General features: G+C 38.2%; 1 long non-coding RNA gene and 1 pseudogene across 1 annotated transcript; both read right to left on the reverse strand.

Annotated features, from left to right (window-relative positions):
- Positions 1 to 2,241: 2,241 nt before the first annotated feature.
- LOC110900678 lies at positions 2,242 to 32,368 on the reverse strand (annotated as a pseudogene).
- An 8,054-nt stretch (positions 32,369 to 40,422) lies between these two features.
- Positions 40,423 to 41,083, reverse strand: LOC110907810. Its single transcript, XR_002573990.2, has 3 exons — positions 40,866 to 41,083; positions 40,690 to 40,763; positions 40,423 to 40,622 (listed from the first exon to the last, which is right to left on the reverse strand). It is a non-coding gene; the product is annotated as an uncharacterized LOC110907810 (long non-coding RNA).
- Between the last annotated feature and the right edge of the window lie 24,638 nt (positions 41,084 to 65,721).

Raw genomic sequence — 65,721 nt, forward strand, 5'->3', positions numbered from 1 at the left:
AAGAGCTGTGTTGCCAAATGAGTAATCATCTACAAACTTCCTAGTCTCTTTTAGCTTCTTTTTCTGGTTTAACTCCCTTTCATAGGTCAGGAGTCTACCATAAAGCTGGGTCACGGTCAGATCTTTGAACTCAACTGAATTTCTGGTTACAAAAGCAATTGTGTCCCATTTTTCAGGAAGTGACCTAAGAAACCTACTATTTTGAGTTGATTTAGCAAATTCAATATTAACAAGTTTCAGTTCACTTATGAGATAGCTAAAACGTTCAAACTATTATGTTAATGATTCTCCCTTAGTGTGACAAAACGTTTCATACTGTTGATTCAAAACCTCCCTATTGTTTCCAATTACTTCTTCAGTACCAGCAAACTGTTCCTTAAGTGCATCCCATAATTCCTTGGCACTGTTACGGTGTAACAGTCCAGCATAGATTTCATTTGGGAGTGCAGATGCAACGATGCTAAATGCTTTGGCATCCAGTTCAATTTTTTGAAAATCCTGGTCATAATAGTTTTCAACTTTCTTAGGTACAAGAACTTTTAGATCCTCAGCACTCGGCACCATTGGAACATGTGGTCCAAAGACAACCGATCACCAACACCCTGTGTTTTGTTGAGCTAAGATGTGACCCATCCTACGCTGCCAGATGTTATACTCAGATCTGACCAACATAGGTGGTTTGAAGAGTGAACCAGTGTTATTACTGTTATCCTGTGAATGTGACGCCATTCTGGTTGTTCTACAGGTACTGAATAATCAACTTTTGTACGTGATTACATCTTACTCTGTTTTTCAACTAAAAACGAACAATCGAAAGTATCAACGAAATTGAGCTGAACTTTTACGTGAAAATGATTGTTAGATCAAGTTTAATTGTCCTTGCTCTGATACCAATTATTAGGATCTGAGTTTCTTAGATTTTGTTAGTTTAATTGAAATGAAAATGAAATAGAAATGAATTGCAACGGAATAAATGAAATAAACTTTTGATAACACAATCAGTGGAAGAAAAGTTTAAGCACACATGTTTGACATCGAATCGAATGATTGTATTTATTACAAAAATCAATTACAAATGCATGCATGCACAGATCTCCCCCTCGGCCTGAGCTCACTTGATTGTTCGTACAGAATTGACTTAGAAGAAAAGAGCTAACACAACACAGTACAGGATACTGTTCTATTTATAGTACAAGGCAACCACTGAGCATCTTCGGCTGACGTCACCATGAAAGTGACATCTAACTTTCTAACAAACTACAACCACTAACCTATACAAGCACTGATTACAAACTACTGATTTACATAAACAAAGTATAAACAAAACACTGATTCTTCATTCCACTGTTGTAGCTTCAGCAGTGCTTTGGTCTTTAGCAGACTTGAGACACATCAGTAGATTGAGCTTCAGCACTTTAATCTTCATCAGTCTTTAGATCAATAACAGTTGTAATGAGCAGTACTTTGAGTCTATCAGATGTTAGAGCCACTGTCAAGGGGAAAGATATGTACAAACAACTGCTTATGAAGGATCCATTGTTCTGAACCAGTTTTGGCTTTATCAACTGTTCCTTTGTAGGGTTCAATCCCAACAGAGTTGTCGGCACCCACCTATCTTCAGCATGATCTGGTCGAGGAACCACCAGTGGAACAACCGTAGGAGGTAGTGACGAATGTCCCGCCAATACCTAAACAGAACATAACAACAAATGAAATTAGTGGTTCAAATTATTTGATCTCAAGTACAAATTTCTTTTTATCATTCGACCACACCAACAAAGTGTTCGGATAAGCTTATTTTATAAATAAGCCATTGGTTTCGTTTATTATTATTACTACTAGCGGTTTATCCGCACACTTACAAAAAATGACCTAAATTTTAAGTTAAACATAGGCTCATAGTCGATCCAAACAAATATTTGTAGTATCCAGTTGGGTGAATGTAGCAGGATTTGTTCTAATAATAGCCAAGATGAACCGAAACAACCATAATTTGTATAATCCGATTGGATATTTTCCATCCAGTTAGCTCTACTAATGACTTAAAAAAACCAACACGATCAGTGACTATAGCCAGGGGCGCAACATAGTGGTGGGGGTAGCCAATCCCCCAAACTTTTCGCTTAGTAGCAGAGAGTATGTAGTTTTCTTATAAAAATCTTTGGGTATATACGTTTTCGACCCCCCGGTCGGAAATCTCAAGCTTCGCCACTGACTTTAGCATCTGGTTGGATCCCCATATCATCTTCTTTGGTTTTTGCTTAGTGTTTTTTTAAACGAGAAGTGAAAAAATGGTACCTCGGATCTTGGCCTCGAAAGTTTTGAAGTCAAGTAATGAATGATTTCAAAAAATCTAGTTTGTCCCAACTTCGAGGAATTGTGCCAATAGTAAATCGCCATATCCCACGCTTTCGCCCTCATTTCCCTTAAACTTCTTTCTATATCGGTCTTATGTCGTGCTACAAACGGTCTCAACATGGCATTATATACGTATCCTGTTCCCTAAAACACCCATAAAAATTTCCATTTTAGAAACCAAAAGCGGTAAAATTTCATAGAAATATGAAATATGGTCATAGAAACCAAAAGCGGTAAAATTTTATAGAATGAAATATGGTCATATTTTACCTTAGTTTTAGGATACCATAAGTAGATGATGAGCGAGCTTCATCTCTCCATACATCGGTAACCTAAGAAACATTTTTCAAACAAAAGACTTACGGTGAATTCTCATGTTAAAACATGCATACATACATTACGTCATCAGTAAGCGATTAGCATAGATAAACTATGATACGTACCATTGTTTTGGTCAAAAATTACCGAAGCAATTAAGTGATCAAATTACTTAAGTGAGGTAGTGTGCTAAGAGAATGTGTTCAAAAATAGGTTAATTGAGTTATTTGCAAAAACTGTTTCAGGATACGGCTCAGGATATTGAGCTGTATCTGTGATCAAACAATGAGAAAAAAAGTAAAGGTTGACACGTGATGTACGAGGAAAGCCCTTGATCAATCTAGATCGCCGGTATAAAACCTCGGGAGCTGACAATCGCAGCTTCCTTGTTCTTCTATTACTTCAAACGTCACGATACAGTGCAGGATGTAGTGCGGATCAACTAGGTGTTACAATGTAATTTGGGTACAAGTGTTTGCTAGAAGCTAGAGAGCTAAAGTGTACGAAGGAGTGCGAGTGTAAAATTGTGTGCCTTAATCTGATCCGCCCCATCTATTTATAGTAAAAGAAATTGAACAAACTATCCTATTAAACCGGGATCCGGCGGATATTCCCCACTTGAACGTTGTAGACCTGGTCTTTCGGGTCCAACGTCTCTCAAATAACTGATTTGCACGAGTCTTTAGGAGAAGAAGTCCATCTGACCATTAGTGACTTGGAGTATCCTGATCCAGTATCCTGATCACAAGCAATATCGCCCAGGGTGTTACCAATATCCCGATCCAGTATCCTGATCACAAGCAAACAGTCAAAAGCAAGATATTAGTCAGGATATATAGGCCCAGAAAATGGCCCATAACAATTGTCCCCAAATATATCTGTCGGTATACTAATCCAACGGATATATTTTAAAAATTTTATCTCATAAATCAAGGCAATTAAATCGAGACGACGGTCAAGATTACACCATAACTTCCAACGCGCTTTCTACTTGATGGAGATTCACAACGCTCCTATATCTTCTCTCTTCTTGTTTGAAAAGTAGATATCTCCAACAGAGTCTCCAGGTAATTCCCTACTTCTTATTCGTTTTCTGTCAATTTCTTTTCCTTTACTCGCAATGGCCGCCAGAACTTATTCTCAAACCGGCGAATCATCTGAAACCTTCATTCAACAGAATCTGCTTAAAAACCCCGAGAGGGAGATCTGTGCCTTCGATAACGCAGACATTGAAGCTTTGAGAGTTTCCGGTGCTTTCCCTTTGACACGGTCTTTAGACCATTTGATTGGTCAATTCGATCTGACGTTTCTTCCACTGATTGGGTTTGCTTCCAGGCATACCCTTTTTCGCTAGGTCTTCGGTACTCTTTTCCTGAATTTATGATGCAATTCTTCCGGACTACCGGTATTTCTTTTGCCCAAACATGCCTATGGTCTGGAGGGTATTAATTGTACTCAACCAAATTAAAAATCTTCACTGTCCCGACCTCTGTATTGAAGATATGCCAATCGCGTACCGCCTTCGATCCCACAGTTCTAGCCGGTTTTTGCTTTTTTCAACTTCCAACAAACCCCTTATTCTTAAAGCCACTAAGAATGAAGACGGATGGCAACGCAAGTTTTTCTTCGTCAAACAAGATTCCATTGACGAGGGTGCTAGCCTTCCGGCGGAGTGGTTAACCACCGGTAGGATCATGAATGTCCCCAGATATCTCAAGACTTTTATCTTTTACTAACATCCTTGTACTTGATCCTTTTGCAGTGAATTTCAAGGAAGTCGCTCCCCCTACTACAGAATCGGAAAAGAGAATTGAAACAGTTTATCGATTACCTGCGAGTGACAGAAGTTTTACCACACATATCCTGAGCTCCATTCAATACTCATCATCTGAAATGTCTGATAAGGATTACTTCTGAAATAATTAATTAGTGCAATATAATAAAATGAAGGGTAACAAAGATGTGAAAATTTTCCCTTTATGCAGCACCAGCCAAGATCCCTGAAGTCTTTGACCTTGACGAGTTGGACAGTTATTGTAACAACTGCCATTAAAATCCATAATTAGGATGGTAATTAGCTATTAAGGAAACCCTAATTGAGAAACCCAAGTGATTCCGCATAAACCCTAAAATTTTCATAACAATCGGAATCAGGATCAGGGCCCCTAAAACTCAAGGGGGTTAAACCCTAGTGGATGTTTATCCTCTAAATTTGCTGTAGAAACGAAATTTGTTCGTTTAACTTACTCAGCAAGGCTATCTAGGACACGAAACAACCTAGGCTAAGAAATAGACCCGTCGCGCCACGCGACGGGTACACATGTCTTCTTCGCGTGGCGCGAGGGAGCACATTTTTCAGATATAAATAGGGGGCAGTGGCACTTGAATTTTGGTGTTACTTCGACGTCCAAATTCACCTTATGCACTGAGTTATAGTCGAAACAGTTCACAACACACACGATTATCGAAACGCTGCCGCAATCAGGGTAATAACTCGATCGCTATTACGATTCAACGTCCGATCGATTATAACTATCCAACGATAGTCCAGGTGCTGCTCAATTGGGCTTGTACTTTGATTATTCGTTGTGATTTCGACTTGAATATTAGAGTGTTGTTCGAATTCGGACTATGCTCTGTTATTCGTTGTGAATCCGATTGAATTATCGAGTATTGCACTGATTAATCGTTGTGAAGGTTTAATCTCGTGAATTGACGTAATTGCTGTATTAGTTACTAACCTGCCTGTGTGTGCATTGTGTTAAATTAGGTTTAATCAAGGCTAATCAGTAGGCTTATCTATTTTGTCACACCCCCGATTTCCACGTGTCACCGGTGGGCCCGGTGTGGGGTACAGTGACGTAGTTGGCATCGTCATAGACAAACACACAATATAATAATGCACAGCGGAAGCAGAATAGATACATTTCAACTTTAAATAAAATGCAATAATAAATATCACAGTAGTTGAAACGGATCCACAGGCGGATCAAATAAATAAGAAATAAATAGTTCAACAGATATATGTCGTCCGAGCTTGCGAGACTATAATGGACGCTCTTAGGAAAACAGCCAGCCAATTTTCGTATAGTACCTGCACTTTAACCTTTTGGGAAAAATACGTCAGTTTACACTGGTAAATACAAATCAACCGACTCACTTTGAAAATGATTGAAAATTTATTTAAATGCACAAGGCATAAATATTTTTATTAACTTGGGACATTTATATAATATAAACTTGTGAACGATTTACATGCACTCGTATCTTTGGTGGCCCGGGATCTACTGTCCGGGCTAAGAATTAAATGACACACCACAGTAAAGAGTTATACACGCCGAGTGTACGCCTACACCCCGTGCTCTAGTCGTGGCCATCTCGAAAGATAATGCCAAGGATATCCGGGACACGGTCAATAACCCCCCAAAGCCTAAAGTAAGACAAGACTGTTTAAACGAGTCACACAAGCTATTCAAGACTGAACACCCATAAGGTGCAGGACTTGTGCGCCCGATCAAGCGGTATTTTAAATACCGTACCCCAAGCCCGTATAGGGAAAATAAGTCAAAATGTATTTACCTGAGTAAGTATGTAACACAAACGGATAAGTGTGGTAGCTTTTACCGGGCCTCCTAATCTGGAACAAAGGTTTATAATTAACCTATTAGATTCCTAACGGGTCTTTTATTTAAGCCTAAGCTTTGACCGGTTAGTTTTAAGAGTGATACGGTTTACGCACGATTAAGCGAAAGACCGGATAGAATGTGATTTAGACCCGACAAGTTTGAATACTTGTATAAAATGGGTATACTAAATACATTCTGGATTTTGAGATAAAAATGATAATGTTTGACCCGTTTCGGTCAATTTACGCAAACTAGTTACGTAAACCGAACCGAACGCAAAAAGGGCGTTACGGGTGGCCAAAAGAGTCAAATGCAAGTTCCCTGAGATAATATGCTTAAATTATGATATAATATCAGTAAGTTATGTTCTATATTGCCCGGAATTGTTTTAAACTCAATTTATGCCTTATAAGGGCATTTTGGTCATTTAAAAGATTATAAAAGAGTAAATTTGGAAATCTGAGTTTCGGGTCTGGTTCATACAGTAAATACACTTAATATAACATATTATATCAGTAGGGTATGACCCATATATCAAATTTACCATTTAAACCAAACTATGCACCGTAGGGGTATTTTAGTAAATTCACAAGGGCTAAAACTGCCAAAAATGGAAACCTGGGTTCAAAATATTATACTTACTGTTATTATATGAAAATATGCAATTTACATCAGTAGGTATAAGTCTTATATGTTCAAAACAAGTATAACGCTTACTATGCGCTTAAAACGCTAAAAATACGATTTAAGGGCGTTTTCGGGTTTTCAAAATAAATCTGAGATTTTTATATTTCCAGAAGACTCAAAATAATTTATTTATCATATAAAATCGGTAGAAAAAGGTTTCGGGTCAAAAGGATGTGTAAAACTCATTTTATGGCTAAAACGGTCAAAACCGACATAACCCGAAATAGCTAGGCGATCTAGGATACGATCAGCCAAAAATTAATTAAAAATCATCTAAAATCCCAAAATATTATATTACATCTGTTGGTAAAAAGTTTCGTACCAAAACGTGGCCAGAAACGGGTTCTACGCGAAAAGGACCATTTGTGTAAATTTATAATATAGTTTTACGCTAATGGCCATAACTCACAATCTGGACCACCAACTGATCCGAAATTTTCGGTGCAAGTTTATATAATAAAAATAAAGATTTCTACTCTTTTACTTTTCCAAAAATCACGTTTTATATCAAAAAGGGCAAGATAGTCAACTTTATGCATAAATCGGAAACATGTATTCGAATCGGCTAAACATAGGCTTATAACATGAAATTTCCAGAAAGTTTAACTAAAATCAAAATAGTCAAAAATGCTTTCAAATACAGATCTCGAACATGCATGTACGAATCCGAATCGATAGTCTACGAAATAATCGTTTTATAAGACTTTCGGTTCCGATTCGTGTTTTTACTATAGATTGTCGAGTTGATGATGATAAAATACATTCTTATATGTATTACAAGTTATTTATGATGATCAATCAGATTGCATGTCATCTATATCATTATTCATGTCATTTTTCACAAAAATCGCTTCTGTTGACTTTTTAGAAATAGGTTTGACTCGACATTTAGCATGCATGTAGTGGGAATCAGAGAGTACCCTTTTGAGGGTTTGTTTCCCACATAAATACCAATCTATAAAAGGTTTTAATTCGAGAAATGACTGAAAGAAAACCGTTTAATCATAAAGTCAAAGGTTATGAACACCTAGTTTGACTTTTAGCAATAATCACAACAAGAATGGATTAATTAACGAATTGGAAGCTTACAAAGGTCCTATAGGTGTTTAGTGAACACTAGAAGTCGACCTTGTTGATCAGATTGTCTCCAGAAAGCTTGCCTTGAGAGTTCTTGAGAGCTCTTGTGAGAAATATGTTCTTGATCAAGTGCAAATGTCCAAGAAAAGGGTTGTAATCTGATTTAAAGCAGAATTTTCGAGGGTACTGTTGATGTAGGCATGCAAGGCTTCTAATTGGAGCATTTGGAGGCAAGAACAACTGTAATCAACTCAAATTCGGACTCAATTTGACCCAATTTCGAATTTCTGTCGCTGGGCAACCCACGCGGCCCGCTTGGGCTTTCCCAGGCGGGTCGCCTGACCCCTGGTTCAGCCAAACAAGTTTCAAACATTGACAGCTTTGACCCCTGAACTTGTACGCGATGTTTCGGCTACTTTTCTCGACCCGTAAACCCCCAAACTTGGTTTTTAAGAACCTTAGGACTTTTACCAACATGGTAATGCCCTCGGATAACTTTGCGCTCAACCGAAAAGCCCTGAAATTCGACGTTGACGCTTTTAGTCCCTTAAGTACGGTTTTGGCCATAACTTTCTCATACGTTGACGAAACTTCATGAAATTTTAACCACATATTCTAGTGAGTATATTTTAGCTTCTCAAAGCTTCGGGTCTGCCAAAAGTTCACTCAGAGGTATAAATTAAATATGTTGACACTTTTGGCCCCTATAGTTTACAATACTTCACTTATGTGCAATTTCCGCGTCGTATGATCCATGAACCATCCGTTTAACGTTATAAACATTATGTGGGGTTATCATAGAGTCTATTTATCCATTGTTGACACTTTGGACCCTTACGTTCCATAGATTTCACTGTTTGTCACTTTTAGTCCCTCTAAAGTATGTTTTCACATAACGGAATCTTATGACACGTGTCAAGACATCATTGGACGAAATTTTCCGAGGTGTTACATATTTGCTCGTTAATCTGCAAAGTGAGTCATTCTTCTTTTTAAACTGTTTTCTCACAATTTGTGAGTAAGTATTACAATACCTCAAATTATTTTCAAGGTTATAATTACAGGGATTAAGTCTTTGTAATCACCAAATTACAGCTGGTATGTGGGGTATTGTGCACATTACTATTGTTATCACTCTATGTGAGTGAGTATCACTCTATGTGAGTGAACCGTCACTATTTGGGGCGACGGGACCCAATAGTGGTATGACCACAGTCACAGATCCGGTCGAGTGACAAATACCCATTCTTGATAATTGGTTGATAGAAACATTGTAATCGCTCTTAATACTATAAATTAATAACTAACAGGTCGTTTTAGAAAACAGAATGATTCACTCAGTATTTCCCCGCTGACAAAACCTTTTTCAAACATGTTTCAGGTGATCTGTGTGATCCAGGAAAAGTGCAGTAAAGCACTACAAGCTCAGAGAAGTGGCTCAGTGTGAATAAATAAATAAAACATGTTTGGGCAAATAATGATTTCTGTGTGAAATCAACTGATTATAAATTATGGGAATTTATCCCTAAAACTTTGTATAATATATTAAACGATCAATTTTTACGGTGAAAAGATCCTGTAATAAAAGACTTCCGCTGCCGCATAAATTAAATACCACGGGTACCACTGGGACTGCTCGCGGCTCCCGATTCCATCCAGGGTGGGTCGGGGGTCGTGACAGTTATTCTGATCAGGTCCAGATCAAGAAGGAGCCCAGTCCCAAAGCCACCGCTTCATCCAAACCCAGCAATTCCAAGGTTATCATCCTTCCCAAACCTTCGCCAGCTACCAAGCCCCGAAGCTCAAGCTCTCGTAAAAGGAAGGAGCCTGATTCCCCTATTATCTCTGATGCATTCCCCTACGAGAACCACAGGTTCATTGAAGCAAGCGGGTTTATGACCTCTTTCCTCAACCAGGTTAGTATCCTTGAGTCATATTCTACAGCTTATACCTTTTATAAATATTTATCAAAATCAATACCTGTCCTCCTATTTTTGCAGGGTCTTGAACGTCTTGTCCATCTATATCAAGAATCATGTGGGCTCAACAAGACGCTTGAATCCAAATTAAAGAAAGCTGAGGTTACCATCTCTGATCAGGGCATGATTACAGCCGCCAAGTATCGGCATTATGAGGAGAAGTTCAAGGCTATGACTCAAGAACACCAAACCGCTCTCAACAAAGCCGCTCTCCAGGCTCAAGCCGATCTTGATGCTGCCCATGCTCAACATGAATAGAATATGGTTAGCTACCGGGAAAGCCTCAAAAGTTCCGTTGTCACTTCCCTCCTCCAGGCCAGGCTAAAGATGGCCCATGAAGCTAAAGCTTTGGGCTTCGAATGCCCTTCTTGGGACGTTGATGCCTGGGAAACGAAGCTAAGGAGCCTTGGCGGTACCTCTACTAAGCCTGCAACTGAAGGATCTTCAAAAGCAGTTGAGAAACCAACTGGTGCTGAGGGGGATGCTGAGGCTGATCCCAATATAGATGCTGCTGAAAAAACCATGAACGAAGAAGGCGCCGCCTCCTAAAGTTTATTTTAAATTTAAGAGTTATGCTTATGTTTGCACAATTTTATTTCTGTATTAAGACAATTCGATAGCCGAAGGCGGATGGATCCTAGGATGAAACCTTCGGTTATCAACTGGTTTTGCTTATTTTAAATAATTTCTTCTTTCAATTGGCTAGCTATTGCCCTCATTATTCTAATCAATATATTTAGTGATATATTATGAAAACTTCAACAAATCTTAGACAAAACTTCTAAAGAATAAAGGATAGTCTATTTTCCAAAATCTGTTTTGATAACACTTGTTTGATCAGAGTACTTACCCTCCATCCAAGTATCATTTTTCAAACACGGCAATCAAATACCCCGAAATGTACCCCAAAAACACATTTTGAGAACATATCTTAAGGAAATATCCTTACCAGGATATTTGAGTCTCAATCAAAGTTACGTAAAATTCACAAAGGAAAGATGATACCAGGAATTGAGTGTAACCTTAGTATCAAACTCCAACCCCTTTTGTAACTTTTCCCACTAAGATGTCCCTAGTCCGAGACACTTAGCCCAACCTTGACCTTTCGAGCTTCACGTAATTGCTTTATAAGGAATGTCCCCTGTGCATGTAGTCTTTAAACACTTAGAAAAATTTATAACATTAGTTCCAACCGTATAGACGATTCTTGTGTTACAGGGGTAAAACCCAAATATATACTGGGGATAAATCCTTAGTATCCTGGGGAAAATCCCAAATTTTCATGCGCTACAGGCGGGAGTGTATAAACTCCAAGACTTAGAAAGGTGAAAACCTTTAAACCTTAGAGAGTATGAAAATACCCTTTCGCGAGAGAGGGTGATCAATTCTCATATACCTTAAGGACCCAGGGTATAGCCAACAGTAACGAAATTGTCAGCCACTTTTACATGAACTGGTCCCGCCACCTTGAACTATCCCTTGATAACTTGCGCTCCAGGCGGGCTGATTAAACCCAATTCATGAGAAAGGTGAATACCTTTAAACCTGTGAAGGGATCAGGATCCCTTAAACGTGAGAGGGGGGCCAATCCTCTAATCTTTCGAAGTATCCTGAGTGCGTATCCTGGAGCTATATCCCGAATCATATTCTGCAAAACAACCTTAAACTAAGGTGGGTGTTAGCTTGGCTAACACCCCTCCGATGCTTAAGTCAGTATTGGGTTCAAATAAAATAAATTATATTTGAAAGAGACAGAATTCATACCATCTTGAGTTAGAATTTAAATTCTAAACTCACTTGAAATAGGCTTTGAGATGTATAGCATTCCAGGATCTTGGTAGCATATCCCCCTCCATATTCTTAAGTCGGTATGCTCCTTTCCCTGATTCGAATTCAATCTCGTAGGGTCCTTCCCATTTTGGAGCTAATTTTCCATCGGCAGGATTGGTAGTATTCTGAAAAACTTTTCTCAACACCCAATCTCCGACTTGAAACCTCCTAGTTCTTGTATTCTTGTTGTATGCTCTGGATATCCTCTGTTGATATGTTGTCATCCTTAGCTTTGCTCCATCTCTTCTCTCATCAACAATATTCAGTTCTTGACATAAGATCTCATGATTTGATTCAGGATCCCGTAGGCTTGATCTGGCTGTCGGTACCACCATTTCTGTCGGGATCACTGCTTCTGCCCCAAATACCAAAGAGAATGGGGTTTGCCCAGTAGCATTCTTCACAGTTATTCTATCAGCCCACAAAACAAAGGGTAGTTCTTCTGCCCATCTTCCTTTTTTGGCTCCTAATCTCTTCTTCAAATTGTTGACAATTATCTTATTTGAGGATTCAGCTTGCCCATTTTCTTGAGGATGTATCGGAGTAGATGTGATCATTTTGATTCCCCAACTTTTGCAAAAGTCAGTAGTCCTCTTGCTTATAAACTAGGATCCATTATCACAAATGATTTCAGCTGGTACTCCAAACCTGGTCAGGATATTTCTCTTTATAAAGGATACTACTTCTTGGTCTCTAACTTGGATAAATGCTTCAGCTTCAACCCATTTAGAAAAATAGTCGGTCATTGCTAGCATAAAAACTTTTCCTCCCGGAGCTTTCGGCAACTTTCCTACTATGTCCATTCCCAATTTCATAAATGGCCAAGGGGAAGCTATAGGATATAATGGTTCAGCCGGTTGGTGCAATATGTTGCTATGCCTCTGACATGCATCACATCTTCGAGCATATTCTGCAGCATCTTTCTTCATTGTCGGCCAATAGTATCCTGTTCTTAACACTTTCGAGAATAAAGATCTGCCCCCAGTATGGTTACCACAATCCCCTTCGTGTATATCCTGAAGCACTTCCATGGCCTCAGGATCCTTCAAGCATCTTAGGTATGGGCCTGCAAGAGATTTCTTATACAAAATATTGTTTATAATGGTGAATCATGATACCTTCATCCTAAATGCCTTAGGATTTTCATAGTCAGGAATGTGTCCTTCTTTGAGATATCTTATGATTAGATTCATCCAGGATCCAGTATCCTCCTCAGGATCATGACCAGGATCCTGAATGCTTGTTACCTCTTTATCCTTAGCTCTGAAGGGATCCATGGCAGGATACAGGATATGAAGTATCGGTATTTGGGTTCCCTCCGGTATCCTGACTGATGATCCTAAGTTTGCCAAGGCATCCGCTTCAGCATTATCCTCTCTTGGTACCTGTTCAAGTGTAAAAACATCGAAATATCTTGCTAATTTTTTGAGAATATCGAGATATTTAATTAACTTCTCACCTTTAACTGCATAGGATCCATTAAAATGATTAGTGATTATTAAGGAGTCAACATATACTTGCAAACTTTTAATATTCATGCTCTTAGCCAATTCTAATCTTGCAATCAAAGCTTCATATTCTGCCTCATTATTAGTAGCAGGAAATTCATACCTAATAGCCTGGGGTAATATGTCCCCCTGTGGCGATTTTAGTAGTATACCTAAACCTACACCTCTTATATTAGATGCACCATCAGTATATAATATCCAGGATTCTAAGTTTTCTCCTAGCTGTTGTACTTCTAAGTCTACTTCGTTTTGGATGTCACTATTGAAATCAGCCACAAAATCAGCTAAAGCCTGAGACTTTATGGCATTTCTAGGTTCATACACTAAGTCATAAGCACTTAATTTCACTGACCACTTAGCCATTCTACCTAACATCTCGGGTTTCCTAAGCACATTTTTAACAGGATAATTTGTTTTAACATGAATCCTATGTGTTTCAAAGTAATGTCTAAGCTTTGTTGATGCTGTAACTAAGGGCAATATCAATTTTTCTAAAAGAGAATATCTAGTTTCAGCGTCTAACAAACTTTTACTAACATAATAAACAGGATACTGCTGACCTTCATGATCCTTTACAAGGACATCACTTACTGCATTCCCTGATACTGCAAGATACAGGTGTTTTGGTCAAAAATCACACAAGGATAATGTAACCAAACTTTATGAAAACGGGGTATGATGCTTGGTTAATTATGAAAGTAAAGGATCACTTCTGTGATAAAGATGCAAAGACACGATGATTTATACGAGGAAAAAGCCCTTGATCAATGTATGATCTCCGGCATAAAAAACCTCGGGTGATGGCAACTACCGATCACCAACTTCAATATAACAAAAATATGATTACAACTTTGGATGATAATGAGCTGAGTACAAGGATCACTATTGCTTTTGGTGTCTAAGTGTGTGAGAGTTGCTTCGTATGTCGTGTGTTCTTGTGTGTCCCCCTTCCGAATGAGGAAGAATGGTATTTGTATTAGTGTAGGTGACCTATTTTAGGTAAAAAGACTAATAATCAGCTCATTACCCCTTTAGAAATAAAAGACAATCTAGCCTAAATTGCCGCCCATAGATCAAGCCAAGTTTCCATATCCGGTACAACGTCCATCTTCAATTTAGCTCTTGCCATAATTGTGAAAACGCGTCCCTGGATCATGATGTCTAGAGCATATCCTGCTAGATGTTCCTGCAAAACAACATTATATTGAGCGGAAGTAGCCGTTAGTATAAGGATCACCATAATGTCCCATGATCCTGATCCTGAAGTCCGGCTGAGGATCACTGTCTGCCAAAGAAACAAGGATCACTGGTTAGGATCACGTGTAAGGATCACTTATAGTAAAAATCCAGCCCTAACAATTGCCCCCAAAATATAAGGAGTTAATTGTAAATAGACGAGTTATATTTTGTTTTGATCTTATCTCTAACGGGCGACTCCAAGAAACTAGCCGTTATGCTCGGATTAGCCGTTGTGATAATTACGTCACAGATGTGACAATCCCTGCAAATCATCATTATAAATAGGAGATAGGGTTAGGATCATTTTGTATTTAAATTCGAGGTATCTCCCCTTTATAGTCACTACCGAAGACTTAATCAGGTATTCTCCTTTTCTCTTTCTTCTTCTTTGCTCTGTTTCTTTTTGCTCGATCACAATCATGCTGCTCCGGAACTCCCCACACAAGGATTCCAAGAAGGATAGTCCTTTAAAAAGCCAGGGGATCATCAAGGATTCTCCTACGGAGAGGTGCTGCTTTACTGATGTCCATATAGACAAGATTCGCCATTGCTTTCCGGCGAATGTTGTTTTTAAATCCTTTGATCCTACTGCTTTGAGCGACTTTGTCTCAGATGTCTGGGTGGCTTTTCCTGCTACTCCGTTTGTTATAGGGTACTCATATCCTTTTCCAGACTTTACCCAGTCTTTCTTTTCCTTGACCGGCATCTCTTATATCCAAGCTATGCCGATGATCTGGAGGGTTCTTTATACCTTCGAGAGGATCATTGAGCAGGAAGGAATTGACCTGGGGATGGCGGAGCTAGCTGAGCTCTATGATCTTACTACGTTTGGTTCCCATCGGTATCTGCTGAAACGGAAAGCTGGGGAGGATCACCCTATCTTCAAAGTTACCAAGAATGATACAAACTGGAAACATCGGTTTTTCTTTGTGAGAAGGGGTTCCATCCCGGATGGGAAGGATCTGCCCAAGGAATGGGCCACTCATGGTAGGGTAGAGGATCCTCGAAGGATCACTGTCAGTCCTGTCTCATATGATGAGGATCACTGATGTTTTTCTTTGTCTTTTATGCAGTTATCTCCGTTGCTCACCTAAAGCTGACCCCTGCTGCAAAAGAGAGAGTGTTAGCTTTTAAAAAGCTTGATCCTGAAGTTAGAAGCTTCCAAGTCGCTGTCCAAGATTCACAAGAAGTATCCTCTGCATCTGCCACTATGTCAAGTAAGTATCCTTATAAAAAAGTAAGTTATATGTAGGATTATTTGATTAATAAAGCAACTTATCTTGTTTTTTGATTGTGTAGGTGCTGGAAAGTCTGCCAGGTCTGCTAAATCCGCTTCTAAATTTGGGATAGACGACCTTGCCAACGTTAAGTCTTCAAAGAAGAAGGCTCCTGCCGCCAGTCCTTCAGTATCAGCTCCTAAAGCATCTATCCGAGGCAAGGGGAAGAAGAGGAAAGCCTCTGATGAACTCCAAGGATTCCCCCTCCTCCGTCAGCAATTCCTTGACTACGTGAATGAGGTGAGAAATACTGCCCCTGTTGGTCATCTATTTCGAGTATCTTGTTTCTTGAGGATCACCTGAGTCTGAGCTTGTCTTTATTCTCTTGTTGAAGAAACTTGCTGAGATTGAAACTTATCTTGGCCATGTCGAGGACCAGGAGAGCCAGATTGCCGACCTTCAGCAAATGGGTGTGTTAAAGGATCTCAAGATAGCGGATCTTGAGAAGGAACTCCAGGCTACCAAGGATGAAGCTGCTCAAAGGCTGATTGATATGGATAACGAGAAGCAGGAGATCACCCAAGATGCCAAGGTCTCGGCGGCGATTGCTATGTACAAGATACAACTTCAGATGGCTGAGGAGGCTCAGGATCCCACCTTTGACAAAAGCTCATGGGATGTTGAAGGCTGGAAGGCAAGGCTGGCGGACTTGGATGACGAGGAGGATGCTGAGGATATCCCAAGGTTGGAGGGAGGTGATGCTGATAAGGATCAGGGTGGAGAAGCTGGTGGAGATGAAGCAGCGAAGGAGTAGGCTGCATGATTGGGCGATGATGGATATTGTTGACTAGGCCGGAGCCCAATTTTTTAGGTTTGGTAGTGGTTTTTCGAGGTTGTTGATGTTTGAAACAATTATGGTCTGTAATCTCTGAACAATAGTTTTCTAGGGTTAAGGATCCTGGATCCTTTGAACAATAGGTAGGATTGCAAAAGGTGGAGGGATCCTCTGTTTGGGGGATGAAGCCTTTGTGATCCTGCCGCTTTTTATTTCCTGCAAAATGCTAAGACCGCATAGACAATGGACACCCTTTGCCAACCCATGTGGACGGGCCACGTTTTGCTGGTAGAAATGTGGGTTGGCAATTTTGACAACTTTTTGAAAGGGTTAAAGATCCTTTTGTTAATAATATAACCTTAATCTTTCTGGCTTATCTCGTGTTGTTATCCTTTATTTATCTCCTTATTTTTTAATTGTTTTAGAAGTATATTTGTTAAAGTAACAAGGGTTGAAAATATGTTATCCAAAATTTAGGATATGATCCTAGATCAAATATCCTGAAAATTTTCAAAGTACTTTAGTTCAAGGATCATAGGTCTGGTTGTCAAAGTAAAAGGGTCGGTTAGTATAATCAATACAGTCAAGGATCATACCTGAGGATCCAAGTTAGGATCCTAACCTTTAATCAAGACAATCATAAATAAGACTTTGGTAGTTAATAAGGATTAAGGATCCTTATGTGTTTAGACTTCCAGAACCAGAGTAAGTGAGATATAACTTGGGACTAAGCCAATGTAAAAGATAAACTAGTAACTGGGGACATGCCCAAAGGATAACTGAGGATGATCCCGGAGGATCACTGGGGACAAGCCCAAAGGATAACTGAGGATGATCCCGGAGGATCACTGGGGACAAGCCCAAAGGATAACTGGGGACAAGCCCAAAGGATCGTATGTAAACTGGAGTATGGCCCTCACTGGCATCTATCCAAACTTAGTGACATGAAAATGTCAAAACCTTAGCTAACGTGAAAACGTTAGAAACCTTAGGAACGGATGTATGGTACGTCTACCATTATACGTAGGATCCTAAATATAGCCAGTACGATGAGGTTGTCAGCCCCGAAAGTGGGTACTGGTCCCAAAGACGTGAACTATACCAGGATCATCGTGCGCTACTGGCGAAAACTGGGGACAAGCCCAAGGATAACTGGGGTTAAACCCAAGGATCTGAGGTGCTTTCGAAGATCTTTAACGATATGCGGAGGATACCTGAACTAACATAACTCAAATGGTTCGTGAGAAGAGGATGAAGGATACGTGATCCTTATCCTTAGGAAAAAAATAAGAAAATGTAATAGTTTCTAGGATAAGCATATTACCAGAGTAAGGATCATTGACATCACCGGGATCCTTTAAGGATACTTCAATGTAAGGATCACGTGCATGGAGGATCATGTTCACATGAAATATTTCTTTAAGTGAACAGCATTCCAGGCTCTTGGCAACAAGTTTCCTTCCATGGTTAGCAACCTGTATGCCCCCTTTCCTGCTTCAGCTTCAATCAAGTAGGGACCTTCCCATTTTGGTGCTAGCTTCCCGTCAGCAGGATTAATAGTATTTTGAAATGCTTTTCTCAACACCATATCTCCGACTTGGAATTTCCTTATCCTGACGTTTTTGTTGTAGGTACCAGCCATTCTTTGTTGGTAGCTTGCCATCCTTATTCTAGCTAGATCCCTGATTTCCTCAATAGTATCCAAATCCTGAGCTAGGATTGCAGCATTTTCTTCAGGATCACGAGCAATTGTTCTAGCAGTTGGGATCACCATCTCTGTTGGGATCACTGCTTCTGCCCCAAATACTAAAGAGAAAGGTGTTTGACCATTGGCATTCTTGGGAGTTGTCCTATCAGCCCATAGCACATAAGGTAACTCCTCTGCCCATTTTCCTTTCTTGGATCCTAGCTTCTTCTTCAGATTGTTGATGATGATCTTGTTGGATGATTCTGCTTGACCATTGGCTTGTGGATGAACTGGTGTTGATGTTATCATCTTGATTCCCCAACTGTCACAAAAGTCAGTGGTTCTCTTTCCAATGAATTGAGAACCATTATCACATACAATTTCAGAGGGAATGCCAAATCTAGTTATAATGTTTCTTTTAATGAAGGATATAACTTCCTTTTCCCTGACTTGAGCAAAGGCTTCAGCTTCTATCCACTTGGAAAAATAGTCAGTCATGGCAAGCATAAATACTTTTCCACCAGGTGCTTTAGGGAGCTTGCCAACTATATCCATTCCCCATCTCATGAATGGCCAAGAGGATGGTATGGGGTGTAGAAATTCAGCTGGCTGATGGAGGATATTGCTATGTCTTTGGCAAGGATCACACTTCTTAGCATATTCTACAGCATCCCTTTTCATGGTTGGCCAGTAGTATCCTGTTCTGAGGATCCTTGAGAACAATGCTCTGCCCCCAGTGTGGTTTCCACAATCTCCTTCGTGGAAATCTTTCAATACTTCTTCAATTTCAGGATCCTCAATACATCTCAAATATGGTCCTGCAAGAGATCGCTTATATAATACATTATTCAAAATTGTGAATTGAGATACCTTAATCCTGAAAGCTCTAGGGTTTTCTTTCACTGGGATTTCCCCGTGTTGCAAGTATCTCATGATTGGTGAGATCCATGATCCTGAATAAGATTGAGCTTCTTCGCTAGGGATCATTGCAGTATCCTCTTCTATTTCCATGGTCACCTGATTTTCAATAGCAGGAGCCAGGATATGGATGATAGGGATACTTATATCTTCTGGAATCTTCAAGGATGATCCTAGGTTGGCCAATGCATCAGCCGCTGTGTTCTCCTCCCTTGGTACCTGTGTCAAGCTGAAAGAAACAAAAGAGAGTGCCAATTCTTTGACTATCTCTAAATACTTGGTTAGTTTTTCACCTTTAACAGCATAGGATCCGTTAAAGTGATTAGTGATCAATAATGAATCTACATATACTTTGAGATACTTTACCCCCATATCCTTAGCAATTTGTAAGCCAGCAATTAAGGCTTCATACTCAGCCTCATTGTTAGTTGCTTGGAACTCACAGGCTATGGAGTGGGGTATTATGTCCCCCTGTGGCGATTTTAGTAGGATCCCTAGCCCTGTGCCTTTGACATTTGAGGATCCGTCAGTGTGTAGTATCCAAGGATCCTTGGTCTCATCCAGCTGCTGGACCTCCAATTCTGCTTCTTTTTGTAGATCACTACTGAAATCAGCCACAAAGTCAGCTAAGGCTTGTGATTTGATGGCTGTTCTTGGTTCGTATCTTATATCATGGGCACTAAGTTTTACTGCCCACTTAGCCATTCTCCCTGACATCTCTGGTTTCCTGAGGACATTCTTGATTGGAAAATTAGTTCTAACAACAATAGTATGGGTTTCAAAATAATGCCTTAACTTAGTGGATGCCATGATTAATGCAAGAATAAGTTTTTCGAGGTGTGAGTACCTGGATTCGGCATCAAGTAAACTTTTACTTACATAGTAGATAGGATATTGTGTACCTTCGTGATCCTTGACAAGGACAGCACTTACAGCGGTTGAGGATACCGCCAGGTATAAGGATAACACATCTCCTTTTTCCGGTTTTGTTAATGCTGGTGCTGAGGACATATATTCTTTAAGGGCTTGTAAAGCGTTCTCATGCTTCTCAGTCCATTCGAATTTCTTATTCTTCCTTAGGATATCGTAGAATTCTTTGCATTTTTCTGAGGATTTCGATATGAACCTGTTCAAAGCTGCTATCCTGCCCGTCAGTCTTTGAACATCCTTAGCATTGGCAGGAGATTTGATGTTTACTAAGGCTTTGATCTGCTCCGGACTTGCTTCAATTCCTCTCTGGGTCACCATATATCCTAGGAATTTTCCTGCCTTAACACCGAAGTGGCATTTTGAAGGATTGAGCTTCATGTTATAATTATCAAGGATATCGAATGCTTCTTCTAAATCCCTTAGGTGATCCTCAGCTTTCTTTGATTTGACCACCATATCATCTATGTATACTTCCATAGTTTTTCCAATTTGATCTTTGAACATCATATTTACCAGCCTTTGATATGTTGCACCTGCATTTCTTAGTCCAAAAGGCATAGCAATATAACAATATAAACCGGTTGGGGTCATAAAAGCTGTATCCTCTTGGTCAGATAGTTCCATCTGAATTTGTTGGAATCCAGATGATGCATCCATAAAGGTCAACAGTTCATGCCCCGCCGTTGCATCCACCATGGAGTCAATGTGGGGTAATGGGAAAGGATCCTTGGGACATGCCTTATTCAAATCAGTGAAATCGACACAAACCCTCCACTTTCCGTTTTTCTTTTGGACAACAACCACATTGGCTAACCATTTTGGATATTTTACCTCTCTGATCATACCTGCTCGAAGTAGTCTCTCTACTTCTTCTTGGATAATGGCATTCCTTTCTGGTGCAAACTTTCTCCTTTTTTGATGGATTGGTTTGATAGACCTGTCAATGCCAAGTTTGTGAGTAATAATATCCTTAGATATACCTGTCATGTCTTCATGTTTCCAAGCAAAGGTGGATTTTCGTCTTTTGAGGAAGGATAGTAAGTCTTCTTTCATCTGGCCAAGGATCCCTGATCCGATATAGATTTTTGACTCAGGATCACTAGGGTCCAAAAGGATTTCGTCCACATCTTGCTCCCTTGCCTCCAAGACGTTCCTCGGAGGATACTGTAATTGCTATTGCTCCCTTGGCTTCGATGTTGGCTTCATGGATGAGGTATAACAATCCTTAGCCTCTTGCTGATCACTTTCTATCTTGATTATTCCCCATGGGCTAGGGAGCTTCACACATTGATGGTAGGTGGATGGGACTGCTTTCATATCATGTATCCAAGGCCTGCCAAGGATAACATTGCAACAAGATAAACAGTCAATAACACAAAATTTCTGATAATTATGTAATCCTTCCACGTAGATTGGGAGTTTGATGTCCCCCAGAGTTTTCTTCGTTTCTCCACTAAATCCTACAAGCACGGAGGATCTTGGTGTGATGTCTGATTCTGGGATACCCATTTTCTTCAGAACATCAAGCTGGATAATGTTCACTGAGCTTCCTCCATCGATAAGGATCCTGCGGACAAAATGGTTAGAAATAAAGAGAGTAATAACTAAACTATCATGATGAGGATCCTGGATGTTAATGCGATCATCCTCATCAAATGTTATCGTCTTCCCTTCTGAAACACTTGAGGTTCTAATAGGCCTTTCTCCATTATCCATTTTTGATTCTTTTGCATGTCTTTTGGCCGCCGAGAAGGATGTACCACAGATGTCTGATCCTCCGGATATAAAGTTGATCACTTGTGCGTTTGCCGGAGGTGCTGGAGCCTTTTCAGGGATCCTGAAAAGGATCCTGGGTCCTTTGCTTTTTTCTCCCTAGCAATTCTTTTAGATGCCCCTTGCTTAGCAGGTATCCAATTTCCTTTCTTAAGGCTATGCAATCTTCAGTTAGATGCCCGAAATCCTCGTGGTATGCACACCATTTTGACTTGTCTTTAGTCCCGGATGGTTTATCATTCTTCCTGGGCCATCTAGCTTTTTCGCCTAGATTCTGCATTGCAAGGATCAGTTCATGATTATCAACAGAAAAACAATATTCTGAGATTGGAGGATAATCTTCATCATCCTCTTCCTGGTCAACAGCATGCACATTCTGATTTTCATTTCTATGGTAGGATTTGAATTTGTTGTTCTTGAAGGAGGATCCTTGTTTATCTTGTTTTGAGGATCCTTCTTGTCTCTCCTGGATCCTCTTGTCATCCTCTAGCCGGATGAACCTGAGTGCCCGAGTTCTTACTTCATCTAAGTTCCTGCATGGTGTCATAACAAGATCATCATAGAATAATGAATCCTTAAGCAGTCCCATTTTGAAGGCTTCAACAGCCGTAGCCATATCCAAGTTGGGAATGTCCAAGGATTCTTTACTAAATTTAGTTATATAATCCCTTAATGATTCATTATGACTTTGGGATATCCTATATAAATCACTGGTTAATCTTTCGAATTTTCTACTACATGAGAATTGGTTGTTGAATAAATTAACTAGATTAGCAAATGAAGTAATAGAATAAGGGGGAAGACTTAGCAGCCATTTAAGAGCTGATCCAGTAAGAGTGGATCCAAATCCTTTACATAAGCATGCTTCCTTCAATTTCTCTGGGATAGGATTGATCTCCATCCTCTCCCTGTATTGTGCTACGTGTTCCTCTGGATCCGTTGTGCCGTCATACAGCTTCATGGTGGGGATATGGAACCTTTTGGGTACCTCTGCATCACAAATTGGCGGTGCAAAACGAGATACCTTATGGCTCCCATCTGCAATTTCAGGTATAGGTTTAACTACCCCCGGAACACTCGAGATCATATCCTTTAGTTTTTGTAATTCCCTGGCCATAGCATGATTGATACCTGTATCCTGCACGAATCCATGGTTAGTAGTAGGATAATTATTTAAAGTGTTACCTCCCATTGGGTTCAAATTAGGAACAGTGGTTGTGAATCCATGTTGCTGGGATTCAGGGACAATGGAGGGACCAGTGGAGGCTATGGTCTGCATCGGAATGAAGTCCCCTTGATGGACATCCGGATTTCCTGTTTGCAAACTTCTTAGGGATCCTGGCATCGGGAAGGATCCTGGTATCGGAGAAGATCCTGGAACAAAGGAGGATCCTTGAACCTGGGATGATCCTGGAACAAAGGAGGATCCTTGAACCTGGGATGATCCTGGAATAAAATAGGATCCTTGAAATTGCTGTGCACCCGGATAAACTCCTGAATTCATGAAGGATCCCATATACTGAGGATAGGATCCTGCTGGCTGAAAATGTGAACCCGATGTCTGAGTCATTGCTGCTGGCTTGAGATGTAATCCTCTTGACTCCCCTATGATTTGCACGTCCGGGATCCCTGATGGCTGGGAAGTGATCATCGGAGTATCGAAGCTCAAGGATTTGGGCATCAGTGGGGAATGATCCTCTGCCGCTTTCTTCTGTCTTTTGAGGTCTCCAATTTCCCTGAGGATCCTGTCATTAGTCTCATCCTGCTGCTGCATACGATCCTTCATCTGCAAAATTAAAGCAAAGACATCACTAGTACTGGGAATAGAAGAATTCATAGCAGAAGAAGATGGAGGTTTAGAGAAAGTGGGAGTTGATCTCTTCTCAGTATTTTTCTGAGATCCTGCTGGTGGAGGAGGCAAAGTGGTCTGTGATGAGGTGACTGCAGACATCGCCGTGGACGTGTTCTTCAATGATGAAGCCATGTAACTCTTTGAAATGATTTCGAATAAAAGATTTTCTTATGAATGAAGCACCAATTGCCCCACGGTGGGCGCCAAACTGTTTTGGTCAAAAATCACACAAGGATAATGTAACCAAACTTTATGAAAACGGGGTATGATGCTTGGTTAATTATGAAAGTAAAGGATCACTTCTGTGATAAAGATGCAAAGACACGATGATTTATACGAGGAAAAAGCCCTTGATCAATGTATGATCTCCGGCATAAAAAACCTCGGGTGATGGCAACTACCGATCACCAACTTCAATATAACAAAAATATGATTACAACTTTGGATGATAATGAGCTGAGTACAAGGATCACTATTGCTTTTGGTGTCTAAGTGTGTGAGAGTTGCTTCGTATGTCGTGTGTTCTTGTGTGTCCCTTCCGAATGAGGAAGAATGGTATTTATACTAGTGTAGGTGACCTATTTTAGGCAAAAAGACTAATAATCAGCTCATTACCCCTTTAGAAATAAAAGACAATCTAGCCTAAATTGCCGCCCATAGATCAAGCCAAGTTTCCATATCCGGTACAACGTCCATCTTCAATTTAGCTCTTGCCATAATTGTGAAAACGCGTCCCTGGATCATGATGTCTAGAGCATATCCTGCTAGATGTTCCTGCAAAACAACATTATATTGAGCGGAAGTAGCCGTTAGTATAAGGATCACCATAATGTCCCATGATCCTGATCCTGAAGTCCGGCTGAGGATCACTGTCTGCCAAAGAAACAAGGATCACTGGTTAGGATCACGTGTAAGGATCACTTATAGTAAAAATCCAGCCCTAACAAGGACAGGCTTTGTTCAAGTCTGTGTAGTCTACACAAACTCTCCATTTCCCATTTTTCTTTTGTACTACAACCATGTTTGCTAGCCATCTTGGGAACTTAACCTCTCTGATCATTCTGGACTTTAATAGTCTTTCAACTTCCTCCTGGATAATAGTGTTCCGCTCAGGAGCAAACTTCCTTCTTTTTTGTTGCACAGGCTTGAATGATTTATCAATTCCAAGCTTGTGAGTGATAATACCTCTGGATATGCCTGTCATATCCACATGCTTCCATGCAAACGTTGACATCCTGCATTTCAAAAAGTTAATTAATTGTTCTTTAATATCCTGAGGGATATTGGTTCCCACGAGCACCGAAATATCGAGATTATCCTGGTCTAGGATAATTTTCTTCACATCCTGCTCCGGATCCTCCACGATATCCTGGGCCCGCGTCTTTAATTGCTATGCTGCACTAGGTTTGGTTGAGGATTTCATCGAGGATGAGTAGCATTCTTTCGCCTCCTGCTGATCACTATCAACTTTGACAACTCCCCAAGGGGTAGGTATCTTGATGCATTGGTGATATGTTGATGGCACGGCCTTCATATCATGAATCCACGGTCTTCCCAGTATGATGTTATAGCAGGATAGAGAATCCATCACACAGAAACGTTGTATCGAGTTGACTCCTTCAACGTATACTGGCAACTTTATCTCTCCCACTGTGTTTCTAGCCTTTCCACTGAACCCAACAAGCACGGTAGACTTTGAAGTGATATCCATTGGAGATACATTCATTCTCTTCAGAGTTTCTAGTTGGATTATGTTGACGGAGCTGCCATTATCAACTAGTATCCTGCGTACAAAATGGTTAGCCACATATAACGTTATTACCAGAGTATCATGGTGAGGATCCTGGACAGTATCCCTGTCATCTGCATCAAAAGTGATCACTTTGTCAGTTGTGAGGGTAGTCATCCTGACAGGTTTGTCTCCCCTTCCGGCCTTAGCTTCCTTTGCATGTCTCTTTGCTGCCGAATACGAAGTCCCACAAATGTCGGATCCTCCCGAAATGAAGTTGATTATCTTGGCATCCACAGGAGGTGACGCTGCTCGTTCAGGATCCTTCTCAGTATCCTGACCCTTATTCTTCTTTCTTCCCAGGAGATCCTTAAGATATCCCTTGCTCAAGAGATAGCTTATGTCTTTCTTTAAAGCAATGCGATCCTCAGTAACATGTCCGAAACCCTCGTGGAAGGCTCACCACTTGGACTTATCCTTCCAATCAGCCTTTTGTTGATTCTTCCGAGGCCACCTGGCTGTGTCTCCTAAACCCTGCATAGCATACATTAGTTCAGAAAAACAATATTCAGATAACTCAGGATACTCCTCAGGATCCTCGTCTTCAACAGCATTCACTTTCTTGTTATCATTTCTACCATACGGCTTAGAGCGGTATGGTTTGTACGAGGATTCTGACTTCTTGTTAGTTGATTCATATGTTGAGGATGCATTCATCCTCTCTTGCATTTTCTTATCATCTTTCAACCTGATATATCTCAAGGCCCTGTTTCGAGCTTCGTCCAAGTTCCTGCAAGGATTCATTACAAGATCCTGATAAAATTGACGATCCTTCTGTAACCCCATTTTGAACGCTTGTACTGCCATAGCAATATCAAGATTCGAGATATCCAAGGATTCTCTACTAAATTTTTTAACATAATCCCTTAGGGATTTTTGTGATCCTTGTGTTATCCTGTAAAGATCACTTGTTAGTTTCTCAAAGCTCCAGCTATAAGAAAATTAACCGATAAACAAATTAACTAAATGAGAAAATGATGCAATTGAATAAGGTGGAACGTTTAAAAGCTATTTTAAGGCCGGTCCTGTTAAAATTGAACCGAAGCCTTTGCATAAGCATGCTTCCTTAGGTTCTGGTAGGATTGGATTTGTTTCCATCCTTTCCCTATACTGGGCAATATGCTCCTTAGGATATGTCGTCCCATCATACAACTTTATGCTGAGAGTCTGGAATCTTTTTGGAATTTCAGCATCACAAATTGGATGAGCAAATCGGGATATCCTGTGACTATCCTGGGATACTTTCGATATAGGCTGCACTGCTCCAGGAACACTTGATATCATATCCTTCAATTTTTGAAGTTCCCTGGTCAATACTGGTGTTACACCTATATCCTGCAAAGAATCAGAATTATTAGTAGCAGTGATACTGATATTGGCAAACATGTTACCAGCCTGTCGGCTTTTGCCATATCTCGGACCATATCCTGGGCCATATCCTGGATCCCTCACGGTCGATATCCTGGCAGATGATGGTATCTCCAGCATGTTGCTCCGGGACTGACTCGGTATCATGTTGCCTTGATTATCCTCGGTAAATGTTGATGAACTAAAGATTAGCATCCTGGGCTATAGAGGAGTAGTTGTATACTCCATAGGTTTCCTGGAGTTTGACTTCAAGAGTTGTATATCCTTCATGATTGTCTGGTTAGTTTCTTGCTGCCTCTTCATTTGTTCCTGTATACTACCAAACAAAGACATAATTTCGTTATTAGAAGCAAGGATATGGGTTCTCCCTGAATTTCCGGATCTAGAAACATTCTGAGCAGTAGAAATTTCTCTCGATGTGTGGCTTTCATTTCTCCTTTGAAAAGTCTGAACTTGTGAAGGTGAGGGAGGCACCGAACCAACTGTTGCAGAAGTTGTAGCAGACACAGTAGAAGAGCTCATGTTTGATCTTGAGGCCATTGTAAACAATGTGGCAAAAAGTTTTGAAAACAGAAAACCGATTAACGATTTCACAAAGATTTTTAGTAAAAAGAGCACCACTTGCCCCACGGTGGGCGCCAAATTGTTTTGGTCAAAAATTACCGAAGTAATTAAGTGATCAAATTAGTTACGTGAGGTAGTGTGCTAGAAATATGTGTGAAATATTCAAGTTAAGTTATTTGCTAAAACAGTTTCAGGATACGGCTCAGGATATTGAGCTGTATCTACGATCAAACAATGAGCAAAAAAGTAAAGTAAATGACACGAGATGTACGAGGAAAGCCCTTGATCAATCTAGATCGCCGGCATAAAACCTCGGGAGCTGACAATCGCAGCTGCCTTGTTCTTCTTATTGCTTGAATAACCAGGATACAGTGCAGGATAAAGCTCAGATCTCTACTAAGTGTTACAATGATTGCAAGTGATGAGTGTTAGTGTGCGCTTACAAGTGAATTGTGTATGAATTCGAGAGTTAGAAGTGGAGTGAGTTGAAGTGAAGTGTCCTACGAGATCTGGTCATCCATATTTATAGTAAAAGAAACCAACAAACTATCCTATTATTCCGGGATACTTTGGAATATTCCATTCTGAACGTTGGGGGCTGCTTCTACTCGTTTTCCACGTGCTTATTGACTACAAAACCAGGTCTTTAGCTCATATAACCGTTACAATGTCAATAACATTGACCAACATCCGATATTCTCGCGGAATATGCCTTTCTGACCGTTACAAGACCCATTCTTCCACCATCAACGTCCATTTTTCAACCATCTTGAGCGAATCTTCAGGTAGATCAAGTCTTTTAACGTTGGTACCTTGCAACCAACGTTTTACAAGCCAATCGTTAGTAATAGTCAGGATACTGCCTCAGGATATTACCAATATCCTGGCCCGGTATCCTGATCCGGTATCCTGATCCGGTATCCTGATCCGGTATCCTGATCATATACAACTAATAAAAAATCAAGATACAAAGTCAGGATATGGGCTCAGAATTTCACCCATAACAATGTCCTTTAGCTTCTAAAGCTCCCTAGATAACGCTGGCATCACACCTATATCCTGCAAAGATCCAACACCGTTAGTGGCAAGAGTATTATTATTATTAGATACATTACCGATCTGGGGATTCTGGCCATATCCTAGAAGCATATCCTGAGCTTCTCACAGTTGACACTCTAACCGAAGAGGGTATCTCAGGTGTATGATTATGGGAATGACTAGGTACAATATTTCCCCGATTATCCTCAATGTAGACTGTAGAACTAAAGTTCAAAGCCCTGGGCTGCAAGGGAGTGACTGTATCTTCAGGAAGCCTGCTTGAGCTTGACTTCAAGAGTTGTATCTCTCTCATCAGCATCTGATTAGTTTCCTGTTGTTGCCTCATCTGTTCCTATACACTACCAAACAAACTTAGAATTTCCTCATTAGAAGCTAAAACAGGACCGGATCCCTGGACACTGCGGGTGGGAATAACATCTCGAGTCACATGAATTTCAGTTCCTTGGGAAGAAGCTTGAGATCTCGGAGGAGGTGGCGGAAGCACCGAACCAACTGTTGTAGAGTTTGTAGTAGGCATGGTGGAAGAGCTCATGTTTGATCTTGAGGCCATTGAAAATAGTTTTGAAAAGAATTTTAAAAACAGAAAACCAAATAGCGATTTTGCAAACGCTTTTAGTAAAAATAACACCACTTGCCCCACGGTGGGCGCCAAATTGTTTTCGTAAAAAATTACCAAAGCAATTAAGTGATCAAATTAGTTAAGTGAGGTAGTGTGCTAAAAGAATGTGTTCAAAAATATGTTAATTGAGTTATTTGCAAAAACAGTTTCAAGATATGGCTCAGGATATAGAGTTGTATCTGTGATCAAACAATGAGCAAAAAAGTAAAGGTTGACACGTGATGTACGAGTAAAGCCCTTGATCAATCTAGATCGCTAGCATAAAATCTCGGGAGCTGCCAATCACAGCTGCCTTGTTCTTCTATTACTTTAAACGTCAGGATACAGTGCAGGATGTAGTGCGGATCAACTAGGTATTACAATGTAATTTGGGTACAAGTGTTTGCTAGAAGCTAGAGAGCTAAAGTGTATGAAGGAGTGCGAGTGTAAAATTGTGTGCCTTAATCTGATCCGCCCATCTATTTATAGTAAAAGAAATTGAACAAACTATCCTATTAAACCGGGATCCGGCGGATATTCCCCGCTTGAACGTTGTAGACCTGGTCTTTCGGGTCCAACGTCTCTCAAACAACTGATTTGCCCGAGTCTTTAGGAGAAGAAGTCCATCTGACCGTTAGTGACTTGCAGCCTCCTACCTGCACGTGAATTATTAAGTTAACACCAGGATATCGCCCGGGGTGTTACCAATATCCCGATCCAGTATCCTGATCACAAGCAAACAGTCAAAAGCAAGATATTAGTCAGGATATATAGGCTCAGAAAATGGCCCATAACATGCATAAATACATTACGTCATCAGTAAGCGATTAGCATAGATAATCTATGATACATAGCATGAAACGAATATATCACCTATTCTTTCAAAAACTGTGAGAACCGCGATGATGACACTGTGAAATCATAACCAAAGAACCAAGATTCAATTGTTGAGACGATAAATCAAGAGTTTAACCTTTTGAAAAGTCTAAGTTTGACCATGATTAAGACATCAACAAGAAACTAATACCTTATCATGGAACATAAATGTCACAATCATTAATCAATACAAAATGGGTTTGATCTAATCCTTAAAAAATAGGTGCGCAAACAAGCAAGTGGTCAAATTTACCAATATTGACACCAAAATCTCAATTCTGCATTTGCTACACTATGCTTCTCAATGGTTTTAAAACACTCAAAAGTTGGATATGCATATCCAAGAATCAACCTAAAACCATAACCAAACACCATTAAATTTAAAAAAAAATCCCAATTTACCTAAAATTAGATTCACAAAACGAAGATGCTTACACAAGACTGTTTATGATGAGCTCACCCATTACCCAACATCTTCTTCCAAGATGAGAATGCTAAAAAAACTTATCCAAGATACTTGCAGGTTTCTTTGTTCGCCAATCATACGGATACTTGTGCTATAAAAATAAATTTAAATTAGAAGTTTTAGTAAAACCATTTCATTGGTATAACAAAAGGTAGTTGTGATTTGGATTTGTCAATGCATAATATGACTTGCTGCAAGGTTCTACCATAACAATTTACAAACTTTCACCCAACTGATAATTACATCGCATTACCATCACCTAATACCTCAAGCCCACTAAATATCTCAGCCTCTTATTTTATAGGCAAACCGTATTTTAAGAAAGAAAATATAAACATGTGGATACATGTAGATAACTTAGAAAACTTACACACACAAAACACATACCAGCATTTGCATGGATCATCTAGGGAGTGGTGGTCCAATTTGCAAGGGACAATTTTGGGAAGAAATTCATCTAGTAATGCATCCTTAGTTGGAGTATTTAATAATTTAAAAATTGAAAACATGCTGGAAGCTTTAACACCTGTATGAAAATGTTACAAACTTTGACTATATAATTGAATTTTGGGTAAATTACTTTTTGAGTCCCCCTGTATTTTATGAGTTTTCATTAGTTGAGTCTAAAAACAAAAAGTTTAACGACCCGAGTCCCTATAAGCATTTTCTTTAACGATTGGAGTCCAAATTTCTAACACTGTTAAAATTTTTTGGTTAAGTATTCTTAAATGACCAAAATACCCTTATAATTAAAAAATAAAAAAAAATCTCTTTCTCTTTTATATCCCCTTAGAGCATTCACATCCTAACCATCAAATTATGTGAGGAGTGGTTTTTATATTATAAAGGGTATAAAAAGTGGTTGTGAGTAGAGGAGAGAGAAAATGTTACTGTTCATCTGTATATTTGGGGGGACACTGTTCACCCGTTACAATTTTTTAATATATTTTGAAAGTGGTTGTGAGTGGAAGTTAGAGAAAAATATAATGATAATATTATTTAATTGAAAGGAGAGAGAAAAAGTATTTGTTTTTAGTGGAAATATATTGATATAGGAGTTGTTTTTTAATTGAATGTATGTATAATTTGATGGATTGGATGTGAATGCTCTTATCTCTTTCTCTCTAAATTCTCACCTTATCTCTCCCTCTCATCTTTCTTTCTCTCTCTCTAGACCGCCATCAACACCACCACTGTCACCACCACAGCCACAACCACCTCCGTCTCCAACCACCACCTCAACCACAAACCTCCAGACCACCATCAACACCACCACTGTAACCTCGAATACTGTTGATGATGATCATGTGAGCTATTGGGAATTAAGACGAAAGATTTGGGGGAAATAGTTTTGTGGGTTAATGAAACCTCAGCAAGACCCTTTTGGTGGTGGTGCGACGGGTTTTGGAAGCTTAGTGGTAAACCCATGACCAAAAACCTCAACAAAACCCTTTTGGTGGTGGTCATAGCGATCTCGACTAGGATCATACACTTCACCCACATGAAGCACAGCATCAAGAGTCTCCAACACCTAAAACCCAACCGCCTAATTTCCATGAAAAGTGTTTTTTTTTATCACAAAAACAGAGAAAACTTTCACTTGGGCATTAACACAAACAGTTGGTGTACAAGAGCAAAACATGTGGGTCTCTTGTGTGTACGATTTCAGCTCCTGAGTACTTGTTGGTGAGGCGAAGCATGAAGCACCCGAGTGCTTCGTCACAGTGAAAGCTTCCATTGTGTGTGCCAATCTTTGTTGAAGAAAGCTTCCTTTTCAAAGGGGCATCTGAGGTGGAGAGAGTAGTAGCTGCCATGAGGGTGAAGGTTTTATAAGGAATGAATAGTCTTGGAGAAGGTGCGAGTAATTTTGTAGTCACCGTAAACATGCCTCGGCTTGTTTCAAACAAGTTAATTTCGGTTTTTATATGGGCTTCTTAACTTTCAGTAGTGGTGATGGTGGCTGTGCAGGTGTTTAGAGAGAGAGTGAGTGGAATGTGTAAAGGTGGGAGAGATTATGTGTAGGTGTGTGTGTTTTATTATATATATGTAATTATTTTTAGAGTAAACTGCCATTTTGGTTCCTGTGGTTTGGGTACTTTCACCATTTTAGTCTAAATCTCAAACTTTTTACATTTGGGTCCCTGTGGTTTGTAGTTTGTAGCTATTTTGGTCCAAAAGTGAATTTTGACCGGAATCCCCAAGTTAAAACCCCCTGTTTTGTCCTTATCCTCAGGGGTATTTTGGTCATTTTGAAATAATTATAATTCAATTATCTATACAGACATACAGACTACCACCACACCACCACCACCCCCACCACCGCATCATCCCCACCACCACCATCCCACTGCCTCTCTGAACAAACACACGAGTCATGATTTCCCTAATTGAAACCCTAAAAACAAAAAAAAGATGAGGATCCACTGCCTCTCTGAACAAACACAGCCATATTAAAACCCCCGTCGTCCAGATTCGTCTCCCAGCTGAAACGATCTGTGCATTCCCCTCACAATTCTCATGAGATTGAAACCAATTAAATAACAATTGAAGACAAACCTGGAAAGAATGAATATGCTGAGGGTGTGTATCAGAGACGCCCAAACCCCCGACGATCTCTCTTCTCTCTCTCTCTCTCTCTCTCTCTCTCTACCCCCTCTTTCTAACAGACACCCAAAATGTCAATATACACCGACCCCAACCACCGCCGATCACTCATCCACCAGCCCCAACCCCCCATCTTTCTCTCTCTCATATGCAGATGACCAACATCGTTTCCGACAACAAATCTGAATGGCGGTGGTGATGTGGCGGCGATGGTGGTGCTATAGGCGGTAGTGGCCCCTGACTGTTTAGAGAGAGAGAGAGAGTTTGTAGAGATAGAGACAGCTTGTAGAGAGAGAGACACACACACAATCGCCACCACAACCAAAAACCCACACCGCTTCTACTACCGTATGACCGTTGTCACCTGACAGATCCGAGACGGGTAGATCTACCACCGTCACAGTGGCGGTGGACAGAATCGTGATTTTTGGGGTGTGGTAAACAAAACGAGGTTACAATCCAGATCTGTTTCGTTGTCCACCAACACAAGAATGTTGCCTCTTCGATCTTTCATCAAATCTGAGTTTTGCAAACACTGAAAAACGTGAGGGGTTGGATTCTAATGGTGGAGGGACTATGGAGGTCAAAGGTGATAGAGATGGAGATGATGTCGGTGGTCGATGGTGTTGGTGGATACTGGTGTCCTGATGATGACGATGATGATGATGATTGTAGAAGAAGATGATGGTTGTAGAGAGAGAAAGTACAAGGGAGATAGTCAGTTGAGAGAGAGATAAATAAAGAGAGGTTTTATAAAAAATGTTAAATGAAAAGCAAAATGCCCGAAATGCCCCTGAACTAAAAGACAAAATAGGAGGTTGCAACAGTCAAAAAAATGAGGTTTTAGAATTTTGGACTAAAATGGCCACAAAATGCAAACCACAAGGACCTAGATGTATTGAGATTTGGCCTAAAATGACAAAAGTACCCAAACCACAGGGACCAAAATGGCAGTTTACTCTTATTTTTATATATATTATATATTAAAAGTTTATGCATTAGATACTTGTTTCTTATACTCTTGTGCATATAAGAGTTGTACTTTGTGTGTAAATGACCAAATTACCCTTATAGTTAACGGACTTGATGGATGGAGTTAGAAATTTGGACTCAAATGGTTAAAGAAAATGCTTATAGGGACTCAGGTCGTTAAACTTTTTGCTTTTGGACTCAACTAATTAAAACCTATAAAACACAGTTACTCAATAATTTACCCTTGAATTTTTTATTATTTATATAGAAAAGTTTAACATTAAAAAGACATTGTTGATATACTTACCTCTAACTCAGCATCAGGTTGTTGATATACTTGCCTTGATATATGTATCGTTTGAAAATCACTTCCCAAACTCTTAAAATGGTATTATCTAAATAAGTAAATAACTTGGATGTGACAGCCTAGCAAGTATATCAACAACCTGATGCTGAGTTAGAGGTAAGTATAGTAAATAACTTGGATGTGACAGCCTAGCAAGCACTTTTTATCTATTCATTTTTTTACCTATTAGAGCGGACGGGGCGGGCACGTTATGGCCGGTGGTCACGCGTGATGGTCGAAAAGCACACCGCCACCGCTATATTCAAAACGTGTTATATATCTAACGCGTTAACCACACAACGCGTTGAAGTTTGAGTTTTGATAGGGTATGACTTGTACATTGTGCATTAATACTTGTATATTGGAATCCCCATCACTAGTGATACCACCCCCACTACATTTCTATCACTATCACTAGAATATTGGGTGCTGACATGGCATGATTTGATTGGGTGCTCCCATCACTAGAACCCATCACTAGTGAACCACCCCGGGTCCCCTTATATAGAAACTAGTTTCTTATTGAAATATATGAAGTGAGGAAGGGATACGTAGTGCATATTTATCCGATGATACTTTCTTGAAAAACATGAGTGAACCGATTTATGTGAAATTTGAGAAATATTGAGGGGAAATTGGGATCCTTATGTCTATTGCATCAATTTTAGATTCTCATTTTAAAATGGGGTTGAGTGGACTTTTGAGAGGTACTCAGAGGTTGTATATAGAAGATGAATGTAAGATTATGGTTCAGGATGTGAAAAGTCAGTTAAAATCTCTTTTTAACAAGTATTTTAATGCATATAAGACATCTGATGCTACCATGAGTAGCTCAACATCTTATAGTGAATCAAGTGTACACACGCATGATATTTTTGCTTGCCTCAATTCAAGAACCGTTTCGATTGAAAGAAAATCTGAACTTGAGGAGTATTTGGATAAGCCGAACCTAAAATGTATGGATCCAAAATTTGATGTGTTGAAATGGTGGAGTCAACATTGTGGCAAGTTTCCGGTTTTGAGTAAGATGGCTAAAGACATTTTTGGCATCCCATTCACTATCGTGGCTTCCGAATCAGCCTTTATCGTTGGGGGCGTATATTGGATGATTACCGGAGCTCTTTTTCAATGGATATGGTGGAACTTTTTGTTTGTGGAAGTGATTTGTTTAAAGGCCAGCTCAAAAACAACCTTAAAAACATTGAAAGGAAACTTTTATTACATTTAGGGTCTGTTTGGTATGGGGTAATGGAATGGGAGAAGGAACGGAATGGACGAGTTAATGGAATGGACGAGGGAATGCAATGGATCATTACCATTCCACATCTTTTTTGGTTACCATGTGTGAATGGAATGAGTTATTATTGTGTATTGTTCGGTAGACAAGAAAAACAGAGTAATAAAATCAGCGGTGAGTGGTGGTGGTGGTGGTGGTCGGTGGTAGTGATTGTGGGTGGTTATAGGTGGCGCTGGTGGGTGTCGGCGGCGGCGATGGGTGGTGGTGGTGGCGGCGAGTGGCAGTGCGGCGATGACAACGAGTGGTTGTGGTGGCAAGGTGGTCGTTGGTGGTGGGTGGCAGTTGGTGGTGGCGGCGGTGGTTGGTGGTGGTGGTGGCGGCGGCGGTTGGTGGTGGTGTCGTCGACGATGGTGGTGGGCGGCGACGGCGAGTGTCGTTAGCGGTTTGTCGCAGCTGTGGGTGATAACGGTGGCGAGTGGGCGGTGGCGGCGGTGGTTGTCGGGGTGAGGTGGTGGCGGATGGCGGCGATGGCGTCGATGGTGGGTGGTGGTGGTGGTGGGTTGTGGCAAAGATGGTGGGTTGTGGTGTTTGTTGATGAATGGTGCAAGAGGGGATGGAATGAAAAAAAAACATGGGGGTGGAAGGAATGCTTTTGAGGGAATGGAATGTATTTTGGAATAAGTGATTCCATTCCATTGACCAACCAAACACCTTTTTTCTTCATTCCCTCGTAATCATCCATTCCATTCCACCTCTTATTCCTGCATACCAAACGCTACCTTATAGTCTATTTTTACTTTTGTAGTTTATGCATTAACATTTGTAATTTGTTTTTAATGTGTAGCAAACTGCATGAAATGAAGAAAAATAGGAAATCGATGTGTTGACTCTAGACGAGTATGATAATAAATGAAAGGTATTTTTTAATTATAAGAAACCATAAAAAATGATATGTAATGTGTAGAACTTAATGGTTTTGTTTAATGCTTGTGTTAACAGGCTATATATGTTGATTTGAAGTGGAATTTTGTAGATGGAGATGATTAGGCTTTAAGAAGATGTTTATGGCTTTTGAAGTAAATGACAATTTGTATTTTGCAGTTTTTTTGTGCTTCAGATTTGATATTGTTAAGAACATTTTTAGGATCATAATATTAGCTATGTATTGATTTTGTTATTGTTTAATGCAACCTAATAAGGTGTTGGACATGTTTTAATGAAGTTGGGATTTGTTTTTGTTGAATGCAGCTTTGTAATAGGCTTGATTTTATTTATTTTATTTATTTTGTGTGTTGCTGCACATGTTTTAATTATGGTGTTGAGAAAAAACCGAGCGAAAACGATCCGCTTGATTAAAATTCGAACCGAGCATGAGCATCGCTTTTGTGCTCAGTTTTGCAAAATCGATCAGAACCGATCCAATCTGCTCGGTTGTAATTCAATCCGAGCACGAGCAGACCCTCGCTCGGATTAGATCGGCTCGTGAACACCCCTATGCCCGGTATATAATTTTCGTATAGAATTTTTTAGGTATATACGTTTTTGATTCCTCGGTCGGAAATCTCCCGTAAAGAGTGATTTTTATACATGTATAACACATTGAGTAAGATGGATTAAAGAATTTTTTTCATTAAAACCTCCCAAAAAAGATATATTAATTCTTCAGTAGGCAATACGAAAAGGGTAATTTTTATACATGTAGATATTATATGGGGGGATAGAGCACGGTCCTCCCAACCGCCGAAGTGATCCCATTTCGGGAGCCGCTACCCGACCAAGTTAGCTCCGCGGTGAATTCCCCTTGCCGAGTTCTTACCCTGGCCGACATATGCCACTCCCAAGACTCGAACCCAGTACCTCTGGAAAGAGGTGAGTGTCGGTGGCCAACTGAGCTACCCCAGTTGGTTATCTTATATGTTTCTAATCTTTACCGTATATAGATATCTTATTTGTTTCGTGTAAAAAAATTATGTATACAATTCAATTTCATTTCATGGCCATTAGTAAACCTATTTACTAAGTGTCCTCTGGCGGAGCAATATACTATTGTTTTATGGTATTTATTACTTGTTTTTTACATGTAATATACAGTGTACCTTTCTTTTTCTTTTTATTTCAAACGATTAACGACCACCAACACTAAAATTGCGGCGTGTTAATGCGAACAAATTAAATCGAAACGTAAAACATATAAAAGAATAACTAAGTCGTTCTAGAACTCACGCGTTACGATGAACCTGTCAAACGGGAAAAAAATAGAAAACATAAAAATGTTTAAGCACATACGCACGTTGCCGTGTTAACTCTCGTAAAATTTAGAACGGAATGTAAAGCGAAAATTTTGCGAAAAATGAAAAGTATAGAGGACCAAAGTTGAAAGTAAAAAAGTTGTGAGGTTAACTTGTAAAAGATGATATGCAATAGCTTAATGCATACAAGTGTTATAAATTAAATCTATATTATGAGCCACATGTCGGATATCGTCCAAGGGATGAGCTTGAAGTGCAAACAATCAAACCCCACTATACATGGTCTTATGCTTGCTACAAAGCTTGATGTACTCTCTTGTGGCTCAAAGTTGTAAACCCACATTAGGTACAACCATAAGATGCATAATACATCTACAAAGCTTGATGTACAAGCTTTAATGCAACAAAATGTTGCAAATTATATAGTATATAATATATAATAATATTGTGTTAAACTTGATTAGAGAAACTTGTATCTACTATAATTAAAGAAATCAATTTTCAGACACTTGTCATTATTCTAAACCATCTTTAATTGTAGATAATTATTATTTAATTTAAATTATTAAATATTAATTAAATTAATATAAATCTTATCAACTCTAAATCATCGGCATAAACTTAACTTCAATTCGTAAAGTCTTATCTAAACTAACGAACATTGTTTCACTTAACAGTAGATAAACATGCATATTATTTAGGGTAAATTACTTTTTGAGTCCCTGTGTTTTAATGGTTTTAATTAGTTGAGTCCAAAAGCAAAATGTTTAACGACCTGAGTCCCTATAAGCCTTTTTATTAACCATTTGAGTCCAAATTTTAACCTTTTGAGTCCAATTTTTTAGACTCAAATCGTTATAAAATGAACAAAATTGGACTCAAAACGTTATAAAATAAATGACTAGGGACTCAGGGCGTTAAACTTTTTTATTTTAGACTTAAGTGATTAAAACCACTAAAACACAGAGACTCAAAAAATAATTTACTCTATTATTTATTGTTAATGTTATTATATTATTTAATGTTAATGTTATTATTGTTAACTATGAGAAATTCTATTAAATAACTTATTAATCAAACCAAAAATTTAAATAGTATTAACCTAATTTAAAAAATAATAATGAAATCCATTTTGATTTAAAAAGATTTTTTAACAATAGATAAACCCGTGTAATACACAGGGATTTTAAAGATATAACATTTTTTTTATTATTTGCTATATAAAATTAAATTTATTCAATCCGTACAATACACAGAGTATTTTTTAAATATAACTTTTTTATTATTTAGTTTATAAAATTACATTACTTCCACCAGTGAATACACAGTTTTTTTAACAATAACTTTTTAATTGTTTGGTATATAAAATTATTTAAAACAGTATAACCTGTAGAGATCAAATATATCCCAAACAGTGAATACACCTAGTTTCTTTAAATAAAGCAATTTACAAGGTTGTTTGCATTATAATGAAGATTAGTCAACCTTCAAACAGTATGACCTGTAGAGATCAAATATATCCCAAACTGATTTGTAACCGATGGATATTACCTCAAATAAAGCACACCAAGTTCAGAAAGAATCAAGTACACGATACTTTAATGACTATATAAAGAAGTAACTACTTTATGCTTCTATAGGGTGTAATATGAGCTTAGTAAGTTTTCCAAAAAAAAATAGAATTTTTATTTTTAACCCTAAAGTTTTATTCTATAACAATTTAAGTTTAAAGTTTAATTTTTGTTTCCTTTTTAACCCTAAAGTTTTAATCTTTGACAATTTAAGTTTAAAATTTTAATCTTTGGTAATTTAACCTTTTTGATTAATTTGATTTTTCACTTCTAATTCAAAAGTTTCTATCTTATACAATTTAAACCCTTTGATTAATTTGATTTTTCACTTTTAATTCAAAAGTTTCCATCTTTTGCAATTTAACCACTTTGATTTGTTTTACTTATGTGTGGTAATCTTGGGTTTGGGGGTTTTTCAAACAAAAAATGGTTATGCATATGGTTGTTAAAACCTTGGCTTTTGGGGTTTTAAAAAAAATGATTTTTTTACTTTTAACCCAAAAGTATTTCATGAATTACGTTTAACCAAAAACTATTTGTTTTTTTACTTTTAACACAAAACTTTTTATCTTTTAAAATCTATCCTCACAACTTTTTTTTACTTTCAGCTTTGGTCCTTTATAGTTTTTGTTTTCCGCAAATTTTCGCTTTATGCTTCGTTCTAAATTTTGTGACTTAACACATCGGAACGTGTGTCTTTAGTTTAACATTTTTACGTTTCGTTCTAAATTTTATGAGTTAACACGACGCAACGTGCGTGTGTGGGTGAACGTTTTTACATCGTCTATTTTTTTCGGGTTTCACAGGTTCAACATAACGTGCGCATCTTAAATCGACTTAGTTATAACTAAAGAATCCCCGCCGCATTGCGGCGGGTCGTAATTCTAGGTAGTATAAAAAACTAATAGGTAACAGTACCGAATAAGAAGAATACTCTTATCAAATTCCATAGCCATGTCCTTGAGGCTGACTTTGCACACATATTTTTTTACTTCATTGTCGCCTTCTCACGAGAAAGTTCCTCCCCACAATCACAATCATTCAGATAGAGTACAGCCCGGCGATCATTGTGAACATTCTTAAAATTCACTTCACATAAAAGAATCTCTTAAACACCGGAAAGCAGAGAAAGTTATTGAAACATAATTGCACTCACTTATTAGAGCTGCCCTTGTTGCTATCATCAACAACAATCCTGTGCAAACGTTTCCTTTGGGGTCGGCTCTTGATCTTGGAAAAGATTTAGAGTGGTATTTTAGACGTTTAATCAATAGTCATATTTATTTATTTTTCTATAACGATGGTTTTAAATGGAGTGAATAAAGAACTCACCTTTGATATTAGAGCGAACACTTCAAGGGCTTCTTCTAATGTAAAGATGATACTCGTCTTGAAAATAAAAAAAAATCATTTTTGGCATTAACATGTTCATAAAGATAAAAAGTTTATGCCTTCTATTTCCTCGTCCCTCTTCATGATTCCTACGAAGGAACCAAATAATTAATCATCAATTAGACCTTCAAACTCAAATTTAAAAACACACAAAACGCAGTTAACTTAAAAGATACGAATGACTTTAATACACCTGTATCAGGAGGAAGAACTGCTAGAACGGTTGTACTCGTCGTTGTGAAACTAGCATGTACCGCAGCCGCCAGTTTCATTGCAATTTTAGTGTCTTAGTACCAATTCCCTTACACTACTCCTTACCCTACTTCCCAAATTACACCCACCTGATTAGAAATAACCCTAATCCATGAAATAACAATCAATTATAAATCAATTTTGCATAAAAATAAATCCACTAAAAACAATTTGCTCCAAAATTACACTTGCAGACACACATACATATAACCAAATTGAATCTGGCCAAATTAAGGAAGTGAAGAGCCCTAACCCCAATTGTAGAACAATTTCATATAAATTGTCATAGTTCTAAGCAGTATTAATTCGGAAACAGTGATAAAAAATAGTAACCATAATCGAAACCGAAGGGTGGAACCCTACTGACCTGCAATCCCGGTAGAGGCAGGCGGTGGTGGCTCATTGGTTCGTGCCAGGAGCAAAGCAAAGAGGCTATGTAATGTGTGGTGGATTTTATGGGTCTGGAGGGGTTAGGGGAAGATGAAGATGAAGTGAAGCGGGCGTCTCTTTACTTTCCGTTAGAGAGGCTTAAATGATGGCATTCAATAATGGTGGTGGTGAAAGACGACCAGAGTAAGGGTAGAGATCTGTTGGGAGATCTTTTGAGTGAAAGGTAGAGATGGAACAAAATGGTAAAAAAATAGGTATGTAAACTTGATTCTTTATATGCCATCTTAAAATTTTAATGCAAATTACTTTTTTGTACATGGAAGATGTATTATATAGTATTATAGATTATAGATTATAGATATACGTATATCGTATCAGTACCATAACAAACCATTAATAAAACCAAAGTAAACAATAAACAAAACATTACTTAAAATTAAAATAAACACTTTAAAATTATAGAGTAATATTCATGGAGACTTTGGATTCATATAGACTAGGGTGTATGTCCGTAGCGTTGCGATGGTACGTTACCGTTGGCATTTGATTGATATCGGGGTTCGGTTTGTTACAATACCGGTACGATACATGCACTTTATATAGAAATCAACGCATGTGTTACATCGATCGAATATGATAAAACAAACATAGGTACTGACTGTTCCAATGGTGTCGATCGATAGTATTCATTTTCAATAAAACTTATATCACAATGTTGAAAGAAAATAAAAATAGAATGCAAGTTACTAAAAAATTCAAATATATTGTCGGTTTTAGCTAGGTTTTGTATGATAGTCGAACGATATCTATTTTTAATAATATTAATTATACTACAATATTGAAAATAATAAACATAACTGCGAAGTTACTTTTTTATAAATTTAACGAGCGCAAGTCATAATCAAGTTAAAAAAAATAAGCATTTAGAAAGTTTAATCACTATTCATCATTTAGAGGTTGATAAAACTAATATAATTAAAAAATATATAATTATTTGGAAGATCACTACAAGCGACAATATTCGGGCTTCTTGATCACGTCACGTTAAAAAACGATAATTTTTTTAATAAAATTACATATAAAATTTATGTTATTTTTCATGTCATTTTAAAAAGCATATTGCATTAATAATTTTAGAAATATCATATTCATGGAATCATGATGAACTTGTAATAATTTGTAACAACTCTCACTAATATTAATATTTAGTATAATAATTATCCAATAAGGAAACCCTAATTAAGACACCCAAGTGATTCTGCATAAACCCTAAAAATTTCAGAACAATCGAAATCAGGATCAGGGCCCCTAAAACTCAGGGGGGGGAGGGGTAAACCCTAGTTAACGATTATCCCTATTAAACGTTGTCAAAATCTAAATTTTCAAAAGTGTTGACTCATCTAGGCATGTCAAGCAGGTAGGTAGGCATGTCAAGCAGGTAGGTAGGCATGTCAAGCAAGTAGGTAGGCATGTCAAACAGGTAGGTAGGCATGTCAAGCAACTAGGTAGGCATGTCAAGCAGGTAGGTAGGCATGTCAATTGAAATCCCCACATCGATCAGAAGAAATTGTTGAGGTGCTTGCTTGCTTGCTATAAATAGGAACTTAGGATTTCATTCTTCGTTGCTCATTTCTTTCTTCTTTTCTCTATACATTGGTGTTCTAACCAATAATCACCAAAGCGATGTTCTGTTCAATCGATTCAGGAACCATCTAACGAATGCCGAAGTGCTGTGCTTTGTGAATTTCGTTAAACGGAATCCAAAGTACTATACTTTGTGAGTTCATTAAATGGATACCAAAGTACTTTCTGAATAAGATTATACTTTGTGAAATTCGTTAAGGTTCGAATCTCGTGACTACCGTTAAGGATTGATTTGGGTTTTACACAAATACGTATTCCATTCTGTTAAACTATATGTTTAACTACCGAAAATACTCCCCACTACACACATGCGAATCACTAATTAGTATAGCAGGGTGCTGCTACGATACAGGGTATTGACTCGATCGCTATTACGATTCATTTTCCGACCGATCAATATATCCAATGGATGTTTAAGTGCCACCCACATTAGGGTTATACTTTGTCGTTCGTCGTTAAATCGATGGATGTTTAAGTATCGCACTTTGTCGTTCGTTGTGAGAATTTGATCTCGTGAGTTATCGTAATTGTTGTATTAAGTTACCTACCTAGTTAGTGTGCACTAGGTTGGTTACAAGGCTAAATCAATAGGCTAAGCTCTGCCTGTATAAATCTGCAATATATCAAGGCTTATCTGTAAACTAAACTTTGGCCGTATGAATCTGCATGTTTATAATGTGAGTCATTCTCTTTTTATCATATGTTTACAATACTCCAAATTATTTTCAGAATTATAATTACAGTGATTAAGTTTATGTAATCACCAAATTACAGCCAGTATGTGAGGTATTGTGCACATTACTACTGTTTTAATCACATTAGGTGGGCGAACCTAAAATTAAGTGATATACGTCATTCATTGGGGCAGCCAATGGTGATATGACCACAGTCACAGATCCGGTCGAGTGACAAATACTGTGGGTTGTTGGTAGATATCAGAAACATATGTAAAAACTCTTAATACTGTAAATTATAACAAACGAGTCGTTTTAGTAAACTGAATGATTCACTCAGTATTTCCCGCTGACAAAACCTTTTTAAAACGCGTTTCAGGTAATTACAGTAGATTGGAGTAAGGAATGGATCCGGCACTAAAAGACTTCAAGAAGTGGCTTATTTTATTAATTAAATCAAATTAAGAAATATTGTTTTTATTAAAAGCTACCTTTGTAACAATGGAATTTATTCCATCTATTTAAATAAAATCCGGTGTTTCTAAACTCTGATATTTTTCCTAACTCACGGTCCTGATAAAATTTCCGCTGCAATAATTTTCAAAATAACTCACCGGTACCACTGTACTGCTCGCGGCTCCCGATTCCGTCCAGGATGGGGTCGGGGAACGTGACAGAAGGTGGTATCAGAGCCACTACTTTAAGCCTATAAGTGTTGTGATAATAATACTTAAGCTTAAATAAAAGAGTTAGGAGATTACTGTTAAATGGTAGCACAGCCGATAGCAGTTAGACTTGAACATAAGAAAAGATGCCTTAGTATAAGCTAAGCTACTTGTTTACGCAATTAGGTGTTATAATAATACCTAAGTTTAAACGGAAAATTAGAAGCTTAATATTATCTGATAGCACTCCGGATGATATTTAGACTTGAACTTAAGAATTTTGCCTTAAATAAACTTTAAGGTAAATTACTTATATAAGTACAATGTAATGGATATTGGTATTCCATAAAAATGACGATTAGCAGGCAATAGCACGTAATTGCTTCTTGCTTATTGATATTATTTGGTCGAGAATAAGATATGTTAGGGAAATACAAATTTCCTTGATTCTGGATAAAAGTCCTAATAAAAGAGGCACTTTTAAAAAAAATCTTGAAAAGATACTATTTATGGGAAGTAGAAAATTTTCTCCGGCAAAACTGGGTATAGAGTAGCAGACTCTCCAGCTTGTCTGGATATACTGAAGTTACCTCTCCGGCGCGAACCGGATAAGACGGGGTAAATAATATGTCAAATCAGTGACAAGATTTCCCTAAATAAAATCATGACCAGATATTTGACTTGTTTTTGGAAATATGAATCTGCTAAATACATTGATCTTATAGAAGGTATGTATATTACAGCATGTGAAATATATAATTATATATATATGTATATCTATAAGGAATTCCAAAAGTCGATTAGGAATAAAACACAAGCATATGTGTCTAGATTTCTTTATTAGGAATCTCTTTTCCGATATCAAACATTATTCCGTTTGATCATTTGTCTCGTAGTTCGTGTGACAAAATAAACAATGGAAACTCTATAAATTGGAACACCATCAAAAATATAAGAATTACCAATGCGTTATCATAAACTATTAACGCAAGTAAGAAACGTCTAAAGTTGTGCTAATGCACAAGAAAACACATAAAACTTAAATTATATATATCCACGGACGTCGAAGTTTATCACACATGACTTCCAAGACAAGACCTTTGGAAAATATAAATTAGGCATGATGACACCAATACTAATTCCGTCAGTAAAAGAACTCCTAATAAAAAAACGGCACTTTGCCACATGATCTTACAAACGATCACAATATCGCTAAGGTACGTTGGAACAATATTTCACAACCATCGGTGCACAGTCTATTTATAATCATAATTATTGGCACTACAAAAGAAGTCATCTACCTTTGCAAATCCCCTATTTCATTTCATTTCATTCGACATTCCTTGGTAATGTCACTTAACAAAGGTTATCACACGAGATTTCAGAAAAAGTTCTTATATTTCTTTCGTTGCAATTCTGACTTCTGCCTATAAATAAGTTGACTTTCGTGTTTCTACTTCTTTTAATGATCATCATACCATAAAGATTTCTTTCATAGTAGCAAATATTGATTTATTTCATTTCTTGATAAATCCACACGCTACACATGCACTGTTTGTACGCATGTGGTTCATTTGAATTATGAAGACCATAAGAGGGCATCATTCCAATTTGTTGCTTTATCAAAAGCTCAAATATCATTTCGCTATACTTAATCTTTTCATTGTAAACCGCGTTTTTACAAAGCGATGACTCTTTAATATCGAATCAATGAATTTCTTGAAAAACTCGATTTTCTTTTGAAGAGTATACATGATTTCTGTTGTGATCATGTCCGAACTTCCTTATTAAAACTCGTTTTTATCCAAACCCAGTTAACTTGCTCGCAATCCGTATTCAATTCAAAGTCCCATATGATATTTTAAGCCATCACATTCAAATTCGGAATAATCCCAACAAGCATTTCGATATTGAACTATAACATGCTTTCTTGGCCTTCGACTTCACTGATATATTTCTTTGATCACGTTCACCTTGTAATGACATTTTCACAAAATTTGAAGATTGCGCTAATCTAGGATTTAATTATTTATTTATCTATATTGAATCTGCTTTGTTAATTTATTTTATAAAAGCAATCTTAACACAATTATGTGCTAAGATAATGATCCACCATTTCATGTCCTAATTCCTTAGTCTTTACAACCTAAATCGAGCCTTTCGTGATATTTCTTACCTTATCATCATTGATCGAAAAACGTTATATAAATTTAATTGATTAAATATAGAAACTTCCAATATAGTATTCCTGTATTTAAAATTTTTGTTAAAACCATTAAGGTAAAGAATTTATATTTTCACGTATAAAATTTTCTTTGAAGTATACTCTCATTTAAGTTTATGCATTTATCATTGGCAATTAATATTAGTTTTATTATTAGTAATATTATTTTTAGATACTAGAGTTATTATCAAGGGCATGTATTGAATAGCCTAGCCTTAGTTAGGCATGGACTGGCCACCTATGCTTAAACAAGGCAGCACTAACCAATATCCAACCATGATAATAACTATTTAATATAAATATATATAAATTAAGTCATCATACTTATTTAGTAAATTTCAATTATATATATATATAAAAATATTTTATATTATATATAGAAATATGTATACTTTGTATTGTAAAGAGAAGACATATTTTCATAAAACAATCAAATGGACGAATAAAATTATCTAAATAATTGTCTAAGTATTCATGAACAAGACATATTATAAATAAATGTTCATCTTGATTAATATTTCACAACTATTAATAGAAATATTCTTTTATAAATATATATATTTATCAAATGTTATTTACACAAGCCAATATTTAAGTATGCTTGATATTAAAATAAACATTTATTATTTTACTTTTATAATTTAAAATACCCTATTATAAAATCTTATAATTAAACACACTTGATTTTAAAAATGATAATCATGAGTTCTACGATATTGGGTAAACCTATTTATAAAAAATATATCATTATTTTGTCAAAATTTACCTCGGGTTTGATATTTTAAACCTATCTATATTTATTTATTATTCTACTTTATGATAACATAAAAGGAAAAGGCATTTAGGAAATCAAAATATCACCTATCTTTAATCAAACATTTTGATTAAAATCGTCTGAAAACAATTATGTATTAAGACAAAAATATACTAACTTTATTGTCTTTTCATATATTCTTACAAATCACCCATCTCAGCACATTGATTTTCTCATATCATAATTCAATATTTGACAAAACATTTTTATGATTTCATTTTGAACCAATCAATCTTAAGTCTTCCTTAGGTACCAATCAAGGTAAGTTTTCTTCTGACAAAGAATTTTACTAATTCCAAAAAGTTCTTCACATTCATTCTAAAAATCTATAGATCATATATCTTTTGGCTTAAACATAATCACCTTGGAAACTATATCATTTCATCGGAATGTCTCATCTTTTGAAATATCTAGATTCGCTTCCTTGAAACTCTCAGTTAATTTCGAAAACAGTAAATTTATCATAACAATACCTTGCAGTATCCATATACATTTGTAGCCTGTGCTAATAATAAACCCTATTCATACGCCATTCGTTTGATTTATCATATTCTTGGTACAATTATGTACTCAGATTACGATACACTAAATTCTATTGTCCAGTACCATTTAAGTAAACGATGTTGATTTTCGGATAATCATTAACAAATCATTTTCCATACTCCCATTCACAAATAGATATTTATCAATTCGGAATCTCCCTCAATTGATCAAAGTAAGTTCATTTCGAATATTGAATCCAATTGTTTCTATGAATCATTTTTTATTTTTAAATTTTCATACCCTCAAAATATCTTTTGATTCCATTCCACGATACATTCTTTTTCTTAATTAAAAGAAGAAACCTAAAGAAAATATCATAGTCCAAATCTCGAGGACGAGATTTTTTATTAAGGTGGGGAGGATGTAACAACTCTCACTAAAATTAATATTTAGTATAATAATTATCCAATAAGGAAACCCTAATTAAGACACCCAAGTGATTCTGCATAAACCCTAAAAATTTCAGAACAATCGGAATCAGGATCAGGGCCCCTAAAACTCAGGGGGGGTAAACCCTAGTTAACAATTATCCCTATTAAACGTTGTCAAAATCTAAATTTTCGAAAGTGTTGACTCATCTAGCCATGTCAAGCAGGTAGGTAGGCATGTCAAGCAGGTAGGTAGGCATGTCAAGCAGGTAGGTAGGCATGTCAAGCAGGTAGGTAGGCATGTCAAGCAGGTAGGTAGGCATGTCAAGCAGGTAGGTAGGCATGTCAATTGAAATCCCACATCGATCAGAAGAAATTGTTGAGGTGCTTGCTTGCTTGCTATAAATAGGAACTTAGGATTTCATTCTTCGTTGCTCATTTCTTTCTTCTTTTCTCTATACGTTGGTGTTCTAACCAATAATCACCAAAGCGATGTTCTGTCCAATCGATTCAGGAACCATCTAACGAATGCCGTAGTGCTGTGCTTTGTGAATTTCGTTAAACGGAATCCAAAGTACTATACTTTGTGAGTTCATTAAATGGGTACCAAAGTACTGTCTGAATAAGACTATACTTTGTGAAATTCGTTAAGGTTCGAATCTCGTGACTACCGTTAAGGTTTGATTTGGGTTTTACACAAATACGTATTCCATTCTATTAAACTATATGTTTAACTACCGAAAATACTCCCCACTACACACACGCGAATCATTAATTAGTATAACAGGGTGCTGCTACGATGCAGGGTATTAACTCGATCGCTATTACGATTCATTTTCCGACCGATCAATATATCCAATGGATGTTTAAGTGCCACCCACATTAGGGTTATACTTTGTCGTTCGTCGTTAAATCGACGGATGTTTAAGTATCACACTTTGTCGTTCGTTGTGAGAATTTGATCTCGTGAGTTATCGTAATTGTTGTATTAAGTTACCTACCTAGTTCGTGTGCACTAGGTTACAAGGCTAAATCAATAGGCTAAGCTCTGCCTGTATAAATCTGCAATATATCAAGGCTTATCTGTAAACTAAACTTTGGTCGTATGAATCTGCATGTTTATAATGTGAGTCATTCTCTTTTTATCATATGTTTTACAATACTCCAAATTATTTTCAGAATTATAATTACAGTGATTAAGTTTATGTAATCACCAAATTACAGCCAGTATGTGGGGTATTGTGCACATTACTACTGTTTTAATCACATTAGGTGGGCGAACCTAAAATTAAGTGATATACGTCATTCATTGGGGCAGCCAATGGTGATATGACCACAGTCACAGATCCGGTCGAGTGATAAATACTGTGGGTAGTTGGTAGATATCAGAAACATATGTAAAAACTCTTATTATTGTAAATTATAACAAACGAGTCGTTTTAGTAAACTGAATGATTCACTCAGTATTTCACGCTGACAAAACCTTTTTAAAACGCGTTTCAGGTAATTACAGTAGATTGGAGTAAGGATTGGATCCGACACTAAAAGACTTCAAGAAGTGGCTTATTTTATTAATTAAATCAAATTAAGAAATATTGTTTTTATTAAAAGCTACCTTTATAACAATGGAATTTATTCCATCTATTTAAATAAAATCCGGTGTTTCTAAACTCTGATATTTTTCCTAACTCACGGTCCTGATAAAATTTCCGCTGCAATAATTTTCAAAATAACTCACCGGTACCACTGGACTGCTCGCGGCTCCCGATTCCGTCCAGGATGGGGTCGGGGGACGTGACATAATTTATTATTAAATTTAATTTGAATTACTATTCATGAAGACTTCAAATTAGTATGTACTAGTTAAACAAATGCCGCCGCGTTGCGGCGAACTTCTTTTATTATTTAGTCTGTGTTTATATGTGTTTGAAATCACTACAGCGCGTTGCACACGGAACCGCTAAACAAATAAAAAGAAAATGTAGAAAAAAACACAAAAAAATAACCGAAAGAAAATCAACTGAAAAGTTGTATGGTACTGATGTTCGGTAGAAACCCGTAGTTAGAGATGAGCAAATAGTAATGGGTACCGGTACCGAATTTCCTGAACCGAAAGATCCTAAGTACCAGTTCGGTACTGACGTTTGGCGTTCCCGGTACTGGTTTGCTACCGGTTTTTACCTTCATATACCGATACCGTAACTGAGGTATCAGTTGGCATCGAGCTCATCCCTACCCTTGAAACTAAAAAAAAGTTGTATGATATCGTTGTTGTTCGTACGGTACCCGTGATCAGGGATGAGCAAATGGTACTGGGTAGCAGTACCAAATTTCTCGAACTAAAAGACTATCAAACTCAATCCGGTACCAACTTTTGGCTTTTTTTGTACCATGCTGGTGCTAGTTTTTACCTTTATGTACCGATAACGAACCGGCATTTTCGATACAAGAACCGGTTGACATCAAACTTATCAAACTTAAAAAGTAAAGAAAATAACAATTATTATAATATTAAAATAATAAAACTATAAAAAACTGTATCTAATATTTTATTATATTATAATATATTAAAAATACTGTTCATTACATTGTCTTTATAATATATGATGACAAGAATAAAATGAAAATGTAGAAAAAAACACTAAAAAATAACGGAAAGAAAATCAACAAAAAGTTGTATGTAATATTTTATTATATTATAATATATTAAAAATATTGTTCATCACATTGTCTTTTTAATATATGACAAGAATTGTTAGAACTTTTGAGATCGTTGATACTTGTGCTGGATCAGTTTAGTCTCAGTTAGTAGCTATTTTGAATGTATAGGGGCTGATTTTGTAATTCTCTATAATTAGGAATCCTGACTTGGTGTAGTTAAGATTCCAGCAAATTTATAAATTTGCTGGCAAGTCAGGAGCTCACTATAAATACCCAATGCATTGTAACCTAGCCAAGCTTTTGCTCTTTGATGAATATTAGTGTTGTTACTTTCTCTTGTTGATCTTGTGCTCAAATCTGATATCCAAGGTTGTTTATTGTTATATCTTATTGTTTGGATTCAACACTTGTTGTATTCATTAATCCATTAGCTTCACCTTCATCTTTGATTCTTCTTGACTTTTCATTTCTCAAACACCTAATCAATAGGTGTTATGGGCTAAAACAACCAACCACTGTGATCCAAATACGTTTTGGGATCTACAATTTGGTATCAGAGCCTTTGTGCTCTTGGTTGTTGTGTTCTTGTTAAGATTTTTCATTGTTTTGAAGGTTTTTCAAAGTTTCAAGGTTTTTCAAATTTTTGAGCTTAAAATGGATTGATTTGGTGTGTTTAATCGATAGGCTGTTGTTAATACTTGATTAGGGAGTCATTTTGGACATTTTGTTGCATCAAAACATGGTTTTTGAGCTGTTTTTGAGTGATTAGAGGGTTTTAGTTCGTGTTAAGCCCTCTGTCCAGCGAAATTATCTTGAAGCCAGCGAACAATATTTGAATACAGCGAAATTATCTTTTGAAGACAGCGAACTCAGCGTTGAATATAGCGAAATAAATCAAATTGTTGAGGATCTTATCGCATAATCATTAATTTCGCCGACCATCGTTCGAGCGAAATTGTTGATCATTAGTGTCACACCCCTAATTTCCACGTGTCACCGGTGGGCCCGGTGGGGGATTACGTGACGTAGTTGATATCATCATATGTCAAACAACACAAATTTGTAATGCACAGCGGAAGCAAATGAATATAGATTTATTTCAACCATTAATTGTAATATCAAGTATCACAACCAGTCAAAATAGATCCACAGGCGGATCGAAATAAAAAGAAAGAAATTGTTCAACAGTCATATGCATCCTGAAAGCTTGCGAGACTCTACGATGCTAAGGAGAAACCAGCCTATTGCGTATAGCACCTGCACTTAATCTTTTTGGGGAAAATACGTCAGTTTGCACTGGTAAATACAATTTAACTGACTCATTTTGAAAACATTTGAAAAATTGGTTTTAAATGCGCAAGGCACAAAACATTTTATAACTTGGGAATAATTAAGCAGAGTTAAACTTGTAAAAGATTTACATGTTTGTTAACCGTTCGGTCGCCCGAGACGTATCGGGTTTAAGGTTAAATGACACACCACATGGTATAAGTCCGCGGCGGGAAGCCAACGTTAATACCTTAAAATAATGGACATAATACCGGGTGTACGCCTACACCCGGGTGTCAAGGTCGTGGCCATAAAAATGATGCCGAGGATATCCGGGACAACGGTCATTAAGCTCCCAAAGGCATAAAAACAAACAACACCAAGTTTTTAAACGGGTCACATTGATAATACCCAACTACTAATGAGATGGGGTCAATTGCCCGACCAAGCGGTATTTTATATACCGTACCCCCAAGCCCGTATAAGGGAAAATAAGTTAAAAGTATTTACCTGAGCAAGTATAACCACAATTTCAAAAATGCACGTGTCTTTTACTGGGCTCCTATTCTGGAACGGAGGTTATAATAACCTATTAGAATCCTAACGGGTCTTTTAACATAGCCTAAGCTTAGACCGGTTAGTTTCAGAGAATAAAATATGGTTTAATCGCGAGGAATGCGAAAACCGGGAAAGAATATGATTTAGACCCTACAAGCTTGGATACTTGTATAATATGGGTAAACTAAATATATTCTGAAATTTGAGACTTAGATGATATGGTTTGACCCGCTTCGGCTAATATGCGTGAACTAGTCACATAAGCCGATCCGAACGCGAAAGTGCGTAACGGGTAACCATAAAGTCATATGCAAGTTTCCTGAGATTATATGCACCAAATATGTTTTAATATCAGAAAGGTATGCCCAATTATGCCCCGAATGTTTTTATACGCCAATTACGCCTCATAAGGGCATTTTAGTAATTTTACATAGGCTAAAAAGGGTAAAATGGGAAATCTGAGTTTCCAACTTTAGGCTACTGTTATAATGTATATTTTTATAAAATATATCAGTAGGTATTAGGCCTTTTATGTAAAATCTTATTATGACATATACTATGTCGTAAAAATGCCTAAAAAGGCGATTTGGAGCCATTTCCGGGTTTTAAAAGAAAAGCTGGTATTTTTATATTTCCAGAAGGCTCAAAATATGATATTTAATATAACAAATCAGTAGGAAAAGGTTTCGGGTCAAAAGGTTATGTAAAACTTATTTTATGACCGAAAAGGGTAAAACCGGCATAAGCCGAAATAAGCTTAGAACCCCTAGTTATGCTCAGCCTAAAAATAAATAAAAATCTTTAAAATTCCCAAAATATTATTATATAACAGTGGGTATAAAGTTTTGGCATAAAATTCGGGTTTAGATAGGCTATGCGTTAATTACGCTAATAATTTACTAAGGAAGCCTCTAATTACGCTATTGGGCATAACTCTTAATCTAGACCTCAAATTGATGCCAAATTTTGAGGACAACTTTATATTTCAGTAACTAAGGTGTCTACCCTTTTACATTTTCAAAAATTATGATTTTTGGACATTCGGGCATAATGGTCAACATATGGGCATTTAGCGGAAACATGCATACGAACTAGATGTCTAATGAACCATATTGTATAATCACAGGAGGATATACTAATATGTTAATAGGTCCAAAAGAAGCTCTAAGGCAGATTCAAACTTGACTAAAACGGGTCAGAACTGAAAGTCAAAGCGAAAGTCAAACTATGCGACTTTCGGTCCCGAACCGGGTCTAAACAGAAAATTGTCGAGTTGAACATGTTGGAACATGTTCTTATACTTATTACCAAGTTATATTAATGTTCAAACAGGTTACATACAACCTACATTGCTAATTATGCGTTAATTCGAAAATGAACATTCTGTTGACTTTTTCTAATTAGCTTTGACTCGACAATTAGCATGTTTAGAGTGGGAATCTGGAAATACCCTTTTAAGGGTTTGTTACCCACTTAATTACCTTCCTAAAGTTATCTTTAATTCGTGATTAGACAAAGCACATTATGCTTAATCACGAAGTCAAACCTTAATTACGACGGTTTGACTTTTACTTAATTAACTAAGCTAGAAAGGATTAAAGATGGTTAAGGACACTTACAAGAGTCCTAAGATGGATTAGAGAGCCTAAGAAAATGACTTGGTGACCAGAGGAGCTCCAGAGATTGCTTAGCCAATTGTTCCAAACGAGCAAGACCAAATGACCAAGCTTGAGTTCTATTTATAGTGAACCCAAGGCTCTTGGATCATGCCAAGCAAGTCTAGGGTGATTATAAGATCAAACCAAATGTCCCTAAGGGTCTACAAACTGCCTATGAAGCCCATAGAATCAGAATGTTACATTTTAAGTCGGTTAAAGGGCTGGACAGGCAGCTGTCCAAAACACACTGCCAGCGACGGTCTTACGGGCCGTAAGCTTGAGGCCTTACAGTCCGTAAGAACCTCTTGCGGACCGTATGCTACATGCCTTGCGGTCCGTAACCGACTTTACTGAAACAGAGTTCAGGTGCCTATCTTACGGACCGTAAGCCTAAGGCTTTGCGGTCCGTAACCGATCCATGCGGAGCACAATTCAGGCCCCCTGCTTACGGACCGTAAGCCAAGGGCCTTGCGGTCCGTAAGCGATGGTCAGAAGACAAAAATTTTGCAAACTTTAAAGTCTTGACCATGCATTTACAAAACCCGAAACATGCATTTCTTTTGCAGCTTGTGGGACCATTTACACAGCCATTGCATGTCTTTCTTCACCTTACATGTTCCCATTCACACCACTTCATTCAAGAGATTTTTAATTGACGGAGATTCAAAGGAAATGGGTCTTGGAGTTTTATAGGAATTTGCCAAGTTCATAACCATTCTTATTAAAAAGAATTTTACTAAATTTAGGAGTAGTAACATTCCTACACTTCCATAGTCCTTAATAAAGATGGAACTTTATTTATTCGAGAACAACCGATTATCGTATGAGATGATCATCAATTGATTTAAGGATCTTGGGATTTATAAAAACGTCGGGTCGCTCAGAGGTGATTTAATAACGTGTCGCCCTTGGGTCGTTCAGCGGTATTTTTAAATACATGACGCCCCTTTTATTAGAAATCCTACCACATATCTCTTTATTAAATCCGGTTTCTCTGACACGTCTGTCACACATGACACGTGTCTTCATTCTAATGGACAGGAATTTTCGAGGTGTCACAATTAGCGAAATAGTGTCAATTGTCCCTTGAGCGAAATTATCGAAGGCGACTTCGAGAGCCGTGATAGCGAACCACAGCGTTCTTATCACGGTTATCGGTGAAATTAACCTAACATCTGTCTGTGTTTTGATTTGTCAGCGAAGTTACGTGATCGCTCGTGCAGGACTGCATAACCCTCCAGCGAAGGTAGCGGATCAGCTAGCGAAGGTGTTCAAACATCATCGATCATCGGCGAAATTAAGTCTCTTGTCAGTTAACCTGTGATCTGTCAGCAAATTTAAGACCTGATCAGCTCATATTCGTCTAAAACAAGCAAAGATGTCGCTAAATCAACTAAGTCCAATTGCTCAAGCGGAACTTGAAACTGGAACTACCACTCGCCCACCAAAGTTGAAAGGGGCGGAAGACTTTAGCACTTGGAAAACTCGAATTCAATCGTTCTTCGAGTACACGGACTACAATTTGTGGCTCTCTGTTACCGCTGGACCTCATATTCCAACGGTAGTTCGAGGAGATGCAGTAGTTGCTAACAATGACGCTACTACCTTCACTGATGAAGACAAAGCTCTCATTCAACGTGATCGTCACGCACACGCTGCTCTAACCATGGCTCTATCAACCAACGATTGCAACATGTTTGAGGAGCACCGAACTGCAAATGCACTCTGGAATGCATTAATCGAGTACTATGAAGGAAATGAAGAACTGATCGAAAGCAAGAGAGATATGGTGCAGAAACAATACGACATGTTTTGCGGAGTTCGTGGAGAAAGTCTTTCTGATCACATCAGTCGCTTTTTGAACATGATGACCAAAATGAAGAAGGCAGGAAATCCTGTTACAAATCGTGCTGCAATAAAGAAGCTGCTTGATTCACTCCCCAAGGAATGGAGCCTACAATGCATGATGATCAAGAAGGATTTCCTCAACAATCCTAATCCTGTCACTCTGTCAGATCTGATCAACACCCTAAGAGCCTTTGAAATGGATGTTAACAAAAGAGAGATGAACACTGCTGGATATCAACCTAAGTCAACTCAACCTTCAGCTGGATTGAAGAATGTGGCATTTCTCGCTTCAGGGGGCATCACTCCACAAGCTTCTGACTTAATTTACGCGAACGCTTCCGCAAGCGCATCTAAAGCCCCACAACTTGTTGAGAAGACCATCACTGTGGATACTCAAGCGTTGAAAGTATCCACTGAAAATGTGGCACTCTTCAACACATTTCTGAGCAGCTACGAAGCCCTAATGTCTGGAGAACTGAAAAAGGAGATGTTCACTGCTGAAGACATGTATCAGGTTGATCCAGATGATATGGAAGAAATGGATCCGAAATGGCAAATGGCCATGATCACTTTGAGGTTAAAGAAATTTCAAGACAAGACAGGCAAGCGTTTGGGTCTTGGAAAAGCTGGCTTTGACAAATCTAAGCTGAGGTGCTACAACTGCAAGAATCTAGGACATTTCAAGCGCGATTGTCTTTTGTTAAAAGAAGGAAACAGTGAAACTACTCCTGCTGATCACAGTTGTAGAGAACAAAAACAATGCGTCTCCCAGCACGCCAAAAGCTTTAGTCGTTGAAGATTATGATTGGAGTGAGGAAATCACTGAAGCAAAGGAGCAAGTTAACAAAGCCCTGATGGCCAAGATCTCAGGGGAATCATCTGCAAGGCAGTTTGAGAAGCAGACAGCTGGAATTCCGACTAGAGACAATGCTGCTGACAAGGGATTGAAAAGCATTCTTACTTCAGTGGAGACTTGTGATCAAGCAGAAAAGCATGTTGCTAAAGAAACATCTGAGAAAGGCAAGGATAAGGTCCAAGCAGCAGCCATGAAAGCAGATTCATCAAAAGAAAAGGCTGACAAGGACTTGGTAAATAGTATTCCACTTAGTTTTAAAGAAAAATTATGCTCACCAGCATGCGTTGATGTCGTGGCACATTACAAATTCTTAAACCTAGAATTTGAAAGGCAAAAAGACAAAGCTTTAAAATTTAACAACGAGCTTAAACAGAACGAGGCTGCATATCAGAGAAAGTTGAACTCAACTTTGGCTGAAATGCAAACCCTGAAAGAATTTGTGTTTAGAAAAGATTTTATCATTAATGATCTTACAGAAAGATTAGAAAAAGCTTTGAACGAAAAGAACAAACTTCAAATTATAATAGATAAATGGAATGTCAGTCAAAAGGCCTTTACTGACATTAAAAATTGCCAACGACCAACGTTTGTGAAAGACGGGATTGGATATAAGGATAGGCACGGAAATGAAAGAAAACTCTTCTTTCCACCTCACAGCAAAAACTACGTGCCTATGCCGACTCCTCATCACGAAAATGATCTCATAAATGAAAAGGCCTCAGTTGAACAAAATGAATTTTATGAAAATGAGACAACCGCTAACTGTTCTAAAAGCAATGCAGATCCCATTGAGTGTAAAGAAGATGTGTGCGATGAGGATGGAGACTGCGGCGGGTCAAAAATAGGAATTGGATACTCAGGAGACAGTTATTCCACCGTTAACTGGTTCGTCTGGAATTGTTCTAAGAAAAACAATGTTAAGGATGAATGTAATAATTTAAGTAGGATGGATGACTGTAATGGCCAAGTGCCTAAATTTAAATCCTTGGATGACTGTAAGGGCCATGTGCCTACATTTGAGACCCGTGATCGTGAACCTTATGTGTCTGATTGTCATGATTTGAGTTATGCGTGTTGTGATGATAAAGTTGCTTGTGAATCTCCTGTATTTGTGCCAGAATTAAAAAGGAATAGCTTTGGAAAATTCCTTACAAAGGAAATTCCCGAATTTATTCCTTCTAGAACAGGTATGACAGAATCAGAAAGGAGCGTCACTGAAGACCAAGATAATGAAGATTCAAGCGTCACTACCACAGAAGACGAACAAACATCAGAAAGTTCAACTGAAGATCAGGCAACTAGTTATGAAGCTATTGAAGACCAAGATTCAAAACGCACAAATGACGATCGAAGCTACAATGGGTCAAGTTACGAAGCAAGTGAAGAACAAAGTTCGAGCGAGGACAACACATCTGAAAGCTCACTCGATTCATACAGTGATGAAGAACACTCCGAAGATGAAAGCAGAGTGGACAAGAAAATGAAGAAAGCAGAAAGCTCAAGACTCTCATCACATACATCATCTTCTCACACCAAAAGACCCAGACATAAAAGATGCTTTCGCTGTGGTCATTTAGGACATACAGCGAAACATTGTAAAACCAAGAAGTTTCCTAAACCAGAGCATGATTTTATTACAAACGTCACACATCAACTAAATTATCTTAAGAAATCTGTTAAAAATCTGGTTGAGTCAACTGCGTATCTTTGGAAACAAAAAGAGGTCAAAGTGGGTCAAAACCACGATAGATTCGAAATGAAGCAGATCTGGGTTCCCAAATCAAACTAATTTGTATATTTGTATATTTGTGTATATCAGAATAAACTCCAGAAATGGCTTCGAATGCTCATGGAATACATCTGGCACGTCGACATCGGATGTTTAAGACACATGACTGGGTTGAAGGAACTGCTGAAGAACTTCCGCTTTATTGATGGTGATTTCGTGTCTTTCGCTGGCGACGAAAAGGGAGGAAAGATTGTTGGAGTAGGAGATGTGGTGTCCGAAGCCCTCACGCTGGAAAATGTCAACTATGTTCCTGAGCTGTGCTATAATCTCATGAGTGTTTCTCAAGTCCGCGATAAAGGAATCTCGGTGCTTTTCAATGACATGGAATGCTTGTTCCTGAAGCCCGGTTATGTTGTTCCTGCAGAAATGATCATGCTCACTGCTCCAAGACAGAACAACACATATGTGCTCAACATGAAAATTGCCAAAACAAAAGACAACATGACATGCTTAATCTCCAAAGCTTCGGAATCGGAGTCACTGCTTTGGCATAGACGACTGGGCCATGTTAATTTCAAAAATATGAACAAACTCTCTAAGTTAAACTTAGTTAGAGGTCTTCCAGTTAAAGAATTTCCATTTTCCGAAAAATGTATTGCATGCGCCCAGGGAAAGCAGCATAAGAAACCGCACAAGTTCAAAGCAGTGAACACGATATCTGCCCCGCTTCAATTGTTACATATGGACCTTTTCGGTCCTATCAGTGTTAAAAGTCTTGCTAAAAGCTCTTATTGTTTGGTTGTTACATATGATTTCTCTCGGTTTTCATGGGTATATTTTCTAGAAGCGAAAAGCGAGACAATTGAAGTTTTAAAATCACTCATTCCACTGATTGAAAACGTGACCAAGCTAAAAGTGAAGTCTATCAGAAGCGACAATGGGTCTGAGTTCAAAAATCAGACCTTCATATCGTTCTGTGCAGAAAAGGGAATTCATCTCCAATATAGTGCTGCCAGAACTCCCCAACAAAATGGAGTTGCTGAACGTAAGAATAGAACGCTGATCGAAGCTGCACGAACCATGCTGGTGGACTCAAAGCTTCCAATTATCTTCTGGGCAGAAGCAGTTAATACGGCATGCTACGTTCTAAACAGGGTACTCATCGTGAAACCTCATGGAAAGACAGCATATGAGCTTCTCTTCAAAAGAAAGCCACTTATAGATTTCTTCAGACCATTCGGCTGTTCGTGCACGCTTTTAAACACTCAAGAAAATCTCGTCAAATTTGAAGCAGTGGGTGATATCTGCTACTTTATGGGATATTCATCCACACAAAAGGCTTACCGTGTTTACAACAAACGAACGAAGATGGTAATTGAATCTTACTATGTTGACTTTCAAGAAGGAAATTACACCAACACCGGAAGTACTCCAGATTGGTTCTATGATGTGGGTGTGATCTTCAACAACTTTGAAATTCCGGAGATAGTACCAGACCATGAGCCAGTTGAAGACACTCAAGTTGAACCATTGTTTGACTCATCTGACATTGGCTTGACTCCTTTCACCACCCGCTTATCTCCATCATCCGCTGATCCTATTCTGACTGTAAATGAAGCAACTGATGACACTTCGCCTGAGAACACCCAAGACAATGGTGCTTCTTCTTCACAGGCGAATGTGAATGAGCCAACTCAAGAAGATGACCCACCAGTAATTTACGTGGACGAACACTTCACCAACCTTCCGCAGCATATTGAATCTCTAACAAACGCCGGATACAAGACAAATAGAAATCATCCTCTTGAAAACGTCATCAGCGCTATAGAAGAAGGAGTACGTACATGCGGGCAGTCGTCAAGCATCAACAAAGGTCTCTTCGCAGCTTTTCTATCACAATCAGTTCCGCGTGACATCGAAGACACTATTCAAGACTCCAGCTGGGTTCAGGCAATGCAAGAAGAGTTATCTCAATTCAGGAAGCTCAAAGTTTGGGAACTTGTAGATCTACCTGAAGGAAAGTTTCCAATTGGCACTAAATGGGTCTTTCGAAATAAGATGGATGATCGTGGGGTGGTTATCAAGAACAAGGCTCGATTGGTAGTACAGGGTTTTCGGCAGGAAGAAGGAATTGACTACGAAGAAGTCTTTGCTCCAGTTGCACGACTGGAGGCAATCAGAATATTCCTGGCATACGCTTCATATAGAAACTTCAAAGTCTTTCAAATGGATGTTAAAAGTGCGTTTCTGTATGGGAAGGTAAAGGAAGAAGTTTATGTATGTCAGCCTCCAGGGTTCGAAGATCCACACTTTCCAGGTCGCTACTTCAAGCTAGACAAAGCACTCTATGGTCTTCATCAAGCTCCACGCGCGTGGTACGAGACTTTGTCCACATATTTGTTGGAATGTGGATATACCAGAGGAAAGATCGACATGACTTTATTCACCAAAAAGATCGGAGAGGATGTAATGCTCGTGCAAATCTATGTCGACGATATTATCTTTGGGTCAACCAACGAGGCATTGTGCAGGGAATTCGAAACCGTCATGAAGGCCAAATTCGAGATGAGCATGATGGGAGAGCTGAATTTCTTTTTGGGCCTAGAAGTGAAGCAAAAGGAGGATGGGATTCTTATTCATCGGGCTAAGTACATTCGGGATATTCTCGCAAAGTACAACATGAAAGACTGCAAAGTTGCAAGCACGCCATTCGCCTCTCAGACAGAACTCACTCTAGACCCTCAGGGAAAACCAGTAAACAAATCCTTTTATCGCTCAATGATCGGTTCCCTGATGTACTTGACGGCCAGTAGACCAGACATCATGTGGGCAGTTTGTCTTTGTGCTCATTTCCAAACAAATCCCAAGGAATCCCATGAAATTGCTGTAAAGCGCATCTTCCGCTATCTCAAAGGAACTCCGAAACTAGGGCTTTGGTATCCTAAAGATAGTAATTTTGATTTAATTGCATATTCTGACAGTGATCATGCAGGTTGCAAAGTAGATCGCAGGTCTGTATCAGGAGGATGTCAGTTTCTGGGAAACCGTTTGATTTCATGGCAGAGCAAGAAGCAAACAACAATATCCACCTCAACCGCTCAAGCAGAATACACCGCGGCCTACAACTGCTGTTCACAAGTTCTTTGGATACAAAATCAGTTGCTGGATTACGGAATCAACATCATGAAGACTCCTATATTCATCGACAATGAAGCGTGTCTAGGAATTGTGAAGAATCCCATACACCACTTAAGAACAAAGCACATCGAAATTCGTATTCACGCAATTCGAGATGCTTATGAAAAGGGATATATTCAAGTGGTGCCAGTGGATACAACACAACAACGGGCTGACATCTTCACAAAAGCTTTCGACAAAACTCGTTTCAACCAGTTGGTAACCTGGTTGGAAATGGTCAATTTCCTTGACTGGAAATGAATCTTGTGTTTAAAAAAAAATGCTTGTTGAAAATAAAACAAGCATCGAAAGACGTCGCCCATCAAAAAGATTTTCTGGTTAAAATTTTTATTTTCGGGCAAATGGACTCACGAAAATAAAAATTTTAGGGGGGATATTCAGAAAATCCTTGAAACAGATGCTTATGTCAGACTCCTGTTAGAGGAAGTGATAGAAAATTGCTAACACTTTGTCATTTCTTTGAACATAATACAATATGAAATCAGGGTACCAAGCAACGACGTGTCGGTAGATTCAGCAACACCGACGAGTAAACTGCTGTTAGGGAGCAAAACATAATGTCTACACAAGAATTCTGGCTTTTCTTAGGCATTACGCATCTCAGTGGGTAACACGTTGCGGCATATGGCTTAATGGTCTTGAATCTTGCGTTGACAGATTGCCAAAGTCTGAGATTCTGGGTCTTTATATTGGTATTTCGTTCGGAGGATATCATAGTCGTTCTTCTGCTGCATCTAGATACATGCTGACCTAGACGCTATGATATTCTTTTAATAATAAGTGCCTTAAAAAAAGGTGGTACTGACCTGTTCACCGAATCCTTTGATAGATTAGTTTGGTAACTCTGCTGCATCCAGATACATGCTGGCCAGAATCCTTTGATAGATTAGTTTGGTAACTCTGCTGCATCCAGATACATGCTGGCCATAATCCTTTGATAGATTAGTTTGGTAACTCTGCTCTACGGTGGTACTGACCTGTTCACCGAACTATCTATCTTAGCCCTCGATAGCTCCTGGAATCTCTGTTGTACGAAAGTACAGACCTGATCTCCGTTCTATCGTTGAAGAGAATGAAACCAATATACTCACCCGTTATGAGGAATCTTTGTGCATACCTTGATCGCAGGGGTATGTCCTGATGTGGGACTCACGAGGGCGTAATGATTCTATTTTCAATAGCTTGTGTGGGGGCCATCGAAGACTTGTCAATATTACCAAAAACATGATAAAAAGAGCTCTCCGAAGGTATGTTGAAAGAAGGATGTATGGATTTAAGCGGACAAACATACTGACAGTTTTTCTTGTGCCCTGGTTAGTATCATAATAATAATAATATACAAAGAATTTGGCGAGTGTTGGCAGTATGATTCTCTGAAGGTAAGTTCGGTGAGCGTCAGGTATTTCAAGGAAATCTGCATTAAATGGAACCTTCCAAAGCAAGAAATTTTGAAGCTCGGAGTTAAAATGACCCAATTTTTAGCATTATTGTGAATATTTGGAAATAAACAATGTTTTTAACAAAAACGGGCACGTTTTACGAGAAAGTTTGAAATCAACGAGCGAATATGAAATTAGTTGAAATTTAGTACCTGGCGGCGAAATTATGATACCAGCGAAGCTGGTTATCCTAATTCGTACATATATATGAATTTTTTTTAACCGACAGTTAAAATTTCAAAATCATTTCAAAACCTCTCAAAAACTTGTTACTTCATCTTCTTTATCGCTAATCTCCGATCTTTATCATAAACACAACACAAGATTCATATCCGATCAAGAATTTCAGGTAATCTCCTTCACAAAACTACGGTTTCTCATCTCTTGATTCGATACATTCACTGCTTGATCTTTTGGGTATTTCTATTCCATACATTGTGGGTTTTTGAGTCTTGATATGATATGGGTTTTGAGGATGTTCTTGATGCATTACAGATCTTAGATTCATGTTATATGATATAAGTGTTAAAACCACGATGAATCCGACATCAAAAAAAAATCTGTATAATTTCAGATCTGAGCAAACTAATGTGTGATCGGTCGGATATGAACAGTTAAGGGGGTTTTAAAAGGGTTTTATATGAAACTTTTGAAGACAGCGAAATAAACATGATGCCAGCGAAGACAGCGATTTTACTTGGGAATCTCAAAAGTCTCGAACGCGAGTTCGAGCAACCAGCAAACATTCTATTTCGCTCGTGTAGCGATTTAGCTTGTTGTCTTCGCTGGTAATCAGTTTCCGGTAAAAAGAACTATGTCTTCGTTAAGTTCGCCAGCGAAATTATCACTTGGTCTGATTAACTAGCGAACTTAGCGAAGATGTATTCACCGATCATGTTTGGTTATCGAGCGATGTTAGCGACGACACCGATATCTAGTTGACTAGCGAAGACAGCGATGATGGACCGTCTTCGCTGACTGATCCGGTCTTCTGACTTCGATAACCAGCACCAGCGATCATAAATGATCTGTCAGCGAAATTAACAATCTTTTAATTTTTTTAATTCATTTAATTCTTTTAATTGAATACTTAATATAATCTTGTATATCTCTTGTAAATTCTATTCCATGCATAGTTTATCGTGTAATTATCCATTCTAACTTGCCTCGTTTTTCGTGTAATGTGCAGTATGGTGAAGAATCTGGAATGGGATAAAACACTTAAGCACAATCAAAGCATAAATCTAGACGAAGTGCCTACTGATTTTGAAGATGTAACCAGATGGGTGCGTTCCAGCAGGATCGGATATGCTGTGGAAACATCTGTTACAGTCTACAATATACACATTCAAGACTTCTGGCAAAACGTGAAGTTAGAATCCATCAACAACAAACCAGGGATAGTATCAACCGTTCACAACAAGAGAGTGGAGGTGACCGAAGACAGGATACGCCGGGTTTTAAAGTTTCAAGACAGTAATCAGGATCCGTTAAGTCTAAGTCAAGATGATGTCCTCGATGGTTTTAAAGGAATGGGTTATGCTGGAGACTTCCGGAATAAGAAAGAAATTAAGAGAGGTGGACTCACCAGATACTGGAGATTCATCGTTCATGTGATTTCTATGAGTCTAGCTCATCGAAAAGGTGGATTTGATGGCTTGAACTTGGAATGGTCGGCGGCCATGTTGAATTTATACCTCAATCAGAAGTTTAACTTCTCGGGCTTAATATTCAACTACATGTGTGAAAATGCAAACGGAGCTACGTGGGCGATGTACCCTAGATTTATTCAAATGCTTATCAACGATCAACACAAGGATCTCCCGAATGATGGAAACATTTACAAGTTTCATGTCCCTACCAGCCGACAGTACACTGAGATAAAGACCAATGAATGGGTGCTGTTGCATGATTGGATGTACCGAGCAGAAAGACTACCAATTGTCAAAGAAGCTTATAAGAGGTACAGAGAAGCGGTACGAGAAAGCCAGCAGAGATCTGCTCAA

Source organism: Helianthus annuus, chromosome 13 (genome assembly GCF_002127325.2).
Source record: "Helianthus annuus cultivar XRQ/B chromosome 13, HanXRQr2.0-SUNRISE, whole genome shotgun sequence".
In the NCBI taxonomy this organism is placed as follows: domain Eukaryota; kingdom Viridiplantae; phylum Streptophyta; class Magnoliopsida; order Asterales; family Asteraceae; genus Helianthus; species Helianthus annuus.